At 39.1% G+C, this 72,089-nt stretch overlaps 1 protein-coding gene and 2 long non-coding RNA genes across 4 annotated transcripts; all 3 read left to right on the top strand.

Annotated features, from left to right (window-relative positions):
* Positions 1 to 11,124: 11,124 nt before the first annotated feature.
* Positions 11,125 to 26,684, top strand: LOC126927874 (6-phosphofructo-2-kinase/fructose-2,6-bisphosphatase-like). Of its 2 annotated transcripts, none has more exons than XM_050743846.1 (4): positions 11,125 to 11,210; positions 12,798 to 13,179; positions 13,671 to 13,940; positions 24,137 to 26,684. In XM_050743846.1, exons 2-4 carry the CDS (start codon positions 12,964 to 12,966, stop codon positions 24,563 to 24,565), a joined length of 915 nt encoding a protein of 304 aa, XP_050599803.1. In that variant the 5' UTR covers positions 11,125 to 11,210; positions 12,798 to 12,963; the 3' UTR covers positions 24,566 to 26,684. The 2 variants fall into 2 exon arrangements, with proteins under 2 accessions (XP_050599803.1, XP_050599804.1); XM_050743847.1 differs by having other exon boundaries at positions 12,798 to 13,183.
* Positions 26,685 to 53,244: 26,560 nt separating this feature from the next.
* On the top strand, positions 53,245 to 58,377 carry LOC126927877 (uncharacterized). The gene is made up of 6 exons (XR_007716001.1): positions 53,245 to 53,506; positions 53,635 to 54,189; positions 54,986 to 55,325; positions 55,402 to 55,818; positions 55,893 to 56,122; positions 56,656 to 58,377. It is a non-coding gene; the product is annotated as an uncharacterized LOC126927877 (long non-coding RNA).
* A 9,926-nt stretch (positions 58,378 to 68,303) lies between these two features.
* Positions 68,304 to 70,483, top strand: LOC126927878 (uncharacterized). Its single transcript, XR_007716002.1, has 3 exons — positions 68,304 to 68,777; positions 68,846 to 69,870; positions 69,949 to 70,483. It is a non-coding gene; the product is annotated as an uncharacterized LOC126927878 (long non-coding RNA).
* The last annotated feature ends 1,606 nt before the right edge of the window (positions 70,484 to 72,089 follow it).

The following is a 72,089-nucleotide window of genomic DNA, read 5'->3' as shown; positions in this document are numbered from 1 at the left end:
CGTTCGGGGAGACGCTCGGCGAGACGCTCGGGGAGATGCTCGGGGAGACGTTCGGGGAGACGAGGATGTGCGTCTCGAACGATGTGAGGAACGCGGGGTCGGTGAACTAGGCGAAGATCTACCGTTGGATGATCGGTCGCTCGACGATCGACCGCTTGATGTTCGGTTGACACGTGTTCGTGGTTTGCTACGCCCATGGTCTTGATGCAGATACGTGTGGTGTCGCTGTCTACAGATGCGATATGACCCCGCGGAGCATTGAGTAAGAGCGACGTCTAAACAATTGGTACAGAGCGACGCCCTTTTGGCGATTTCCAGGCGTTCTTTGGGCGACTTCGCTTTGAAGACATGACAATTCCATAATTCGTGTTGTCCGTGGCAGTTCGGACAAACCAACGTATTATGTGTAGTTATGAATGTATAATTTCGCGGCGCGTTCGGTCGCCGACGGTCGTGTTGATCGGACGCCCTTTTTTTTGACGGTTGATGCTGAACACGTTCTATCGCCATTCGTCCGTGTTTTCAGAAAATCTACCAAGTGCGTGTATGACGACAGTTTCTTGTCCGGTAGTTGTATGTTGCCATTTGCGAATGATGGCTGAGGGTAGCTTCGACGTGAAAAGCTTTAAGAGAACGGCGTTTGACGTGACTGGGCCCCCGAGTTTTTCTAACGCTTGGAGATTTACCTTGACTGTCTCGATAAGATCATCTATAGCTTCGGGTGTTTCCTTAGTTATCCTCGGATAGTCGAAATCAAGTCCCAGTGACGCATACAGATTTGACGGTGGCAGTCGAATTTTTCTTTAAGAACGTCAATGGCGATTGCGTAATTTGCCTCGGTGATGGCTAATGATTGTATGCTTCGCGCGGCCCATCCAGTCAGGGCTGATCGGAGATGATAAAATTTCTGAACCGGTGTTAAATGTTCATTTTGATCTATCGTTGACGAGAAGGAATCGTAAAATGACTGCCAATCCTCGAGGGCGCCGTCAAATGTAGGTATCCGAACCTCCGGTAGTTTAAGCGAAGCAGACTCGCGACCGGCGGCTGATTCACCGCTTGTCGATTGTGACGGCGTACTTCGTCGTATATTGATCGATTGTTTAGTTATTCGGCGTTGTAGTTTTTCGTATTCTTCCGCTAGTTCAATGCCGCGCGCGATCTCTCCCTTGTCTATAGCTACGATCTGGTTTTGTAAGCCACGGAGTTCCGTCTCGTAGGTTTCTAGACGATCTTTAATTTGTATCAAGTCGATCTCTTCCGGACAGCCTGATTGTTCGATGTCGTCCAGTTTTTTTGCGAAGCGTGTAAACTGGGCGATATAGTAGCCCCGGCGTCGACGCAAGGTGGCGAGTTCGTTTCCGGTTGCCATTATTTGTTATTGTAATTGAGAGTGAACTCGTTTGAACTTACTTCTGTTGGCGATTGTCCACTTTGCGGCAGGAGGCTGTGTGGTTGCGTTTCAACCACCGAATTATACCTCTTCAAAGGTGACGACCCTTTACGTTACTGACCTCGCTGGGGTAGTAACGCTTCCGCTGCTAGATGTGTTGGGTTCACGTGGCACTGTATGGTAGTGGGTGTCACTGGCGTGCACTTTTCACTTGACACTGAATCCGGCTCGAAGGACCAAATGTTTCAACCGTTCGCGGAGAGACGCGATCGCTAGATAACGCGTCAACGAGAGTCGTAAATTCTCGTTACGATTAAACAATCGACGCCACGAACTGATTGATCCCCTATTTCTATTACGAGAATAGAGGTGGTTAGGTTTGAGTGTATATGAACAACTATACTGGGTTGGTTGATAAAAGATTAATAAAAATAACGAAACAACAAATTCAGTCAAAGATCAACAATTAAAAACGAAAAAGATAACAGTCAAGGTTTGTTTAGCGGTTTGCTTATAACGAGACCTATCGCACTTCGCAGCTTGAGACAGGCGTTATGTGTTAGATTCGATTCAATGTGTAACGTTCGACGTGTCACAAGGAACTAGCCGACTTTAGATGATTTCTTTGTCTCATTTTTAAGACGACCCCCACTCTACTTAGGTCACGCCACCGTTCGCGCCTATGATCACGTATGTCTATTCTTGCGTGGAAAACGTAACGGACGAAATTCGACGTTTCGAAAACTCGCTGCTTGGCGACAGCTATGCGCTCGTCGATACATTGTATATGATCCGGCGGTCAGATAAAGCGATCTGACTGCGACATTGTAGGGCCGCGAGCGACGGTTAGAAAATACAGCCTGTGGTAAGCCTCGTGGCGTAACACAAATGTTGCACGCAATATAATGCTCGCGTATATCTTTTATTTTCACTTTTACGTTCATTGTTTCCTAGAAACCTAAATATTTCATTCGACGAAAACAAAATAAAAATTTAAAACATCTTGCTCATAGCGCGCGAGAAAGAGTTCTTTTGTGAATCGAAGATGCGTCGGAGGGAAACGATAATTTTCTCACTAATTTCATTCTTACTGTTATACGATCACATTGTTCGATTTTCTATCGAATTATGTCACATACGTTCACATTGTTAACGATCATTCGACTGTTGGCTGGCTTAACAAACTAACTTGGCACCGGGTCAGATCTATCATAGCCGTTTGGGTGCATCTTCTAAAATTGGTCGTTATTATTATATTATTATACACATAAAAATAACCGGATGCTACAATGAAATGCCTTAGAAAATATCTGACTTCTATCGTAATCGCGTATTGGCGTTGTTAAATTTGTACACGATCTGTACATTTATACTCGCGTCTTTGTTGCACAATCCTTTGTCTCCTTGATGTTTATCACTGGCCATACGTCTACACATCAAGCATGTGAAAATGCAATTAATTACACGAGTATCATAGATTCTGTTGCTTTCAGAACCCAAGGATAATATCAAGGATAAAATCAATAAGGACGTCGGGGATAATGAAGTCTCCCCGAAAATTCTCAGGGGTTGTAATCGCGATGTGCGGTTTACCAGGTCGTGGAAAAAGCCAAGTGGCACAACGCCATTCGCGCAGACTCAACTGGAACGGCGATTCCACTAAAGGTTGGGAATTCTGTTTTGTTTACTGCCAATTGCTACACTTAAAAACGAAACCTGTTCATTAAATCATATTAGTCATCTTAAATAAGCGGCTTCGTAGTATTATTTCCATTCGACCAACAATTATCTGTGTTTCTTCTTTTTTTCTTTTTTTACTTCCTATTTTGTGGTTGTATTATGTGTACAAGTCACGTGTTTGATCATTAATTCGTTATTTTTCCCGTTTTTGTTTTCAACACGGTCGTTAAGAGGATTTATTACATACGCTAAATAGACTTGTTACGTAAATCAACATTTGCGGCGCTTTGAACAAATTTTAATTTCTATTTTGTAATATATTACATTGTGCTCTTCCTAGTTTTTACATTATTTCATTAACATTATTCATTAACATAAAAAGACATTATTTCATATTGTTCCTTTGTGAAATGCTAAATAATTGTTCTATATTTCATGTATAAATAAAACTATTCTTATATATTTTATACTGCATTAATTTCGTCATACCATTGTAGTAACGATGGTAATAATAAAAAATTTATAACTATTGATAAATAGTTATAATTAATTGCTAATAAAAAATAATTATTCAAATTATGTATTGCTACTAATCTTGGGGCGCCGGTCACCGGTGATCTTGATGATACCACGGCCAAGTTGAGTGCCGGCCACCGGTGACCCTGTCACGTAAAATAAGAAAGAAATTTAAAGGAAAGAAGAAAACTTTATTTTTTCCTCGTTTATACACTTCTGAACTCTAGCCGTGGCCGTTCGAGACTGAGGCTCTTACAATATTTTCTTACTCTCGGTGACATCTGTTTCTTCTTTTGTTTTTCATCCTTCATTATCCCCACTACCCTGTAGGCGTACGTGACTGTTGCTACGCTTCTAGAACATTCGGTGGAAGGACCGTTAGGACATAGATGAACCCTCAGGTACTCCGGCAATATACATTGTCGCCAAGGTCGCCATGTGTAATGTTCAAGTATCGGCTGTCTGGAGAATGTTTAGAAGTGGTCGCCTAAGGTGACGTCAGGGCAAAAGAGTTTGGGGTTACACTCCCCCCTCCTTAGAATGAACTTAGTCCTCGAAGATAGATGGATAGATAGATTCCTTTTCCTCTTTAAGATAGATGGGTGAAATTTTGCCTTGGGTGTTTCCAGGTCGAAGGTTACTTGTGAATCGTTGCTGGTGCTGGGCACAGGTAGAATCGGGGTGAATATGTTGATAGGTGCCGGGTTGATTGGCATCGGAGCGCTGGCTGATGGATTGTTATTTGTCGTGTTTCGCTTGATTTTACAACAGAATAAATGAAAATACAATTTCGGCATTCCTATTTTGTTGAGAAAGTATAAGCATATGAGAGCAATGGATAAATATCCTATAATTTGTAATATAGATATTCCCCGTGATTCAACTTGATCGATTCTACGAGCAAAAGTTAGTTGATTCGTTTGATCTTCGATTCAATCCAGAGTGTTTTTGTATCCGTAATTATCGTTAATAAGTTTTGTAGTTTTCTCTAGTTTATTTAGTAAAATAATCCAGTCTGAATCATTAGTTACATTGACTGTTTTGATTTTAATCTCGTAAGAAATTTCCTTGCTACTACCACTGATTCTCATATGGTTATTCTTGTACAATATGTCTACGGTTTTATTAGTTTGTAACAAAGATGGTTTCTCTAGTCTAACAATTCGATGTGTCTTTTCTTCGAAAATGCTCAGATCTATTGGTTTTTCTGGTATAGCTATAAAATGATTCTCAGCGTTTAATGGGATAAAAGTTATATCTTCAATGTTATAAACTACTACCTTACAGAATTTGACAGTGTTTTCTGCGCTTAAGATTTCAGGGTTACAATCGTGCTTCACTCGACGGTCGTGAATCGGCTGAGTTTGTTTGCAAATGTAAAAGTCAGATATAGAACATTGCTTATCCAAGTAGTTTTGATCGACATTGATGTAATTTAGTCCTGACGTTAAAAATATCGGATGAACTACTAAAGGTGCTAAAAACACTTTGTTCGTGAGAGATGGTATGGGATATATTTGCTCTATATCCCATTCCATGTCCATAACTGTTGGTACAGAAATTACAAAGAAAACTTTGTTTTGTCGAGTAAACAATGTGAGTTCTGAGATATCTAAAATATTTTGGAAATTCTCTTCCTTTGGTATAAAAGCGTTTCCTACTGTTTTGCTACCTAGTACTTGGGCGTAATTGTTAATAAAAGTTCCGGGATCAATAATCTGTGGGCTTATTATTCCTTGTTTTCCTAAGATGATTAAATTGAATATTTCGTCGATTTGGAAATGTAAGTCAGAGAGTGAGCTTTCTAGAGCTATGACTTTTATTAAGGTGATCTCGTTTTTGTTAAGCGTTTTAAGTTCGTTTGTTACACCTGTGTCTACTTGTTTCAGTCGCTGGATGACGTCGTTATTTAAAATTCGTTTAATCAAAGCTGTCTGGTTGGCTACTATGGTTTTTAGGCTGTTACCTTCTTCAAAGAGTTTGTCTATATTTTTGTTGATTATATCTAGATCGTTCGCGGCTAGGGTTCCAAAAAGAGTTTTACTAATAGATTCGATAGCGTCTACTAGTCCTCGTCTACTTCTGAGATGAATGTGAGCTAAGGATCGTAATTCGATGCTAAGTGTTCTGACGTTATTTAGTTTTGCTTGTAAAGAGCGTATTTCTGGTAATATGTTACAGTCTTTTCGTGTCTCGCAATGATTCCTAACTTCGGCTACTCCCTTTTCAATATATCTTACTTGTTCCAATACAGCACTAATATCTAGTCCTATAATAACATTTATGTGTTCGCTATAAAGATATGCTTTGGATCTTTTCTCATGAAATATTCCATTATTGTCAATAGGGGTTATTTTTAATCCGTTAAGGGTGGTAAAGCCGACGGCAAGGGTGATCGTCCTGAAAAATAAGGTTTTATTCTGTTACCGTGGATTTTCTTAACTCGATCTCTAATGAGAATCTCATAATACGGTGTCTTGACTGATTTAATAACGTAGGGTCCTAACCATTCGTCGTCCAATTTATCCGACTTATGATCGTTGTGAAGGAGTATACGATCTCCTTCCTTAAATAAGGTTTGAGTTCTAATGATTTTTCTTGTTTGATCTCTCATGTACCTCTTTCTACTTTGTTCAAGAGTGTTCTTCGCTATCATTCTATATTTTTGCAATTGTTTTTGCCATAGTGCAAACATTTCTTCGTAAGTGTAATTGGAAGTTCGGGATACGGAAGACGGGAGGTTGGCTTTTCTTCCAAATGTTAGTTCGAAGGGTGAAAATCCAGTTGCATCGTGTATCGCGGTATTATACCCTAGGCAAATAAAGTCTAATACCTGATCCCATTCTTTATTAGAATCGTGTAGGCTCGTGCGAATCATGTCTTTTACTGTGGCGTGTTTTCGTTCTAAGGATCCGTTAGATTGAGGATGAAAACTAGTGGTCTTTATATGTTTGATTTTAAATGCTTCCTCGAATTTTTCCATTAGTTCGCTAATAAAGTTCTGTCCCTGGTCTGTTAGTATCGTTTTGGGTGCTGAGAAGATGTAAATGTAGTGGTGCAGTAGTGCATCGATAATCGATTCGGTTCGTTGTGTTTTCAGTGGTACTAAAACGAGATATTTCGTTAGGTCATCGTGAGTCGAAAGAATGTATTGATTTCCACGTGTGGTTTTAGGCATCGGACCAATTAGATCCATGGCTATCTTTTCGTTTGGCTCTACTGATGTCTGAGGAATTACGGGTTGTTCCTTGGGTCTGATTCTAACTAGCTTTTGTCGTTGACAAGCTTCGCAATTTTTTATAAAATCTTCTATCCTTTCCATGAGGCGTGGGATTTTGAATTGGTCTTTGATTTTACTATATGTCTTTTGAATATCCAAGTGTCCACTAATGTCGTTATGGTTTTCGCGTATAATGTCTAGAGCTTGTTCGTCAGTTATGGTTTGTATTGGTTCGTATGCAAAAGTTATTTCTTCAATTTGGTCATTAATAAACATGAGTGTTATTTTGATCCTAGCTTTTTCGGCTTCGGTAAAACTATTGTCTCCTATCCCAATTTTCTTGTGTTTCTTGGTTAGTTCAAAAATTTTTCGAATCCAAGTATCTTTGTCGAATGGACCTAATGTTTCTCTATTCAATTGATAGAAGGTGTGATCGTTTGGCGTGATTTTAAGTCGTCTCGGGTGTGTCGCGTCTTCTGACCATGCGTTAAAGTGTTCTACAATATTTTCGGAGTTTGCAGGTGTGTCTGGGACTGATTTGTCGGTAATTTGGTAAATTTTTCTGGAAAGTGCGTCGGCTGCTGTGTTCTCTTTACCTTTGCAATACTGAATATCGTACTCGTATTCTTCGAGTTTAAGTCTCCATCTAATCAAACGCGAGGAAGGGTCTTTGCAATTTTTGAGCCAAGTGAGTGCTTGGTGATCGGTTCGAATAACGAATCGTCTTCCTAACAGGTATTGCCTGAGTCTCTTAACTGCCCATACGATAACTAATAATTCCTTTTCTGTGGTAGAATAATTTTTCTCTGGGGGGTTGAGTGTCCGTGATATGTAACAACAAGGATGTCCGTCTTGTGATAAGATTGCGCCTATTCCTTCATTGGAAGCGTCTGTGGTGAGTGTGAATGTTTTCGTGTAGTCTGGGTATGCTAAAACTGGGACTGAGCATAGCTTTTCTTTTAGTGTGTCAAAGCTTGTCTGTTGCGTTTCTGTCCATCTAAAAGGATTGTCTTTCTTTGTGAGATCTGTTAATGGTTTGGCGAGTTTGGAAAAGTTTTTAATGAATTTTCTGTAGTATCCAGCTAATCCGAGAAATGACTTTACGTCTGTTTGTGTTTTGGGAATCTTAAAGTCTTTAACTGCGGAGATCTTTTTAGGATTTGACTTTATGCCCTCGTGTGTTATGACATGTCCTAAGTATTCTAATTCAGGTTTTAGAAACTCGCATTTGTCGGGTTGGATTTTTAGTCCTAACTCTTTTAATCTTTGCAATACTATAGCAAGGTTTTCATTGTGTTGTTGAATTGTACTACCGAATATTATTATGTCGTCAAGGTATACAAAGCAGTATTTGTTCAATAATCCTCGTAACGCGGTATCCATCATGCGTTGGAAGGTGGCTGGGGCGTTTTTTAAACCGAATGGCATGCGATTATAGTGAAAGTGTCCCTGAGGTGTGCTAAAGGCTGTATATTTCTTTGAGTCGGGGTCCATAGATATTTGATGGAATCCCGAAGATAAATCTAGAGCAGAGAAGAATTTGGCGTTGCCTAATTGTGATAGAATGTCGTCGATTGTCGGTAGTGGGTAGGCGTCTTGATCGGTAAGTTCATTTAATTTTCGAAAGTCGATAACTATACGCCATTTCTGTTTGCCTGATGCGTCTGATTTCTTGGGTACTACCCATACTGGACTGTTGTAAGGAGAATCTGATTCTTCAATGATATTTTTATCTAACATTTTTTTCATTTGTTTTTCAATTTCTGCTTTATGGGCCTCGGGAGGTCGGTACGATTTGGTATTGACGATTTTGTTTTCGCGTAGGGTAATAGTGTGTTTTGTTAGGTTAGTACAAGGTAGGGTATCGGATTCTAGGTCAAACACGTCTATGTAATGTAGGAGGATCTTTTCGATAGGAATACGAAGTTTGTCTTCAATATGGTCTAGTCTAATTATTTGTTTCATTTTAGCAATTTTATCGAGATCGTGTTCATAAGAAAGATCATTAGTGATTATAGTTGGTTGCTCACCAGTATTGCAGAAACATACTCTCGTCGGAACTTTATCCAGATAAATTGTTTCGATTTTGGTTTGCCCTGGGAGAATGGTTTTCGGCGCCTGGAAAAATATTTCGTTCCCGTTTAATTGTATTGATTCGTTGTTAATTCGATATGAGTAGTTAGAGAGCATAGGTAAACCAATTATTCCGTCTTCTATTAAAGGAAAATCGTCTGGCACAACGTGAAATGTGTTCATGATGTTAAAGAATTGAAAGTCTACTGTTTCGTCAGTTTGGAATTTGTCATTGCCCATGTAAAATGTTTTAGCTACTGTCATTTTAGGTTTAAATATGGCACTTGATCTTTTAACTAAATTTATTCCTGCACCGGTATCGATTAAATATCGTTTGATTTCTGTTCCCGATCGAACTCCAATGGATAGAAGTTTTCCTGTTGTTGCGTGTACTCGTACGACGTCTCTCGAGGTTCTGGTAGCGCTGTTTCCTCTTCTCGTCCCGCATTCTCCATGTTTATATTGTAGCTGCGCGGTGGCGGAAGATTTCGCTGGCTGGCCGGTTGAAAATTTTCGGCAGTAATTTGCGGTATGTCCTATTTGGTTGCACTTAAAACACTTCATTCTCCCTCCGTTGTTTATTTGAGTGCTTGTCGGCAGGCGATTGAGCGTAGTCATCGGACCGCTCCTAAGTGGGGGTTTGCGTTGTGACGATACATTCCCTCGGGCGAATGAGTGAGCTCTTATTTGCTGGCTGCACTGATTTCCGCGGTTTCGCTCAATTTCTCCGATTAATAGTTCTGCTTCGAACGCGGCATCTTGTGCTTCTTGTAAGGTGCGCGGTTTCATGCTTGATGTTCTGATTTCTATCTCGGGTTTTAAATTTAGTATGAACGTTTCGGTTGCGCGTTCGTTCTCTAGGTCTATCGCGACTGCTCGTCGAATAGGATCGCGGATTTCGTGTTGCAATGCGTATATAAGTTCATTAAGACCGTGTCGAAATCTTTTGACGTACCGTGTACTGATTCGTTAAAACTTTGCCGAGTTCTTTGTAATATATCTCGCGCACCGTTTGAAGTTACGTTAATCGATACGAACTTCCTCAGATTTTCGAATAAGGCGCCGTACGTCTCGATAACCGAATGTCTAATGCTTCTTTCGGCTTCGCCGACAATGCGTTTGGTTAAAATTAATTTCAATAAAGCACGCTTTTCCTTACATTCCGATCTAGCTTCGCTTACCCGCTTGATGAATCCCTCCACTCCAATGTCATCTTGACCGTTGAGGACTGGGATGAACTCGATGCTGGTTTTCGCGTCGAACATATGTCGTTCGTACGAGGCTGATTCTTCTTCCTCGTCCTCGGAGTTCGCTGGGTCGGAGGTTTCTGGAGTTTCTTTGATCCGAACGCGTTCTTCCGGAGATTTCACTATGCGGGTGTCCCGAGTAGTGCTTCTGCTGGCAGAACTAGTATCGTCTGTCATAATTGAGTTGAACTCAGACGTATCTACGGAGGATTGTACTCCTAGCTTGAGTTCGGCCACAGTCTTCCCTATTGGTTCTATTTCCTTGATCCGTTGAGTGCTTTCATCGCGAATTAGTTTATACAAATCATTTATAGCTGCCTTATGTTCTTCGTGCTGGCGCTGCATCATATCCAAAATTGCCCGCAGGTTTGGATCACCGCTAGTCGAAGCGACAGGTGTAATTTTCTTATCGTCCCTTTTGTCCATTTCAGAGTAATAGATCGTCGGAGTCTGACGTTATCGAATGCAATCGATCGATCCTTTTAGAGGAAATGGTTCTACTTACTAATAAAACCGTTTTTCGTAATCCAGGTTGCTTGATACACCTTTGGTCGGATGTCCCGTAGGCCAAAACCGTAATCTTGTTTTATCCAACGTTGATGTATCCTGGCAGGATCGCCAAAATGTCACGTAAAATAAGAAAGAAATTTAAAGGAAAGAAGAAAACTTTATTTTTTCCTCGTTTATACACTTCTGAACTCTAGCCGTGGCCGTTCGAGACTGAGGCTCTTACAATATTTTCTTACTCTCGGTGACATCTGTTTCTTCTTTTGTTTTTCATCCTTCATTATCCCCACTACCCTGTAGGCGTACTGACTATTGCTACGCTTCTAGAACATTCGGTGGAAGGATCGTTAGGACATAGATGAACCCTCAGGTACTCCGGCAATATACATTGTCGCCAAGGTCGCCATGTGTAATGTTCAAGTATCGGCTGTCTGGAGAATGTTTAGAAGTGGTCGCCTAAGGTGACGTCAGGGCAAAAGAGTTTGGGGTTACAAACGCAGCGTTGAGAGCTCTGGCCCAACGAGACGCGATGCACGAGTGCGCTACATGGCTCGCAGGCGGAAATTCCGTAGCTGTAAGCATCAATTAGACGCGTGACAAACGTCTAGTAAAGATGTGAAATTGAATAGAATCTGGAGATAAATTCAGTATCGAAAGGAGAACGCGTGCCGTTGCATTCGATCGAAAATAATCGCAAAAGTTCAAGAGATTTCAGTATCGAATCGAGAACAACAACACACGCGATTGTATTTGATTGAAAATAATTGAAAATAGTTGAGAAAGATTCGGTATCAACACGAGAACGAGAATACGCTCGGTTATGCTTGATTGAGAGTAATCGAAAAAAGTTGAGAAAGATTCAATGTCGAAACGAATGCAAGCACGCGCGATTGCATTTGATCGAAAATAATAGAACAAAGTTAAGAAAGAATTTTAATCGTTGCGCATTTGAAGAATCCGACCGGAAGAAGAAACACGTGTTTTTTTTGTTATTATGTAACCGGAGCTGCAAGAATAGATTAGAATATTAGAACGGTCAAGGGTCGTATTTATACATAGATCGCGCTAACGGTGGACGACGCGATTAAACCGAGGCTAGTCAAGCCGGTCTACCTTTCTCCGACCGAACCGAATATCGTCGTACGAGTTTTACCTTGCTTAATATTTTTAACAACATGTACCAACGTTCCACGATAGAAACCGCAATAGTTCATGGTGTTGAAAGTAGCTTAAGATCGGCTCGTTATTTTCTCGATATTATGCGCTTTAGAAATAGTCGAGAATTGAACAAATATGACACGAATTCAATATGAAGACTACAACGGTAAAACGTGTCTTCACGTTAAATTTTAAATTCTATGTGGAAACGTATCTTAGATATTATAGGAAACTAATTATTTAATTCTGAAATTAACGGTGCATTTTTCCTTCCAAATTATATCATATTGAAATATTCCTATTTATTCTAATTTATCGTATTCTTTCTATGTGGTCTTGATATATATGTTAACAATAAGAGAAACCAACATGTAAATTCATATATAAATTACTCGCCATAATTATTAGGACATCTACACGTTATAAGCATCGATTGGAACACTTTGACACTTTTCTTTATCTGCTATATCTTACATTACAAAGTACATATGCCGCGAATGAAATAACAGATTTATAACGAAATTACTAGAAACGAAAGCACTCCATTCGTATTAAATATCAATATGTGCCCTAATATTTATGGCCGGCGGTGTTCTTAATTGAACAAAGCGATAATTAATTTTGACGAAGGGCCTGTAGCAACATGAAGACACTTTCAGTATTTAAATTGCATTTATCGGGAGAGAAAAACAAAAGTATAGGTTTCATATTCAAATGTGTTTAAATAATACAAATATTAGCTTAGATCATGAATTTATAGCACGTGTCAAAATATGATATAGTTTTGGTTAATTTTGACTTGCATTCTGCTGGTTTACACAAATTATTGGAAAGCTACCTCCTTGTTGCAGCAATCTCTCCAAATATACAATACAAAGAAAGACAATTGAAAATCGATATAGTCTAATGTCTATTTAAATAAAATGCGTAGGAAGAAATATACTGAAATTTGAGTTTGCGAGTCGTCACAGTTAGTTGCATTTAAGAATTTTCCTGTTTGAAGATCCTGGACGCCACGTTGGTGATGCGAGCGCAGCGCGCCGAGGTCTTCGACTATTTTTCCGGGCAGCGGTTATCGCGTCCTCATTATCGAGTGCGTCTACGACGATCCGGTTGTACTGGAGCGAAATTACAAGGAGATATTGCGGTACAGCGCTTGCTATGTTGGCATGGATTCAATAACAGCCGAAGAAGATCTACGATTGAAGATAGCTCATTACATTCGATCTTACGAGCCAATGGATGAGAAGACGTATCCACGAATCCGTATCGACACCGGCAGCATGGATATCGAGTCCTGCATCGTGTCTGGCGATGTGGAGACAAATGTCCTTGGATATCTTGGAAGCGTCACTGTTGAGCCGCATACTCTTTATTTCTCTCGGGTTGGTAATCCATCAAATTTTACATTTGTCATCGTTTAATCCCCATCTCAAATGTTCTAATCCTAGAAGCTCAGCCTTAGCGTCTTTAGTCTTAATTATAAGAATTTTTCGACAAGTGATAATGATAACGATAATGAAGAAACGTGTTTGTTCTTAGATTACAAGCTGAGTCAAGGACAATTGAGCCAGGTCGTGGCGCTTGCAATTATTAAAAAGATTAACATACATAACTGAGCACTTCATTTAGCATGACGAGTCCTCAATTGTTTACACACAACATGTTTTAAAAGCATACGTATACGTATACGCATACGTAAAAACATACATATTGTATTTTTAAAATCTTGCTATCTTATCAGGGTTTGGTTCCAAAAGTAATTTCTTCTCGCCTGATCGTAATCTTATCATTGCTACGCCTCTCTTTTTGAACGTAATCAGAATATTCTACGATTTGGTAAAACTAAAGCTCTCCCTCTCTCTTTTGATTACAGCACGGCGAAAGCGAGTACAACGTATTGGGTAAGGTTGGTGGTGACGCAGTTTTAAGCGCACGTGGCGAGAGATATGCACAAGCGTTGGCCACCAAGTTCAACGCTATGCGTATTCCCGACCTGCGCGTGCTAACTAGTCGCCTTCGAAGGACTATCGCGACTGCTCGTGGCGTGGAATCGCCCCAAGAACACGTGACAGCACTCAACGAACTCCACGCCGGTATCTGTGAGGGGCTGTCTTATGAAGACATGCAGGAGCATTATCCGCAGGTAATTTCAGATCAAACGCGTCTTCCTCCTCGAAATTTCGTCACTGCTTGCATTGAATTACGTTTAAGGTGTTGTTGACCAAAGTGAAATAGCGAGTGAAGATAATTTATACTTTTAAGGATGATTCATCGAAAAATGTGTAAATTCGGTTTCACTTACTACTTGCCTAATCTTCTGGCTGTATTTAAACGAGCCTTCAATCGGTTGAATTTATCAATCCCTAGCTCTAAGAGCTTTAATTTATTTGTGTAGTAAATGGTAGATAGCTGTAACAGTTATCATTGTAGGTTATAGGGTATAACGGTATAAGCTTTTTGGGTATATAGAGTATATAGGGTTTATAGGGTATAAGCTTTTTGAATTAATCTAATTGTATCAGTATTATGTTAGAAACATGGTACTATAATTGACACATTTAACATTAGTATTTGATCAAAATTTTCCCAGTGATTGATTAGTTAATGCAGTTATAATTTGTATTTCAATAAGTTTGGGATCCTAGATATGGAATATTTATTATCTACTAGGTTTGTCAATTTAATTCTCTAAGCGAACAACTTTCAATCGTATCTTGGAAAATGAATAATAACATAAATCTTCACGGATGACTCAAGCATTGAATACTTGGCCACTGGGGAAAAGTATCGAGTGACTTAACGTCTGCGCTAACAGTCTGTAACTGATTAAAATTCAGTTGTATGCAAATTTATCCATTTACATCCACGAAATATTTGCTTGACTAATGAGAATGAGCGTTGAAGTTCAAAGAAATATTCCCAGTCAAGTACATAGCAGATAGAATATAATCACAATGTTTCACGTTGCTAGATCGAACTCAATCAGTCTGATTAATCTGAACGAAGTTTTAGAACATGGATAAATGAATATTATTGTTTAATCGAGCTATCGCGGGGAGACGCGGTCGTTAGAATACGCGTCAACGAGAGTCGTAAATTCCCGTTACGATTGGATTAATCGACACCACGAATAGTTCGATCCCCGTATTTCGGTTAGGATAATCGGGGTGGTTGATGCGGTATAACACTGGAAGTCAGAGTTATAATAATGTATATTTCCAACACTTTATACAATCACACAAAGTAGTAACGCCGTTGATTAAGATACAGATAACGAGAGAAGAGTTAGTCTTGAATGAGAGAAGGAGAGCTTTAGGCGCTCTAGGCCCTTGAGAGTTATAGGAACTGTCGGAGTTCTGGATAAGTGAGAGCCTTAGAAGACTCTAGGCCGTGTAGGCACCTTGAGAAATGATGAAGGAACTCAGAAAGATACAGGAACGGTGAGAGTTGTAGGAAATGCAGGAACCCTAGGCACCGTGAGAGACGATCAAACTCCAAAGTTTTATTCTAATGTGAATGCGGAGGAAAGCTTGGTATGGGTGTGCCCTTTGAACGAAGAACGCGGATTCGTTGCTTACATTTTCAGTTAGTAAAGTGAGGGAAATAATCCGCGATGTCGATTGGTTGGGACCAATGTTAGGAAGGAAGAGAGGAGGAAGAAACCTCCTACCAACTTGGGTCCTAGGCGACATTGTTTATAGGGAAACTCAGATTTTCGGTTAGGTATATCTCCGCTTTCTTCGTTATTCTTAAGAGCACATAATAAACCCAAGGACCTTTCTAAAAACCGGCCGAAAACACTTCTGGAATTAGAAAGTCTTTTCTGGCAAACAGATGTGCTTAGACCTTGTGTGCGAACAATGCAGCTAGAATTGCAACTTTATAGTGGGTCCTTGGGCCTATGGAGTGTTAGAAGGACGACAGGTAGACCGTTGGTTGGCAAGCCGCGCGCGATGGCGTGCAGATGTGTTGCACGGCGTAACATCCTCCCCCCGTTGAGAGGGCACCGATCAAAAACCTGTAGAGATAAACTTGATTAAATCTTCTATCCGCCTCCTTGTTGATTGTTGCTGCCCTGTGTACTGTGGCCGTCCAGAGGATGTAGTGGTCGCCAAGAGGAATTTGATGATACGGCTGGAAGGCCGGTGCGCTGAGGATATTTGTCTGTCCTGGAGACTGCTTCGTCGCTGCGTCGAAGGACCGTTGACTGCCTTGTAGTCTGGACCGCCGTGGTTCTTGGCATTGCCAAGAAAGTTGCCACTGAAGTTCACGGATCCAGAAATGTCGTGAAGAGCTCGGCTTACGAAGTATTGTAGGACACCTCAGACCTGGAGGTGTCGTTATACATCTCGCCGATTTCCCAATGGTAGATCATATCTGTATGGAGATGCGCTTTTCATCTGCCTTCTTCGATGTTTGTAGTTGCCTTGATGAGGCCGTCGTCGCCAGGGTAAGCTCGATGATACGACCGAAAAGCCGTTGCGTAGAGGACACCCGTCTGTCCTGGTGTCTGGTTCGCCGTTGCGTTAAGGGGCCGTTGAAGTTCACGATCCAGGATGTATCGTGAAACGGTTCGGCCCATGCAGTATCGTGGAACACCTCGACCCATGAGGTGTCCTTGAATAGTTTGCCCCAGGAGGTGTCGTTGAATGAAACTCCGGTGATGCATGGTATAGATTCGAACACGCCGCAGAGTTGTGTGTTTGATTGGGGGACTGAGCTCCCCCCGATGATCTGCCCCAATTGTGCTATCTTGTCCCACATGTCGTGGATTGTATCGTGGTAAGACCTGGAGCAGATTTCGCCTTTCTTGTATGGTATCTCTGCAACATCAGATTCGTGAAAGTATTGCATGTCATTTGGACATCCTCGTTGCTGTTTCGGCTGAGGAAGCGTGGAGGAGGTCATGGTTGATTGAGGGACGAGGCTCCCCCCGTAGACCCATCCGGATCGCGCCTTCTCGCTGATGGCTGGTAGCTGTACCGGCGTGGCCCAACAATCCGCAAGAGACAGAATCAGAGATTTGTCCCACGTAGTGCTCTGTGGGCTTAGTGGACAAGTGTTGAAATCAGCTGGCGCGTTCTGAAAACTACTAACAATTAAATGATTAGTCATAGTGGTAATAACGTGGAGATGATCCCGATTTGGGTTACTCGCAGGCGTGGCTCCTCGCCGCCGTGGCGATGGAGAATTCTTCGCGTTAGGTCGTGGAGAAAGACTCTCCGATATGATGTCCATGTCAGGTGTAACATGTAAAATGGTGTTCTCCGTCGGCGGAGTATAACTGTTTTTGTCCTGGACGTGATTCAGTTCCTTCCTGTCTTGCAGATCTGGAGCATTCGGCTGATTCGAGACATCTTGTGTAGTTGAATCAGATGGTTGCGATGCTGACGATGGGAACGTGGTTGTCGTCAGATCGCGTGTGGGTGACACGTTATGAGTGTCACGCGGTAAGCTCAGCGTGGTATGCGACGAAATCGCCGTTTGAGTGGATGCGATGGTTTCCGTTGGCGGAATACGACCGTTGTTGTCTTGGATGAGAGTCGGTCCCTTCCGGTCCAGAGGGTCTCGAGCGATTGATTGATTCAAGACGTTGTGTAACGTCGAATCAGATGATTGCGATGCTGACGCTGCGAACGTGGTCGTCAGATCGCGGACAGTTGACATGTTGTGAGTATCACGCGGTGAGCTCCGCGTGGTATGCGACGGGATCGCCATTTGAGCTGGTGCGATGATTTCCGTCGGCGAAGTACGACCGTTGTCGTCTTGGACGGGATTCAGCTTTGTCCGATCCAGAGAATCTCGAGTGATGGACTGATTCAAGACGTTTTGTGGCGTTGAATCAGATGGTTGCGATGCTGACGATGGGAACGTGGTTGTCGTCAGATCGCGTGTGGGTGACACGTTATGAGTGTCACGCGCTGAGCTCCGCGTGGTGTGCGACGGGATCGCCATTCGAGTTACTGCGATGGTTTCCGTCGGCGGAGGTTGATCCTTGTTGTCCTGGATGGGATTCACTTCCTTCCGGTCCAGTGGATCGTGAGAGGTTGGCTGATTCAAAGCATTTCGCGGCAATTTGATACCAGTGGCTGATCCATTGTGTGCCGGTCTCGATGACCGGGGTTGTCGTGCTGTACGTTGGTTACGTCTTAGCCGATCGCATATATCGTTATACTGTTCTCTGATCTCGAGACCGCGCGTTTGTTCTTCCGGGAGTTTAAGCGACGCGGACTCACGGCCGACGGCTGATTCGCCGCTTGTCGATTGTGACGGTATACTTCGTCGTGTATTGATTAATTGTTTGGCTACTCGGAGTTGCAGTCTTTCGTATTCTTCCGCTAGCTCACTGCCGCGCGCGATCTCTCCCTCGTCTAAAGTTACGATCTGGTGTTGTAATGCACGGAGTTCCTTCTCGACGGTTTCTAGACGTTCTTTAATTTGAAGCAAGTCGATCTCTTCCGAACAGCCTGATTGTTCAATGTCGTCGAGTTTTTTTTCGAGGCGTGTAAACTGGGCGATATAGTAGCTCCGGCGTCGACGCAAGACGGCAAGTTCGTTTCCGGTTGCCATTATTTTTTATGTAATTGATAATGAAATCGTTTGAACTTACTTCTGTTGGCGATTGTCCACTTTGTGGCAGGAGGCTGTGTGGTTGCGTTTCAACCACCGAATTATACCTCTTCAAAGGTGACGACCCTTTACGTTACTGACCTCGCTGGGGTGGTAACGCTTCCGCTGCTGGTTGTGTTGGATTCACGTGGCACTGTATGAGAGTGGGTGTCACTGGCGTGCACTTTTCACTTGACACAGTATCCGGCTCGAAGGACCATGTTTAATCGAGCTATCGCGGGGAGACGCGGTCGTTAGAATACGCGTCAACGAGAGTCGTAAATTCCCGTTACGATTAGAATAATCGACACCACGAATAGTTCGATCCCCGTATTTCGGTTAGGATAATCGGGGTGGTTGATGCGGTATAACACTGGAAGTCAGAGTTATAATAATGTATATTTCCAACACTTTATACAATCACACAAAGTAGTAACGCCGTTGATTAAGATACAGATAACGAGAGAAGAGTTAGTCTTGAATGAGAGAAGGAGAGCTTTAGGCGCTCTAGGCCCTTGAGAGTTATAGGAACTGTCGGAGTTCTGGATAAGTGAGAGCCTTAGAAGACTCTAGGCCGTGTAGGCACCTTGAGAAATGATGAAGGAACTCAGAAAGATACAGGAACGGTGAGAGTTGTAGGAAATGTAGGAACTCTAGGCACCGTGAGAGACGATCAAACTCTAAAGTTTTATTCTAATGTGAATTTTTTTTTTTTTTTTTTTTTTTTTATTTATTAGAATATTTACAATCAATTCTCGTTGAGAATTTTCAGTAACTTAATTTGGCGTGATACAATGACATGGATTATAATAGCTTTATATTGTTGATTCTAGTAGGACTAAGGGTTTAATCTAGTGGGTATTTTCTTTTTAGTCTGCGGATCTGGTCCGTCGTGTCCAGTAGTTGGGTGACTAGTGGGTTGTGGTGGTTGTTGACTCTTGTGCTATATCTGCTTCTGGACTTGTGTATTTCGTATCTTGAGGTCTCGGTGGATTGTTTCGTTGGTAACATACGAGGGTGCATTTAATAGGGATCTTAGCGTTTTCGATTGGAAGCGTTGGAGTATTTCAATGTTGGAGTTACTTGCTGTTCCCCATAGTTGGATTCCGTAGGTCCAGACAGGTTTTATTACGGCTTTGTAGAGGGTTATTTTGTTCTGTATGTTTAGTTTGGAGCGTCGGCCCGTGAGCCAATAGAATTTTCTTAGTTTTTCCTTTAGTTGCTTTGTTTTTTCCGAGATATGTTCTTTCCAAGTTAGCCTCCTGTCCAGGGTCATGCCCAGGTATCTTACGGAGTCCTTGCTTGGGATTATTGTGTTGTTAATGGTAACCTGGGGGCAGGTTTGTTTTCGGAGCGTGAAGGTTACATGGGAGGATCTTTTTCGTTTATTTTAAAACCCCATTTTTGGAACCACTTTTCCATGGAGTCGAGACTTCGCTGGAGAGTGTATGAGGCAATTGCCGGGTCTGCGTGGGTAGCTAATAGTGCTGTGTCGTCGGCAAATGTTGCTATTGTTACCTCGTTTGATATGGGTAAGTCGGCAGTGTAGATGGAGAATAGTAGGGGTCCGAGGACACTATCTTGCGGTATGCCGGATTCTATTGGGAATGTTACGGAAGTGGCGCCTAGACATTTAACTATGAATTGTCTGTTGGTAAGGTAGGATTTTAAGATGGAGTAGTATGGGTGGGGTAGGATTTTTTTAAGCTTGTAGAGTAGCCCTTCATGCCATACTTTATCGAATGCCTGTTGGATGTCTAGGAATACGGCTGAGCAGTATATTTTCTTTTCAAGGGTTTGGCTGATCATGTGGGTTATGCGGTGGATTTGCTCTACTGTTGAGTGTTGTTTTCGGAAGCCGAATTGGTGATCTGGGAGAGTTTTCAATTCTTCTAGGAGTGGAAGGAGACGATTCGTGAGCATCCTCTCGAATAGTTTAGACAGGGTAGGTAAGAGACTGATTGGGCGATAGGAGCTGGCTTCATATATTGGTTTACCGGGTTTGGGGATGAGGGTGATTAGTGAGATTTTCCACGCCTTAGGAAAGTGTTCTAGGCGGAGGATGGCGTTGAAGATTGATGCGATGAGTGCGATCCCTTTTATGGGGAGTTCCTTGATTGCTTTATTTCCTATTAGGTCGTGACCTGCTGCTTTCTTGGGGTTTAGGCGACTGATTGCTTCTATGATCTCTGCAGAAGTGAAGGGTTGAATAGGAGGGGACATTTGGAAGGGAGTGTGCAGGTATTCGGTGACGTCCGCTGCAGCTATGGAGGAATGGGGTTGGAATACTTCAGTCAGGTGTTCAGCAAATATGTTGGCTTTTTCTATAGGGCTACGCGCCCATCCACCCTGCGGGCGGCGGATTGGAGGTATTATTTGTGGGGGGGCGCGTGAGTTTCCTGGAGGCTTTCCATAGTGAGTAGTTTGAGTCGGCTGTGGGGGACAGGCTGGCGAGATATTTGTGAAAACGGTCGTTATTGTAGTTCTTTATGGTTTTGGATAGTTTTCTAGTTGCGTTATTTAGTTTGCGTTTGTCCTCCGGTGTTCTATGGGTCTGCCATATCCTTCTTAGTCTACGTTTTTCTGCTATTTTTTTTTAATATGTACTGGGGGTATTCGTGATTGCTGATGGACGTTTTTGCCGGTGTGGAGACGCGGATAGCGTTTATTATGCTCGCATTTAGGTATTCCGTGGCTGCTTCGATTTCGTCATTGGTTTTTAGTGAGGTTGAGGCTGAAGTTGTGCGGGTAAAGACTTCTCTAAAGAGCTGCCAGTTGGTGTGTTGGTTATGAATGGAGCCATTAGGTGTATTCTCGATGATGGTTGAACTGACTGTTACTATCACGGGGTAATGATCAGAGGAGAGATCGGCCGAGGAATTGATTTGGACGTGTCTTGGCGAGATATTTTTGGTTATGAAGAAATCAAGGAGATCGGGTATTTTGTTTGTGTCGGTGGGCCAGTGTGTGGGTTCGTATGTGGTAAGGTAGTTGAGGTTGTTGGTTATTATGCTGTTGAGGAGGTTTTTGCCTCTTACTGTAACCAGTCTGCTACCCCATTGGGTGTGTTTAGCGTTATAGTCTCCTCCGGCTATATATCTGTTGCCCAGGGTGTCCAGGAAGTGGTCGAAGTATTCTTTGGCGATGGAGTGTCTGGGAGGGCAGTATACAGCTGAGGTGGTGATTGTACCATGATAGTCTTCTATTGCTACGTTTGTTGCTTGGAGGTAGTCTTTCTGGAATGGTGGAAGTTCGTAGTGCTTGATGTTTGCTTTGATTATGATTCCGGTGCCGCCGTGGGCCTTTCCGCTGGGGTGTTGGGTATGGTAGAACTTGTATCCGTTTATGTTCAGGTAGTTTTTGTCGGTGAAGTGGGTTTCAGATATGAGCATTATGTCGATTAGCTGGTGTTTTAGGAAGAGTTCTAGCTCAAGTTTGCGTTGCGCTAGACCATTGGCGTTCCACAGAACTATGCGTCTTGGTTTTATTTTGTGTCTGGGCGTATTAATTTTTCCATTATGATTGTTAATAGCGATAGCAAATTGTTTATTTGCTCTGATTGTTTCTCTATTAGCTTTTCAAGTCTAGAGACGTTGTCTGTGTTAGGTGAGGTGGGGGCACTATTTTGGGGAGGATCCCTGTGGCTATTTGGTTTATTTTGAGTGCCTTGTACCGCTTGGGCATAGGAGTTTGAGGGAGTGGTGAGTTTGATAGGGCTGGGTGTTTGATTGGTTGGGGGGATTGGGATAACGGTGGATTTCGGCGAGCTGGGTGTTTGGTAATTTTCCTCTTTTGTTCTAAGTTTGGGGTATTTGCTTGAGTACAGAGTTTTGTAGGCTGAGCAGCCTTTGTAGTTGGCAGGATGATCACCTTGACAGTGGATGCACTTCGCTGGGGTTTCCGGTGATTTCCTGCACTGGTCGGTGGGGTGTGTACCTGCACATTTGACGCAGCGGAAGGTGTGGTTGCAGTATTTCTGTGTGTGCCCATATCTTTGGCACCTTTTGCATTGGACTATCTCCTTTTTGGTTTGCGGTGGTTCAAATTTAACGATGGCGTTCATTATGCGACTGATATTGTAGATTTCCTTGTTGTTTGGTTTCTGTTTTAAATCAATGAAAAATAGGGATAGCGGGTCTTTTGTGACTCTATGCCTTATGTTGCTGACATTGGTGACTTCGTGGCCGAGTTTCGATAGTTCTATTTTTAGTTCGTCGATGTCTGCGGAGTGGTGGATGTTTCGTAGCACCACCCGAAAAGGTCTTTCTTCTTTGAGTTGCTAGGTGTGGAAGTTGGCGTTCAGGGCCCTGAGTGTCTTGGTGAGCTTCCTGTAAGCTTCTGGATTCGTAGGCAGAATTTTTACCTGATTGTTGGTTATCTTCAGGTTATAGTCCTCCTTGGAGATATCTCTCTCTAAGGACTTGGTCATTGTCTGGATGTCGATGATATCGTTAATAAATATTGGTGGGGGAGGGGGGCGTCTCTGTGCGTGGTGGTTAAGTGGTGAGCCTGCGGTTTCCATGGCATCGTTGGTGGATTCCAAAATTGCGAACCTGTTGTGGGTGTTAATTTGCGTTGGTGGATGTCCGTTCGAGTTTGTGTCTGCTGGTTCGGTTTTGCGTTTTTTCGCCTTATTGGCGTCGTTGGCACGGGGGGATATGCAGAATTTCTGCCACGGGGGGAGTAGCGCGGGGTAGTGATGGGTTTGGACAGGCGAGCCTGGTCGTGATTGTTGGGCCATCATCGAGCTAGCTATTTCAATATGAATAACTAGTCGTGAGGCTATGCGGCAGGGATCGGGTTGGGGTTAGGTGCGTAGGCTTTTCTTCTCTCTGGCGGATAGGAAACACTTGGGAAGATAGGAGCACGTTGTGTTCACTTTCGACGGTTGGGCGACACGTGTTGTTTTCGAACTTCACTGGGCACTAGAGGCACGTCTGCACGCTTCGGCACTCGACAGCGAACTGATTCTAATGTGAATGCGGAGGAAAGCTTGGTATGGGTGTGCCCTTTGAACGAAGAACGCGGATTCGTTGCTTACATTTTCAGTTAGTAAAGTGAGGGAAATAATCCGCGATGTCGATTGGTTGGGACCAATGTTAGGAAGGAAGAGAGGAGGAAGAAACCTCCTACCAACTTGGGTCCTAGGCGACATTGTTTATAGGGAAACTCAGATTTTCGGTTAGGTATATCTCCGCTTTCTTCGTTATTCTTAAGAGCACATAATAAACCCAAGGACCTTTCTAAAAACCGGCCGAAAACACTTCTGAAATTAGAAAGTCTTTTCTGGCAAACAGATGTGCTTAGACCATGTGTGCGAACAATGCAGCTAGAATTGCAACTTTATAGTGGGTCCTTGGGCCTATGGAGTGTTAGAAGGACGACAGGTAGACCGTTGGTTGGCAAGCCGCGCGGGATGGCGTGCAGATGTGTTGCGCGGCGTAACAATTATAATTACAATACGAAGTTGATGTGTACTTATTAACCGTGTACTATAACGAAACTTAAATCATACCATGATTTGAATATTATATCGCAGGTCTACTTTATTAAAGCTTATGTTTAAAATCAGCCATTGTTCCCTGACTTTGCATAAGCTAGGTTTTAATGCTTTGAGGACCTCGATGTACGAACCATTCCATGACTTAGGCAAAAGTCTATATACTTTAGTATATAGTACATAGATAGCGTATATACCTTCTAGATCTCTAAATCAATGCTTTTGCGTAGGAATTTGCATGGCGCGATCAAGATAAGCTGCGCTATCGTTATCCATGGGGAGAAAGCTACATCGACGCCATGCACCGCGTGGAACCGGTTATTGCTGAATTACAGAGATCCAACAACATCTTGGTCGTGTCTCATCAAGCTATTCTGCGCTGCATCATTGGCGTTTTCACAGATAAAAAACCGGAAGAGGTGCCTTACGCTGAGGTGCCACTGCATACCGTCATCCGAATCAGCAGCCAGGGTTACAATTACAAGGTGGACTTCTTCAAGTTACCCATAGAGTGCGTAAACACGATTCGCGTGAAGCCGAATAATTGTAGCGCGGACAGAACCGCGGACGATGCTCTGCTCACAGTCCCAGCACATTTCGACATACCGGATCCTTGGCGAAATCTTGGCAGCGGACCCACTCCCGTACAACAACACTGAGAAACCGCTCGGAGATCCACGATCACGTCGAAAATTCGATGTCTGTTTGTTTGTAACCCCTGGAGCTTTCAGCAGTGATGTCTTCTTGGAATATTTTTGCTTTTGAATTCAGGCAGGGGATGAAGATTTGAAATATCATGCAAGTATGGATTGAATATATTTTTAGTACGTATATATGTATAAGTAGATCGCTTTAAGGTATCTTTAAGAAATACAGATTCGATGAGACGGAAGATGATGATATCGGAGTCAATTCTAGATAAATAGATTGGATAGATCGCGTGAAAGAAACGACATGTAAATTCAAATAATCGTTATCGATACTGGAAATTTATTTCTGAAATATTCTCATGAATTTTCTCATGAATCCCGAGAAACTTAGGTCGTTTCAACTTTGACTTGTTTATCGTCGAGTTCCGTTACCTTCGCGGGATGTACTCCGATTGTCATGTTTTTCCTCGTTGATTCTGTTCCCATTGGCAATAATTTAGTATCCTGCTGCTGGAGCCCTCTATACGTTATGTTTAAGCAGTTTAATTTTAATAATCACATACAAGTCAAATGTTACATTAACTCTAATATGTCGCAGATGACTATCGCAAGAAATATTTTAATTGTACATCGTAAAATTCAGAAAGACAGGCAATCTTTTAAATTGTAGGAATGCGAAACATGTCTTTCGTATTAAATTCTATTTCAAAATATTGATATAATATATACAACGAACACACGAAAGACAGTTTTTTTAGTATTGTACTATTTATAGGTGATAGAATTTTAGATTTATGTATTTTCGTTTGCCTAGTTCCTAGCACAACGATTGTAAGCCTTGAGATTTGGACGATATTAGGATTTTTATTACTGTAAAGTACAATTGAAAGATACTATATCGTAGCGTTATATAAAGTTTGACTATAAAACGGACCTGATATCATTGTTAACAAAGAAATAACGAATATTGTATTTTTCGAGTGTGTATGAGTGTTCGAACGATAGATGTATATTTCTACGCACAAAATTAGCGGTATACTGTGCTACGGTCTCATTAAGAAATGTCAAACATTCGAGCAAAGTATTTTTCTCTAAGAAGGAAAGCGCGAGAAATAATCAACAGAGGCGATTAAGAAAGAAAAAAATCGATATCGAATGGTGCCTGCTTCTGTCGATATACTGTTACGTTTCACTTAGAGTTATATTCTATCTCGTGGACCGCATAAACATGCATAATATTTTATTAGGCATCACGTGGAAATCTCCGAGCAATCTATTTATCCAGAACAAGCTCGAGGATTCGTAAAATGTGAATAGAATAAAAAATAAATAAGCCTTACGGAACTAATTTATTCTGAGATGAACTAAGTACGGCAGAGGGCAAATTAATTTTCTATACAAGTATACAAATGGCACAAGTTATCTAGTCCATTCATTGCTGAACATTCTGGCGTTCTTTCTTTTCTCTTTTGCTATGCGGGAATCGACATAAAAAATTATACAGCGTTCTAAATGTTAAGTCGTATTAATACCTTTTAAACTCCTTTGTTTGTTTGTTTTTTAATTGTGTATTGTATTTTCGAGCTATCGCGGGGAGACGCGGTCGTTAGAATACGCGTCAACGGGAATCGTAAATTCCCGTTACGATTAGAATAATCAACACCACGAATAGTTCGATCCCCGTATTTCGGTTAGAATAATCGGGGTAGTTGTTGCGGTATAACACTGGGAGTCACAGAGTTATAATAATGTATATTTCCAACACTTTATACAATCACACAAAGTAGTAACGCCGTTGATTAAGATACAGATAACGAAAAGAAGGATTATTCTTAGATGAGAGAAGAAGAGCTATAGGAGCTCTAGGCCCTTGAGAGCTGTAGGAGCTGTCGGACTTCTGAATACTGTGAGAGCGGTAGGAGACTCTAGGCCGTGTAGGCCTAACATAACTTCCGCAATTAACATTCAATGACTCGTGTGTATGACTAGAATGATTCAATAGAAACAGGTACAGCTTTGAATAAGTTTGACTAGATAAAAAGTGATTATCAAGTAAACTGCGAACATGCATTTGTGAGAAACTTATGAACGTACGTAATATGCAAAAATATATAAAGTACGCAAAATAGAGTAGTCGTTAGAATATTTAGTAAAGCAAGTTTCTGCTTAGGTTGCATTCCTTCAGCAGTATCCATAAAAATATGAATTTGAATAAATATTCGCAGTTTACTATTCAAGACCCTGATGGAAGCTTAGACAAAGTCTTAACCACAAATCTTAAAAAATCAGCAAAAGTACAAATATTTCATAAAGTTTCACCATTGTTTCAATGAGAAACGACGAGATTCAATAAAATCCCGTCAGTATCCATTTTAAATGCCCGAGTATCCATTTGGCAGTATAATCCCCAGTATCAATTTGGCAGTATAATCTCTTTGTTTACTCGCCAAATGGAGGTCCAAGCTTCTCAGCATTCTGTCTTGAATCTCCTGGTCGTGAGACGAAGTACTTTTCCATAAACCAGTTCTACAATGCGCCATTCTCGGCTCGTTCCTCGAATAAATCCCCAGACGAAAGGCAGAGTAATTCGATTGAGACGACTTCGAGTTTACATCCCATTTCGTTTCGGGAACAACATTCTTCATGAACCCCACTGTAGCTCTGCGACAGGTGTCATAACCCAACAGTTGAATCTTTTTACCGTGAATCGCGTCGAATTGAGGCTTATTTAATTTGCTGTTAGTCACTCGGTTCATGATTGTTTCAACGGAGTCGGGTGTTCCGGGAAGATTCTCGAACACTTTGCGAAGAACTTCATTTGTCAGGTCTTCCTCGCTGCTGGACTCACCTGACGAAAAGTTCTAGGTGTTAACTTTGTGTCTGGTTGAATTAACTGTAAAAACGTAAAAAGGCAGAACGAGGCACGAAAACTGTTACATATCGATTCCGGTTTGTAAACCAATTTTAAAGAATTATTATTTTCTATGATAGTAACAAAAAATCAAAATCAGTAAAAATATCGATTTCTACGTCCATTATGTTTTGATTCTATACTTTGTACGGTTCTGCCTTCTTTACATTACAAAAACAATATTTAAAAAATTGTTTGCTAATATCATAACTACATCACAAGATATTTGTTTGTTTCATTATTGTAGTATCGGAAAAAAGGACAGGATTAGGATAATTTAGATTTGTAAAATTCTCCTAATACTATTTATTTAAGATAAATAAAAATAACAGAGATTAATTGGACAGAGAACGATAAATGTTCAACTTGAACTAAAACACAAAAGTCTTATTCCACTCAAATCACTCTGTAAATGAAACATTTAAGTGGGGTATAAATTACTCCGTTCTATAGTATTTCAGGGTTAAGGTTTCAATAAAAATTGATTTACGAATAAAAGAAAGATATGCTCGTGTTGCATCGTAGGTACTACGCGGTCGTAAATCCTATTCGCCGCCATGTAGCCGGAATGAAAGCAATACCATTAGCGATACTAACAGCCTGCCTTATTTGGGTGCTGGCGATTGTTCTGTCGATGCCTGCTGCTCTTTTCTCTCACGTGATGAACGTCGATATAGCAACTAACTCCAGCGTCCACATCTGTAACCCTTTCCCCGTGGAATTAGGCGAGTATCTCACAAGCTGAAATATTGGACATTTCTCCGTGTTTTCATTTCACACCCACGAAGTCGTATTAAATTATTTCTCGTTCTGAAACGCAGGGGCAAGCTATAGGAGAGGGGTGGTGCTGTTCAAGTTCCTGGCCTATTACATCATTCCCCTATTCATCATATCAGCATTTTATTTTCAAATTGCACGACACCTTCAACTGTCCACCAGGAACATGCCCTGCGAATTATCTGCAATGCAGCGGCTGGAGCAAATTCGATCACGCAGAAAGGTTGAGTGAATCGATATTATTATGAAATTATACAATTTTCAAGTAAATCTAATTTTGACACAAAAGTTCTATATTTGGTATACAAATATTTGGTATACAGGTATACCAGTGAAAAGGTGTAGAACAGAGATATTGAAATTGCTACCTGTATGATATTTTTATGAAATTACACTGCTTATATATGCAGTCAGCTTGGAAATAAATTTAAATTGTAATAAATTGTTACTTAGACTGTGATGTAAATTGAGTTATAGCTATAAATTATTTACTTTGAAAAAATTTCACGCTCATCATGTACCCGAGTAACAAGGTGCAAGAAGAAGCGGAATTAATTTAGCGCAAATCTCGAGTCGATGGTGCAATTGTTATAAACTATACTTTACTTACGCAATCTTCGATACGATCAATAATAAGATTATGTAATACGACCTTAAGCCAATATACGGTTAAGCATCGATGAAACAAGTCTAGTCCAACAACTAGAAGAAGGCGTTCCATAACTTCCGGGATAGAATGCTTTTGTGTTTTAGTTCAAGTTGAACATTTATCGTTCTCTGTCCAATTAATCTCTGTTATTTTTACTTATCTTAAATAAATAGTATTAGGAGAATTTTACAAATCTAAATTATCCTAATCCTATCCCTTTTTCCCGATACTACAATATCTATAATAAGATTTCGCAGGTATCTGCCTCAGATCGACCGCGACCTTAGCAGATTTAGTCATCGCTCAATTGATCCTGTAAATATGCTTTCAACGTCTCGACACCGTTGTCGTTAGATAATACGCCTTTGCCCCAACTTTTGAAATATTACGTTAAATAAATTCTCAAGTTCGATATTTAACTTCTTTCGCAGAAGTCTTTTTTATCAGAAAGATAAATGGAGATTAGCTGGAAGAAAACGTCGCCAAGAGAAATAGTCTTTTCACAGCCGAGGAACAAATCTGGGAAGAGTGCAGGCGTTCTAGCATCTACGAAAAATAAAGAGGCGATAACTCGTAGTCGTTCGAGCGAATGGATCATTTTGATTCGCATACAGCGTGTCTTGGTATGGATTGCCAGCGGATAGTAGTTAAATCGAATCTCTCGTCCAGGCGTAATTCTCAGCCGTTATCTAGAGGTGATTTGTCATCGCTGTATTTATAGGCCAATCGATTATATTATTTGTCCGAATTGTTCCATGAAATTGTATTAATCTCGAAACTCTATTTTCACGAAACATAGCTACCGTTATTACTACTACGAAATGGCTCTTTGTTATCAAAATGGAATAGAGAACGGTTGAATGCATTTGACGGATGAAAACATTGGAAAAGTAGAAGTAAGAACCGTGGTTATTGAAGGTTCTGTCGTATCTTCGCTAGACACGCTTCGATGCCACCTTCTATCGAATTAGTCGAAGTGAATCAGAATATCGAGCCGCCTGTGAAGTGATTTTTAAATCAGACAACAAAGACTTTCTGTTATCGAGTATTTTAATACACTGACTTGGTGTATTAGATCAAGCCATTGTACTCACGTTGCATAAAAAGGAATACATTTCGATTGAAATAATAATTGGTCGAAAGACTTGATCAAATATGCGAACGATATTCATCTTAAATTGTGTACGAAGTTTTCAAATAAATTATTGTTTTATATACAACAGAAACGAGGAAGACGTAGAGTTGGCTCGTTGAAGAAACTTCATTGGTCATTGATACGTCGATGTACTTTAAGATGATCGACCGTCACTTTTCATTCAAATACAATACGGAAAGTGAAATTGGATTACATGCTAAAGATATTGCCAGAGAATATCCCGATCTATAATGATTTATAATTAGCATTCTATCCCGGAAGTTATGGAACGCCTTCTTCTAGTTGTTGGACTAGACTTGTTTCATCGATGCTTAACCGTATATTGGCTTAAGGTCGTATTACATAATCTTATTATTGATCGTATCGAAGATTGCGTAAGTAAAGTATAGTTTATAACAATTGCACCATCGACTCGAGATTTGCGCTAAATTAATTCCGCTTCTTCTTGCACCTTGTTACTCGGGTACATGATGAGCGTGAAATTTTTTCAAAGTAAATAATTTATAGCTATAACTCAATTTACATCACAGTCTAAGTAACAATTTATTACAATTTAAATTTATTTCCAAGCTGACTGCATATATAAGCAGTGTAATTTCATAAAAATATCATACAGGTAGCAATTTCAATTTCTCTGTTCTACACCTTTTCACTGGTATACCTGTATACCAAATATTTGTATACCAAATATAGAACTTTTGTGTCAAAATTAGATTTACTTGAAAATTGTATAATTTCATAATAATATCGATTCACTCTACCTTTCTGCGTGATCGAATTTGCTCCAGCCGCTGCATTGCAGATAATTCGCAGGGCATGTTCCTGGTGGACAGTTGAAGGTGTCGTGCAATTTGAAAATAAAATGCTGATATGATGAATAGGGGAATGATGTAATAGGCCAGGAACTTGAACAGCACCACCCCTCTCCTATAGCTTGCCCCTGCGTTTCAGAACGAGAAATAAATTAATACGACTTCGTGGGTGTGAAATGAAAACACGGAGAAATGTCCAATATTTCAGCGTGTGAGATACTCGCCTAATTCCACGGGGAAAGGGTTACAGATGTGGATGCTGGAGTTAGTTGTTATGTCGACGTCCATCACGTCAGAGAAGAGAGCAGCAGGCATCGACAAAACAATCGCCAGCACCCAAATAAGGCAAGCTATTAGTAGCGCCAATGGTACTGCTTTCATCCCGGCTACATGGCGCCGAAGAGGATTTACGACCGCGTAGTACCTACGATGCAACACGAGCATATCTTTCTTTTATTTGTAAATCAATTTTTATTGAAACCTTAACCCTGAAATACTATAGAACGGAGTAATTTATACCCCACTTAAATGTTTCATTTACAGATGGCTGTTGTGCGTGTATTTATTACTGTTGAGAAATGGTTGTTATTTATACGTTCCGAGCTGTCTCGTGCAACAAATGTACCAACTGTAATATTAATATGTTGGCAAGATAGAAATCTTAGATTATATATAGATTTCTGTTTTACAATTTATTTATTATTTTATTTTATTTGCTTTATTACTAAATTTATTACTATTGGACAAGGGTGTTTAACGCCTTCTGTTTTATTAAACGTCACTAACGATACTAATTCAAATATGCAGATAGATCCTGATAATTATTTGACATGGAAGAAATCAAAATTATTTAGCAACGTATCGTTTGTTGGAAATAAGCGTTGTGTTAATAAAATGATATGTAATTTTCAATATAGCGTTAATTGGATTGTTTATAAATGCAGTATTGCAGGGTTAAGATTAAATGATGTCTGATTAAATGAATTCTTCAGTTATACTTTATTTTAACGTTGAACTTTCTTATTAATGTAAATTAATTGATTTTCTTAATAGCGAAAAGGAAATTGGACGTTTGAGATTTCATTTCGATTACTGATTAAAGAGTCGATTGGTCCATTAATGGGGCGGAACTTCACTAAAGTTAGGACGACCAGCCTATCCCTGAGACAACAATTTCCTCAACCGTAACTGGGTTTGACAACTTACCTCTCGGCTGATAACGCGGTCAGAGTGAAAACTGAGACACCGACTGAAATATCCTTGACGCACTCCGATAATTTGCAAACTGTCTGTCCCCACGGCCATGAATCGAATGTGAATATAACAGACGTGAGTGGTACACTCGTTAGGATCACCTGAAATAACCGAAAATTAAAATTAAAAATATACACGTGTATTTTATTGTATTGTATTTCCACGGTCAATTGTACTCGTGTTATTCAATCTACCCTTTATCGAAATTTTATTCGAATATTTTTCTGTACTTTTGCGAAATTTAATTGAATTCTACGAATATATGGGAAACGTTTTAAAATCTGTTTCGTTGAAAACCCTTTATCGAAATTTTATTTGAATATTTTTCTGTAATTTTGCGAAATTTGATTGAATTCTACGAATATATGGGAAACGTTTGAAAATCTGTTTCGTTGAAAACGACGCCTTCGACATTTCGATAGGTGAGAGCGATAAAATAAACAATACTTGATATTATATTTGTACGGCATCGAGCATATAGTAAAATTATTAGGAAAACATTTATCAGGATTCATTGTTATCGAGAAAATTAAAATAAAAACAATCCGCGATTATGATACAGAAAAATCTATTAAAATTATTCGTGATGAATTCACATCCCACGTCCTTTTATCATACTGTGTAACGTTCACTCAATTTGCGAAAAAAAGATTCCCTCATTAACTCGCTAAATTTCGTCTGTAATACGGACGTCTCTGATGAATTTCGAGATAAAAGGGGGATATTAACAGGAACGTTTTGTATTGAATATTATAATAAAAAATGTAGATTAAGCGAATTTTCTGCAATTTCATGCGGGATGTACAAATTTCGTCGTATGATCGAACACTCAATTATGGTGTTGCACTTTTTTCTCAGTGTTAATCGTGAAATACACATTTTCTTTTTGTTTAAGCATGATCGTTCGAACACTATAATCGAGAAAATATTTATTTATGATTTTCACAGATGATATCGTATGGATCGCATTAATCTTTGATTATTCTCCGTCCGGCTATAAATTGTCCATGGATCAAGATGTATAGCTACATATATCATAAAGTAAGCTCGATATCCACGAAAATAAGCGCGTTTATAATCGAACTCGCTATTGGTCCACGATTACGTGTCCAGAACAACGGAATTTTAACGTCTGATTCAAGGTCTCATATAGCATGTGCTTCTTTTAGAAATTATTTATGAAAATATTTGAATATTTCTAGATGTTCTGTCGCGCAACACATCTGCACGCCATCCCGCGCGGCTTGCCAACCAGCGGTCTACCTGCCGTCCTTCTAACACTCCATAGGCCCAAGGACCCACTATAAAGTTGCAATTCTAGCTGCATTGTTCGCACACATGGCCTAAGCACATCTGTTTGCCAGAAAAGACTTTCTAATTCCAGAAGAGTTTTCGGCCGGTTTTTAGAAAGGTCCTTGGGTTTATTATGTGCTCTTAAGAATTACGAAGAAAGCGGAGATATACCTAACGAAAAATCTGAGTTTCCCTGTAAACAATGTCGCCTAGGACCCAAGTTGGTAGGAGGTTTCTTCCTCCTCTCTTCCTTCCTAACATTGGTCCCAACCAATCGACATCGCGGATTATTGCCCTCACTTTACTAACTAAAAATGTAAGCAACGAATCCGCGTTCTTCGTTCAAAGGGCACACCCATACCAAGCTTTCCTCCGTATTCACATTAGAATAAGCTTCAGTGTTTTCCATCGTCTCTCACGGTGACTAGAGTTCCTGCATAACTCTCACCGTTCCTATATCTCTCAGAATTTCCTACCACTGTCAAAGATCTAACGCCTAACTTCTAACATTAAGTCTCATACCGTGCTACTTTCATATCTATATGATCGCAGCGTGATAAGTTATTAAGTGTTTATATCTACTCAATCGTGTATACTAAGTGTTGGAAATATATATTTTAACTCTGTGAGCCACAGTGTTATCATACCTGAATCACCCCTATTATCTTAATCGAAATACGGGGATCGAACTATTCGTGGTGTCGATCATTCTAATCGTAACGGGAATTTACGACTCCCGTTGACGCGTATTCTAACGACCGCGTCTCCCCGCGATAGCTCGAAAATACACTAGAGATTTTTATGAACGTATTACGTGTGTGATAGAAAAAATTTTGAAATTTCGTTACTAGACCATTATGATCATATTGATAATATATGTAACAAACTAAAAAACATGTATAGAAGTTACAAGATATTTATTTCAAGCATACAATTCACAGAAATCGCTATATCATATAAAAATATATTGTATTATACAAGAATAATTATACATTTCTAGGAGACTTAAATTCTTCTATATTATATGTGATAATAAAGAGTAATGTCTGCGTATTTGTACGATATAATACATTTTATCAATATAACCACGACAGTCGGTAAAGACAATAAAACTGTCATAATATATATCCAGACAAATTTTCTACGATGGGCCCTCAGATGCTTTCGTGCGTTATCGTACCTACTTACATTCTACGCGAAATCGATGACGGAGAAAGTACCGGATGTTCTGATGTTCGCTCGCGACAGATTTATACGCGCGATCCGACAGTCTGAATAAATTCGATATATTGCCGGGATACAAATGACATGGGGTCCTAGCAACATTTTCCGATTGACGGGAAATCGAAATGTAAAAAAAAGGATCCCGACGAAGGAAGGAAAGATTTTTCTCATCTATATTCGGAATATTCATGGATTGTTAGTTTTTACCATTCCAGCTTTGTCGCAATTTATTTCCAACTTATTGGACATTCATTTTGATTTATTATATATATTTAGACGCGGAATACAATGGGTAGCAGATGGCTTTTTCAAGATGTATGAATCATAACCACAAGAAGTACAATTAAATATTTATCCCTTCCGTGTTAGTAAGCTGATGAATCTTTTGATTGTGGCTTGCAAGAATAATAGTAGATTAGTTTAATTCTACCCAGTTAATTATTCATGTAGAAATATGTTTTTACAAAATTTATGCTATGAAATTTTGAATACATTTTATATTTTACGAGAGGAAACTTTCGACACGTCTTGTCCATCTGAACGTTTCTCAAACGTGCACGAAATCTTTTTCCATTTTATTCGACGTCAGAGATCCTTTTTTTTAACGTCGGTCTTAAATGATACATTAGAGATAATATATACACATATTGTACTTTCTTACCAAAATATCGCCCAGAGCCAACGAAAATATGTAGATAGTGGATGTATTTTTTGCAGCCGAATCTGCACCCAATGTAATCATCATCAGTCCGTTCCCAAATACACCCACTATCAGGATTATTAAAAATATCCCAGGTACTATGTAGGTTTCCGGGCGATGGATGTATGGAATGTACCCACTCTCCTGGACCAGGCTCGTCACATTCGAATTCAAAGCCATCTGTAAAAGAATAAATCCACGTCTATGCGTTATGTATGTAACTATGCGTTATGTATTTTATTTTCATTTTCAAACGTTGTATAAATAAATAAGTCTCTTTTATATTTATCATTCAAAATATTTTAGTTGGAAATGGAAAGGAATAAGCCTTGCGCTATAGTGTGATTTTTCATTTTCCGATACGCCGTTCCTTTTGTCCCATGCAAAACCCACGCGTCCATATCTGGATGCTCGATAACGAACCGCGGCACAATAAAAACTAATCAGATCGATCGCGTTGCTATATGACCTTTCTACCATTTTAAATTGATATAAACTCAACGACAGCGAGAACTTCGAACGCTGCACGGTACGGCATTTAGATGAGGATTTAGGACAAAAATCAGAATTTGCTGGCCGCGTTCGCACGCTTGCGGGCTACGTTTGCACGTCTGCAGGCCACTTTCTCAGCTTCTACAGTGCGGCGTTTGAATGAGGATTCGGGACAAACATTTTAAAAATATATATAATATGCAGTTTTCCAGAAACTTAATATCAGGGAATTCGATGTGAATAAAAGTCTGTTTACCAAATATCCCTTAGTATTTTCCCTACTTCCTGGTTCAGTTCAAATATTATAATTATTTATTGTTTTTGTCTAGTCTCTTTTCCTAAATTAAAAAAAATAAGATTTTTTGTCAGATATTATAAACATCTAGTAAAGAACAGAGTTTTTATGTAAAAAATTTTGTTGAGACAAGTGTGGTAAAGAATCAGCCTGCGTGACGCTGTTGAGAACTGTTCGACTCGAAAATGCTCGTCGATGCTATTTCGAAACTTCATATTCTGACGAGAAATCAATACAAAAGTAATTAGAATAGAAGCTACTATAATAGAAGCTACAAATTGTTTAGAAAGTCAATTTTCCATGGAAAAAGGTTACTATTGTTGACATGTATAGCAGCAGTCCTCAACTACCTAATGGTGAAATGAACGAATGGTTCAATATAAAAATTTACAGCTGGAAAGATAATTCCAGATTGACTATCATAATGTAAGGGTTTATAATGTAAAGTAGCAGCATTCAAAAGAACAAATAATTCTGAAGGCAAGCTGAATACGTAATTCCAATTTCTAAAAGTTTTTTCAGTTTCGTACCAATATAGACGACTGTTATCGAAAAAATTTTTCAGAAGTCGAACAATGAAAGTTGATAGAGTTGGTCAGTTTAATTTCCACGTGAATCGAATGTGTAATAGATGTCCTGATACCAATCGAATACTAACGATATCGCTTTAACGATACTTGAAAAGGAGTTCTAGCTCTTCTAATAAAGTAAAACGCAGATACACACGAATTAATGAAATCTCGTTCTACATCGTTTGATTTCCAAAGGAATTTCTTATCTTCTTAGGAAACAGTGTTTTATACGTAGTAACGATACCATCGATGAACGTATGTGTAAATTTCACGAGCTGAGTCGCGTATCTTGCACGATCGTATTCTTCGAAACTTTATGGCTCCCCATAACGATTCTCCCGTCTGTGAAACTACGTATTGTCTTGCTTCGTTACCGGCGAAGTTAAACGTGGTGTCGAAGTGATATTTCACGGATTTGATAAATAAGAGAAATGGAACGAAATCGATTGCGTTCGAAAGAAATTGCACCATCTGAGTTTAATTTATCCACGTCGCAGAAGCGCTGAAACCTCGTTATTTCACAAACATTTCCAACGATTTCATCACGCTTTCGTGATTTCGTGACTGGTAATATATTCCTTTCGATTCCCTGTTTGTAGAATTTTACGAAGATCTCTGCAGCTTCAGCGCGATGTTCCATGTCCCATGAATCAGACTAGATTTACGCCTGAACTTCGTGAACGAGTTTGAAGCGAATACAACGTGTGACGAGTTTCGTGCCATGCGTTAAAAGAGTCCAACTTAGTTTTCAAACAGTCAGTGAAACGTAAAGCAACCCTGGCCATGGTATAAAAGGATATACAGGGTGTTAAAGCTGTGGACGATATTTATAGGATTTTATATATTACATGTCAAACGTGAAGGTAATGAAAAAACGCTTATATAGAAAAATATTATTCGAGGCTTATTTTTTAATATACATAGTTGGTTAACGAATTATTTTCGAAATAAATATTTATCCAGGATAGTTATTCGAAAATCATTTTAAATTCACCGATAGCTGCATAGATCGATGAATCAGCTGATGAAACTTTCTCTTCATTCTATTCACATCTCGCGTTTCTCATTTTGAGTCAAATAGAAATTAAATATATAACAATGGAAATTCTATCGTCGTTTATTTTCTCAGGAACAAGGGACGTAAAGTTCGAGTAAAATAAAGAGAAAAAGCCGTAATTCATAAATTTTTACCGCAAAATTCAATTGTTTATGAATTGAAAAATAAGCTGTAAATCTTTTTGTGTGAGGTGATGGGCGTGATAGGTCTAGAATAATCACTCGTATCGTTAACAATAACAATTTATTAGTTTATGTTCGTGATATACACTCGTGCGTAGAACACGCGATACAATTATCGGTTCGCGGTTGCAAGTTCGAGCTCGGTGGGATACGTTTCGCGGTGCGATTCACGTCGGAACGATTGTACCAGATGTCGAGAAGTTCGGATTCGCTATTACGGCCAACTACCAACGGTCACTTCGGAATGGCGTCTCTCGCTCGTCTCGCGGCTCACGACAGAATTGAATGAATTTGTGTCGCGATGATGCTCCTTAGGAAAACTGTGCTTGGGTGTGTCTAAGGATACGAAATCATCGGATTCGTTGAGAAAAGCGTTAGTTCAGAGGGTGAGGGAAATGGACGTCGCTGTCAATTGGCTAAATCGTGAGTTGGTGGTTGGAAAGAGATGGCAACTGCCCTTGAGAGAAAGTTGCTAGCGAGGAGCGTCGTACGTGAGGAAAAGCAGATTTCCGTAGTGGGTGGTATGTGTAGGGACTATTGAGACAAAGGCTATCTGTTCCTTTAGAGAATCTTAGCTGCATGGATCCTAAGATTTATTGCGGGTCCTTAGGCTCGCTGTAAATATTCGGAGAGAGTGTATCGACATCTGGCAATCATCTGTTCGCAAGGTAGAGTCCTTGTGTAGCGAGGCACGGGACAGAAACCGTTGGGAAGTTTGCTGTCGAGTGCCGCTACAGTACCCCCTTACCAGTGACAACGTTTATCTTTTTTTCTTACATCTCGCAGGTAGTTATGACCTATTATCTTATCGCAGACCCGCCTGAAAGCGATCAGGAAAGCGAACTCTCCTGCCCGCGCGCGTGGTGTGATGAACTCCTGAGTCATCTTCGCTTTGCTGTGCCTGCTCGGCGTTTTGCGTAGTTGTGGTTTTGCGCGGTATAAACGTAACGAGGGTTTCTGCGCTGGTTTCTCGTTGCTGTTGTTCAATGTCGTCGGATACAATAAAAGCGGGTTTCAAACGATCTATGGAGACTATTACGTTTTTATTGTTTATTTTGACGGTGAAGGTCTTTGTTCCACGCTGTATAACCTGGTAAGGTCCGTCGTAAGGCGGTTGTAACGGGCCACCGCTCGCGTCGTGGCGTACGAATACGTATGGTGATGTTTCGAGCTCGCGGAACACGAAAGTTTTCTTGTCGCCGTGTCGCGTAATCGAACGAGGCCTGATTTTCTCAATTCGCTCCTTTAAACGGTTCGCGAATTCCGAGTTGGGCTGTTGCTTTGTCGGTGCGAAAAATTCTGTCGGCAATCGTATGCCGGTGCCGTAAACCATTTCAGCGGCCGTCGCGTTCAGGTCCTCCTTGATAGCGGTTCTTATGCCAAGTAAAACAATTGGTAGGATTTCTACCCAGTTGCTCGTATTGTGACATTTTATTGCTGCCTTTAATTGCCGATGTAAACGCTCTACCATCCCGTTGGACGCGGGGTGATAGGCTGTCGTGCGTAGATGCTTAATGCCGAGCAACCGGCACAGTTCGTTAAATAAGTTTGATTCGAATTGGCGTCCTTGGTCGGTTGTTATTTTTGCAGGCACGCCAAAACAAGCTATCCATGTAGAAAGGAGGGCCGAGGCAACGGTTGTCGCTTCCATGTCGGCGATGGGGATGGCTTCAGGCCAACGCGAGAAACGGTCTATGCACGTTAGACAATATCGGTAGCCTTGCGAATATTGCATCGCGATAATGTCTATGTGTACGTGCTCGAACCGGCCTGCTGTTGTTTCGAACGTTCCGACGGGTGAGGATACGTGCCTGGTGACTTTGCATCGTTGACACGGGATACATTGTCGTGCCCAAGTCCGGCAATCTTTGTTTACGGACGGCCAAATGAAACGCGACGTCACCAACTTTTGCGTGGCACGTATCCCTGGGTGGGAAAGTCCGTGGAGCGAATTGAATACGTCGCGCCGCAAAGATTTCGGTACGTACGGTCTTACAATGTCGGCTGATACGTCGCAGTATATTTCTGCGTCGTAACCGGGAAAGCGTATCTTCTTTAACCGTAACGCGGTTGTACCGGAGTTGACGATATCGCTTAGTTCGTTGTCGTTTTCTTGCGCGGCGGCGAGAGTTTGATGGTCCACGGCCTTCCCTATTGCTTCGATGCGCGACAGAGCGTCGGCTACGTTATTATCTAGCCCCTTTATGTAACGTATATCTGTGCTGAATTGACCGATGTAGTCTAGGTATCGGAATTGTCGCGGCGAACACTTTTCTAACTTTTGTCTGAACGCGTAGGTAAGAGGTTTGTGGTCGGTATATACTACGAAGTTTCTGCCTTCTAAAGCGTGTCGGAAGTGTTTGATTGCGGTGTATATTGCGAGTAGTTCGCGATCGTACGCGCTATATTTTTGCTGCGCGGGGGTCAGAGATTTCGTAGCGAACCCTAGCGGTTGCCATTCGCTATTCGCGTGTTGTTGTAATACCGCTCCCACGGCGTAGTCGGACGCATCTACCGAGAGGCTGATAGGCGCACCTGGTATCGGATGCGCCAGCATCGTGGCATCCGCGAGAGCGCGTTGCGATTCGCGAAAGCTGTTATCCGCCTGTTCCGACCACTCTATGGGCGCGTTGCCCTTTTTCGCGCCTTTTAACAAATCATTGAGCGGCTTGAGTGTTTTTGCGGCCCCCGGTATAAAACGTCGGTAGAAGTTTATCATACCGAGGTACCTACGTAGCTGCTTAGCGTTCGCGGGTTTCGACAATTTTATAATCGCTTCGACGCGTTCGGGCGGCGGTTTAATTCCGTCGGAGTTTACCGAGTATCCGAGGAAAGTAATTTCGTGCACGCCGAATTCGCATTTCGTGGGGTTTATCACGACGCCGTAATTATTGAGGCGGTCGAACAGAATTTTCAAATGTTCGCGATGTTGACTTTCGTCGTCCGATGCTATTAGGAAATCATCGATGTACGCGTAGACGAAATCGAGCCCACGTGTGATTTCGTCGACGAATCGCTGACATGTTTGCGCGGCGTTCCGAAGCCCAAACATCATGTTTGTTGCTTCGAAGAGGCCGAACGGTGTTGCTATCGCGGTTTTTTCGATGTCCTCGGGCGCGATCGGAATTTGATGGTACGCGCGGACGAGATCGATCTTTGAGAAGATTCGCTTACCAAACAGATAATGCGCGAAGTCTTCGATATGCGGCGGTGAGTACCTGTCGGGTACGGTGCGGGCGTTCAACGCGCGGTAGTCGCCGCATGGTCGCAGGTTTCCGTCCTTTTTCGGCACTACGTGCAGAGGTGATGCCCACGGGCTTTTCGATGGTCGCATCACACCCTGCTCGATCATGAGCTCGAATTCCTCCTTTACCTGTTTAAGTCGATCAGGTGCGAGACGGCGGGGTTTGTTGTAGACCGGCGGGCCAGGCGTGGTTTCGATGTGGTGTACCACGCCGTGTCGAGTCTTCTCTTTTCCAAAAATCGGTGGGCGGGTGAGGTCCGGGAATTCTGCCAGGAGTTGGTGATATGGTGATTCGCCGATAATGGTCTTAACGGACACTTCGTCTGTCGTGTCGGTGTATCCCCTCGATGACATTCGAGTTGCCGTGTCGGTGAGGCTTTTGTTTCGCGCGTCCACGAGCAACCCGTAATGGCTTAGGAAGTCCATGCCGATGATGGGGGTTTGCACGTCGGCTACCGTAAAGTTCCATCTGAATGCTCTGCGTAGGGACAGGTTTAGCTCCATCGCTAAAGTGCCGTACGTTGCGATGCGCGTCCCATTGGCAGCGAATAGTTCATACGGTGTTTTCTTTACGTCCGTGGATAGCCTGCTTCGGGGATAAACGCTGATATCAGCACCGCTGTCAACTAAGAATGAAGTCTTCGTTCTCTGGTCCAGAACAAAGATGCGGCGAGATCCTAAGCCGTTGTCGTTCGCCGCTTTTACGGACGGCTGGTGTCGTTTCCCGACTTCCACTTACAAGGGGCGTTACATTTCCTGGCGCGATCGCCAAACCTCGCATGATAGAAGCACATTCCGTCCTGGCGCGGGTTATCTCGCGAACGCGAACGGCGGCGGGGTCGGGTGAGAGAATTCGAGCGTCTTCGTGGTCGACGATGCCCGTCGATTCTCATAGCCTTCATTCCGTCTAGCGCCATATTTTGACCTGTTGAATGATACACTATAAATGTCGCCCACTTTTCCTCATCATCTTGTTACAAGTATCGTGTTAAAGATGTAGTCCTCAAAGTGTTTTTTTAATCGTCTACAATCCCAGATGAAAGGAGAACTATCGTATTACGTTCTCTTAGAGCAATTGAAAAATAACTCTCATACTTGCGATCGAAACATTCAATCTGCTAGTTTCAGACCCGTTAATGGCACCAGTACCATGCCCTCGACATTCGGAATATGGTAGGGTGAAATTGAATTACGGTTTTGGAATTTCTCGATCGCAAAGAGAAATGATCGTGATAGAAGGAGTATACCTTGTGTCAGACTCTATCAGTTGAAGTAAATTTACGGAAAACAGAATGCCACGGAAATGTGTCAAGTTTGACATAATCCAATCACATAGATTATTAGAAATATTATAATTATTAAAAATGTAACTCCCTCCGATAATGCACTAGTAAAATCATCTTGTTCCGGTATGCAAGCGATACACAATTTTATAAACTATACTATTATTATTATACTATTCTTTGCATAAGTAAAATACACAAAATTTGGCAAATATCGACAGGCATTTAGAAATCGCCCTACTACTATAGCTCGCACACGGAATTAAAAGGATTGTCATTGCATTCATAGTTGCAGTAGTATTTGCAATAATTGATATTAATGACGTTATGCGAATATTATCCGCCTTGTCGCTGAAAGTGATTATTCGAAATTGCTTCGGACTGAAATGCCGTGAATTTGTTGCGACAGAGAGTAACAGGTGTCATGTTGTAAATACAACGCAGCGGGACGCGACTAAATGTAATTTTATAATAACGACAATCCTGGTCGTACTCGCGACGAGCGAAATGGCGATTGCGATGCGCAGATTTAACGTTGTAAAAATACGTCTGTCATATACATATTCTATGGTGTGCCACGATCAACGGACTGAAACCGATTGCCGATGAAGTATGGCCGAAAAATGGACGATGTATGTATAACTACGTTTCAACGATCTATTCTAATGGGCCACGCAAATTCATTCACGTTCAAATTCGACCAGTCGTGCGAAAAACGCGATTTTATTCTTTTATTCTTAAAGGCGATAATCTGGTTTCATGTATAGAATCAGTACACAATAAAAGCAGCTGATATTACGATATTGATTTATCGTTTTCACGAGTGTTGGATTCTCTGTACCTGTTATAGGAAATTTGCCCAGTTTGATATTATACACGGATATACGATACAGAAAAATTAATAAACTAACTCGATAGTATTTCAGTCTTATGTGTATTGAATGATAAATTTGTTTTTTAGCCGATCTGGAACGAATACCTGAATCACGCTCTAAAACCAATTATATTCATACTAACATACTCCACTGTAATTCTGTTTTAGAATAGTAAAAACTTAGGTCGAATATGAGAGATGTGCTTATTTTGGAGGTTCTCTGTGTACAAACATTAGAACACTTTCCAGAAACTAATGGACAAATACCTTAGAACGAGCTAGCTTATTTCTTAGAACGAGCTAATCCGAGTGATAACAACGGTATTAAAATATATCGATTAATTTCAGGTATATTCTACGAGTTAAATAATGACGTTGATTCCAGCTCATACAATTGTTACGTTTCTGTTTTTATTCATTTTAACAAGACAATGGACAATGCGTTGGAATAAATATTTTTATATTTAATACGAAGGGAAGACATTTCTAACGAAAAAAGATGTATAATTTCAAATAGGATAATCGTATCGACGCAACGTGTATGTATAATGGTAATAACTATATTAAGATAAACCACAAATGAAATATCTTCAAGAGTGTTCTTACGCACCAGCGTATGGGAACATTTTAATCAATAAGATACATATGTATGTAGAAACCAATACCTATATAGAAGCTCCAATACATTCATAGCGTTCTGTACTGCAGATGATATTGCAATGGAAACCGAATGGTGGCCCATTAATTTCGGGATAACCAGAAATTGGTATTCGGAAAGTCCAAGCTATGGTTTAGGTTCCATTAATTATTTACTAGTCGGAACTTGTGAGTTTGAAGCGTGCTCTTTTAGAAAAAAGTTCCTGATGTATTGTCGATGTCGTGTTTACGGATGAACTAGCATTAAGTATCGATAGATGAACATACTATTTCCACGTTTGCAATGCGGAGATATTCCACAGCTTGTGTAACTTTAATTAATGTCTCAGCTTCGATTAAACTTTAAAGCGTTTTGAATGGAATATTCACGCAAGTTCGCAAATGTTGTGTCGAATTATAATGATTTGTAGAACCACGCACAGTGTCGCGAGACGTCGTCCTAACGAAGAAGATGAACGATACATCGCCGCGTCGAAGGAAATGGGGGACTGTTAAGAGGTAACCATTACAGGGAAAATCCGATCCGAAATTCACTTTACGTATATTTATCGACCATATTCTCTGTTATATTCTTTTATGAGCTATGGGATCGTTTAACTTCTCCCTAACGATCGTCTCTGTGTCACAGAAATTGCATCGATGGATCGTTTCCTTGGTGTGTAAAAGCTGAAAATTTTCTGATATGAAAGAGATATTCTCAATGCACGTTCGTAATACGTTGGTAATAAGCTCGTAGATAAAATACTACGATGCATTCAAGCTATTTGAGGCGAGTAAATGCACGATACACTATAGAAACATAATGGCGCTGGTTTCGTAGTTTTTCAAGGCAGGCTGTTTTCTTTGGTCTATAATTTATGGAATGTTCGCGCGGAGCTTCACAAAGCGGGACTCTAAGGCAGAGTTCGCGTGGCTAAAGGGTTTTCTAAAATGTAAATACCGCTTCCTGGAAGTAGACGAACATGCGAAACCACTTAGTACACGAGGTAATCTTTTGGGTATAAATTATTAATCCTTAAATGCATAGTGTCATCATTTGATAATACAACTTTTTTCTTAACATAGCAAACATATGCGAGGCATTGTGAACAGAGATAGACTAAAATATATTTCTTCTGAATGTAAGTTTATGAATAAAATTATTATACTACGCATAGTTCGATCCAAGTAACATAAAAATACTGTCAAATTAGTTTATTTCATTTGTACGTTTGATCATCCTATTGTCTTCGTCTCTTGTTACAGTCAAATGTTTTAAAAATTGTGTTATGCAATCAACGAGATAAATAACTGACTATATCTTCGCGATAATCGACCTGCAATTTGCTTATACCTTTCAGACACGTTATAGCCATCTTTGATAACAAAGTACTTTCCCAAGTAAAAAATTAAAAAAAATAAATGGCGTGAATTCGATAATTTTTCTATGATTTTGTGGTTTGATTATATCTAAGGAGAAGAATCAGGGTTTGACAAATCTATTGCGACCATTTCTCTAACTCTTTAGCTACAGAAGTGTTCCACTTCGCATTCTTCCTTCTGGTAACGCGAAAACTCATCACGACGGATATCTTGAGGTACGAAGTTAATGAGAAACTTTATCCACTTTGTGACAATCTCCAGAATATAACTTTTTCAATTAGGTACAGAATTTGAACTTTCAAATCGAAATTTCCGTTCATTAGTTCGTGTGCAAATGAACCGAACGGAAAGGGACAAGTGCCGTGCTGATGTTGAAGTTCAGCGTCCTACGAAAGTAATTCGTGAAAGTTGCGAACTGCCGAAGAAGTCGAAAAAGTTCTTAAAGGTTCGTGGATAATCTTAATTTAGTTCTAAAGCAGAAAAAACATTTGGATGCGATTAAAATTTCCGCGTGAATATAAAGGGTGATCGTTAGGAATTGATTTCTGCACGATGTCATAACGAAATTGAGAGAACATATAGAACCAAACCGAGCAAATACACCATTGAAATTGGCAAGCACCTGTCGCGTCGATATCGCGACACGCTTTTATAGGCTTTACCCTTTCATTAGCTTCCCAAATTGCAATATTCGCGAGATTGGAATCAAATTAGTGTAGTATCGGGAAAAAGGGATAGGATTAGGATAATTTAGATTTGTAAAATTCTCCTAATACTATTTATTAAGATAAATGAAAATAACAGAGATTAATTGGACAGAGAACGATAAATGTTCAACTTGAACTAAAACACAAAAGTCTTATTCCGCTCAAATCACTCTCGCAACTCTATAACTCTAACAACTCGATCTCTCTACAACGCTAGCAACTCTACAACTCTCGTCTTCGGCATCTGCATTCGCACGCTCTCGCTTCTCAACTCATACTGTACGCCTTTTGCATTCGTTCTCGCTAGCGTCTCAACTAACTCTACCCTTAGCGTCTCTTTGTCTTTTCTCGTCCCATCGAACACGTGTCCCGAAACCCCGTGGCCAGGGTCACGCAGACTCTTTCCACAAAACTGTCCACTCGAAAGGACAGACGACACATTGATGTACTCGACGGCGCCACGGTTCTCGCCACTTTGTATACGGTTCGGCCGATATCTTGGGCCTTTTGCCCACGATACTACATTAGAATTATATCTTCGACGATTATTAGAACGAGCGAAAATTTCTACGGATAGTGATCACAGAATTTGTCAATCAGCTGATAAACGTATTGAGCTAACATGATTTGCAACGGAAACCTTCCGTTTCCATATCAATTTCAAATCTATTTGGCTATGATCGCGCATCCCTCGATTGCCGCATTTTTATGGAAAACTCTGCTTCTCAAATGTACACAGGCGGGTCGAACGATGAACGGACTGTTCCATTATTCTTTCTAATAAAAAATTATTATTTTACTTTTGGAATGGACCATCGAATTCATTTATGAATAAAATTTGTGACCATGATTCTTTGTACACTTTAGAAAATTGTATGTTGACTTCCAACGTATTAAGTAGCACTCAAGTTTTGTTAATAGAATGTTCTCCTCTCGTGTCGTATTCTGGAGGGTGGTTTCATCCCTTGAACTCCAGTTATCGCGACTAACAAGAATGTGCAATTATAAATGTGACTGTTTTTCAAGCCCACAAAGTGCACCCTCGAGTTTCATCCAAGTTTTGTTATTGGGATCGAATGCAAATTTCGAATCTGTCAGATTTTTCTCTGTAAATCAGCTAAAATATCCGAAGCTATTCTCTCTAGTAACTTGTAATAACTAACCCTTACTCGAATCTCTGCCCTGGGCAATGTTCACTCCATCGATCAGCAACTTCAGTTACCGCTCATCCTCACTAAAATCTTTCCATGGCTCAATGCCTCGTGGGTGCACTTCCAGCTCCAACTGTTTTCTTGGACAGTGTCCACTAGCTACATCGATGGCGGAGAATAATCTGTCTCTCTAATCAGTCTCTCTGTAGACGCTGCCGTGTAAACTTGCAATTATTTCCTTGACAAATCACCTTCTGTGGACGACGTCCATTTCCTGGTTATTTAGTGGTTACTTTCACCAAAATTGTCGACCACTTGATCACTGCGAAACTTTCCGGGGGATTCTTAGTAGTTTCACCTACTTTCACAGACAGTGTCTATCCAAGATTGGTAAAATAAACAGACTATCGGGACCTTCTTTGGAAAGTAGAACGATTTTCGCTATCAGAGATGCAGATTCTATCAAGCAAAAGGGAGACACTCCGGAGAAAAGAAATTGACGCTAAAACATGTTCTAATAAACAAGTTCTAATAAAATATCAAAAAAAAAAAAAAAAATAACAAACAAAGCAATAAAAAACAAAACTGACACGAAATTCGAAGAATAAGAATAGATCAAGAATATCACCGAATAAAATACGAAAAAAAAGGTAGAAGAAAAGCCTGGATGAGAGCACTAAACTGAAGTTTTACTGATAAAGAAACAGGAACACCAAAGAGAGTAGTTCAATCAATAAAAAATAGCCTAACGATGCCAAAGATCAGTAATAAAAAAAGGTATACGAAGGGAGAGACGGAATTGCAGCACGTCTGTACTACCATTCGCGGTATGATAGCCCTGATATAGCGAAAACTTTTTACCTTGTTTTCGATTTAATCAAATTTTCAATCCCACTGAAAACTTTTAATTTCAGTTCATCCCTTAACTCGCACTACTTCGAGATTTTCTCGTTGATGGCTGTATACAGTCAAAGGCGGGGAAAAGCTAACCATTGGCAAAGGTTTATTTTTCGACAGAAAATATCTCGTTGAGACTATTCTTTTTAATCATTGCAACGCCGAGATTTCCAACGTCATTTTCTGGTAATAAATCCAGCTGATATCAACTACTGGAAGCACCGACGTGCACTAACACGTTCGTGATATTCATTTCAAAATAATGCGCGTGTGTTTTATTTTCCCTGAGCATATCATACTTTTTCATAACATCGTCGAACATTCGTCTGTTTACCGACGGAAGCAGGAAAACGAGGAAAAAATACGTAGACGAAAAGAAAAAATCTGTTTTAATAACGAACTATGAATACCTACGCAAAATTTTACGAACATGACATCATGAACGACCTATATCTTTATTTGTTGTTGAATAAAAATTAACGCTGCTGTAAACACGGTTATCATGAGATCTACAACTTCACGATCTTATTAAATATACTTCTTTTACGATATAATCGCAAAAACATTTACCGGGATTATGTATTATAATGAATATTGTGTAAATAAGGAAATTGAAATGTATCGAACAGAAATTAAAGATATTGAAATATAAGAGTCATGTACCGTAATGAATATTTTATTAAAATACGTTCAAATGTATCAAACAGAAATTAAAAATGCCGGAGGATAAGAATTATTTATTACGAGTATTTCATTTTACAAAATTGAAGCGTTTCAAACAATAATTAAATATGGGTGGAGAAGAAACATTTATAAGAGTTAGGTTTGGGTTAGATTTCTCTTACTTATCTCCCTGTCTGTCTGTCTCTCCCTCTCTTTTTCTTGGGTTTATCTTAGGGGTGCTTTAATTTGTCAATACAGAACCTTCCTTCTACATCTATCTTCTTCCCAATTAGCAATTTCATATTTCAGGTAAATAATTTCACGTCCGCGAAAGAATAGAGTTACTAAACTAACGAATTACATTACTGTCTCGGCAAAGGCGTTAAATTCTGTCGATTCATCGTCTACGAGGTACAAGCGGCTGAATGACAACTACTTTATCGAGGGAATTGCGTTATAATGTTGTCGGCGACCGGCAAAGAGCTTTAATCCATTGATTGTCATTCGAGTAACTGAATTCGGAAACAAGCTCGTGGTAATTAAAAAGAATGTATCGCTAATGTATTTAAGATTCGATAAAAAAGAAATTTCATTTATCCTCGCCGATAAGGATAAAGGTAAATATCAAAAAGGGAACGCGTTTCAGACGACAAACTTGATTTTGATCGACTGGTCATTGAAACTTCCTGTCACGTTCTTGTTACTAGAGTTGACGTTTCGACGTTTTAGTGCTTTCGTCCTATTATTTTATGTTACTAATTAGATCTTCTGGAAATGGCAATTATTGATATGAAAAGCGACCAGTTGACCGTCGTATTTGATTTTCTCATTAACGAGGTATTTATCGATCATGTAACAAATATCTCTTAGCCATATCGCTTTGACACAGCTGCTGATCTGTCCTTTGCACCGTGTGTAGGATTTAGTGCAATTAGCATAGTGCTTTATACGTCTCTATATAGGATCGATTTGCATTTCGTGGTACGATACCACCAGAAACGCATGTTTCGTACGTACAATTATTTTTAATTATTTTTATCAACGACAGGAAACAATCTACACATTTTGAAATTTCGTTGAAACCACAATGAAACACATTTACACCGATTGTATCGGTGAAATGTTAAAAGAATTTGTAAATGTACGTAGAAGTTTGAAAATATTTATTGCAAGCATACGCTTCATAAACATGCTCGAAGTATACGATTAGTTATCGAATCATGATAATAGTGTTTCATTACATCTCATTACCTCATTAATTAATTATTCAACAAGTTTCGTATAACATACGATAAAAGACTTTCTCCCCTATCTACGAAGAGAATTTCTCGATGAGCCTCTACTACGTAATGCTCGTTCTTTTGGATGGCGCGACTGTTCCACAGAAAAATTATACGGTTCCGTTGGAAACCGACGAAAGCAGCTGACGCGCCAGGCAGAGAGCAGAGGGAATGAAATATCACGGAGATGAACCTTGATTCTTCTGCTTAGTGGAAAGGTTATCGATCGAGAGCAGGATCAGAGGTCTTCGTCTCACGATTAATTACTCCACGAAAATATGTCAAAAGGAAAGGCGGGTCTTTAGAAGTTGGTCAAAAGTCAGGGCAATCGTATAGAAAGTATTGAATTATTATTTCCTTTGAAACGTATGTAAAAATATGTAGAGATAAAATGTTATGATAAAAATCTTATTAATTTTACTATTAAATTTGTTTTTATTTAATTTCAATATTCGATTTAGATTTTACGGGTGTTTCAGGGCGTATTATTAATTTCACAACTTGTTTAATTTTCTTACGCTAATTAATATCGATTAAATGTCCGTCTTTCTCGCCCTTTCGTAATTGTAATTTTAATCTAGATTCGCGATAAGTTGTTTTCGACGAGGTAAATTCGCGAAATAGTTTTCTTTGAAACTCCATAGTTATCCTCAGTGTTGACCCAATATTAATCTTATTCGCTTCGTGCCACGGTAATTAGCCTTCGCGTCTGGTTGCTCGTTTTGAGGATCGGGACACAGTTTCTCATTTTTAACGGGCACTTTGCGCGGTCAAGTCACGCGCGCCATTTCTTCTAGACGTGACCGATTCTTCACCAGACTTCTACTTCCATCTTTCTGGTGCCATCATGGCCAATGTGTTTCTTATTCTTCTCCAAAGACTTTCCACGTCGTCGTCATGAATTCCACGTTCGATCGATACTCGAGATCTCACGCTATTTTTCTTCCGTGCACCTCTCCAAATATCAGACACCTGACCACCGTTCGAAGAAACATGAACATCTCCATTCTGCGACTTCGATGCGAAATGTCAGTCAGTCAGAGCAATTTCGCTGGCCAGAAACACAAAACCAATTTGTTTAAATTTCCCACATTGTTTATTCGAAAATTAAACCACCTATTGCTTAATGTTCGTATCGGATATCAGTTGCCTGCATTATTCAACCAGTTTAACGTTACAATGCGCTTGTTAGTTCACGTTTGTAACAACTGTGGTCACATTTGCATACGATACGAGATTCCTCCCGGAAACTCTGGTTTTGGATCATTAAAGTTAACTCGATGCATACACAGCAGATAGAATGTTCCTTTGCCTTCAAACGAAATCAGACTTTCAATTCGTTTCATATAACAGTTTGTTGCGATATGAAGCTCTTTGCTTTCGTCGAAACGGAAGTAGATGAGATACGTTCAAGTCAGACACGTACAGTTAATGAAGTTTAATTGAATTACAGTATTGTCGTACATACTTAACACATCTTTGACCGGTCACGAGTTAACTCGTGTTTTCATGGCCAAATTGTGCACCATTACACGCAGATGATTGTTACACTTTTTATCATACGAAAAAGAAATATTAAAAGTTGAAATAAAAATATATAAAATTTATTAAAGTTTATTTATATTGTTTTACTTTCACATCCAATTACGAAACAATAACCGATGACATGAGATAAATTCTCAGTAAAATTTCCGGTCAACAATGTGTTAAATTTTATTTATTATATATCCTTGCAGTGCAATAGATTATTTACCTAATTATTGTAATTACACGTCTACTCTTTTGTGTAAACAAGCCGTATTTTCTAGTCGCTTATTTATTAGATCGATTAATCCCACAAAACAAAAAATAGACAAAACTGATGAAATTATGTAAAATAAGCGTCGATCAAAAAGTGCTTCGGCACTAAAATCTCAACAATTTCAAAAACTCCAGCTAACCATTGCGGCCTAATTCAACGATGTTTCAGCGATACCTATTTCCACTATCTGTTCGTTTATTTCTGTCCGAAATTGTAGTCGGTCGAAGAATATGGAACATTCGATAGAACTCAACTTATGGTCAAGAGCTACCAGGCTACGAACTGGTGCTTTAATTCTCAAATACAAGAAAAGGGATGGAATAATTCATAAGGGGGTTGCCGTTTCCTCAGCGTTTTGTGCGTCCGGAGTTTCCACGCGGAATAGGTCCTTTTCAAGCGGATTATTCCACAAGCTACCAAGCTAATGCAGCTTCCAAGCAGCTCGTACCTTCGTCTAGCAGTTCCTGGTACGCCTGGCCTGTAATCCGCCACTTGGGAAATATTGATCCGCCATCGAACATAAAAGGGACAAAAAGAAAAACGTGGAGAGAAGATCACAGATTTTCCTGCGGCGCGACGAAGAGATCCAAGTTGTCTTCCGCTAGACTCAACCAACCAATTTCTGCTGGCTCGACGAACGCGATTAAGGAAAATTAATTATCTCTGGTCGACCATATGAAACATTTGTTTATCCTCGTCGAGTTAAGCTTTCGTGGACTTTGATAATTAATTAGCGACATCCTCGAAGACATTACAGTCGATTAATCGGGATAATTGAGTAACCCGGCTTTCCTCGTATCATTATCTACCATTTTGGAATCCTTTCTATTCCACACAACTGGTATCTGCCTCAGCTCTACTTCAATTTCCTTGCTCTCGTCTCGACTTATCGTCCCGAATTTCCGTCTACGCTTGCCAATTTCCGTGTGTCTTCTGATTCAAGATGATCTTACGATCCTTTGCTTCGTATTAATTAAATTGGCCACGATAAGCGGGACAGCGTACGTGATATAAACTTTTCATAAGTATTTTGACATTTTCAATAGGAAACTTGTATGTCCATATTGTACGCGCTACATGAAACATTTTGAAATTTCATTTCATTAGCACTGTAACATGACATGATTATTTTTCTTCTTTTTTGACAATTTGGAAGGATTAATTTAATAGACCAAGTGTAAAAAGATTTCGAAGAAATTGCAATTAGTCGAAAGAAGAAGAAAATAGCAAAGATCTTTCGATGTCTGTTACTTGATTCCATTGATCAACCAATTTCGATAAAATGTTCAACATATCTGTAACTGAACAACGTCATCGTCCTACGTACATGAACTATGAACTTTCGCGCATTTAGAGGAAATTTAAAAATGCAAAATTGCGCAAAATATACATACATATATATGTAAACTCCCTAGAGTTCATGTAGGATAGGGATTCTTTTCGTTTTACGGGTAGCACGACAGGCTGTGTTTCATGGACAGAACGATCTTCCTTTGTTTTACGGACGGCCATTTGAAGAAACACGTTCTTCCCAAACGAACGGACAGAGAGTTACATTAGAGACAGATAAGGTTACAGAATAGTTATTTAAGATTTTAAAGACTGAAGGAGAAATATTGGTAGCTAAGGACGTTGAAAATCGATTCTCGATTTTCAGGTAAACATTGTATCAAAGACTTGTTATTTCCCGTGTAGATAACTATCGTTATTTATTGTTATAGACGCATATTAATTGTTTATTATTGTATTTTTAATTACTTCATAATAAAAAAACTCGATTTTCAGACTTCAGAATCGATCCCTGAATTATCCAATTATTGAACCTTATAAATCGACTTTCCCTACGCCATGTTGCTGAAAGTTAACCTACGCGTCGTCATGAACGAGAACGCAAAACAGTAGAAGATAGAGAAGATATAGAATCTATCAGAAGACCAGAAGACGAAATATGCTGTATTTTCCCCCCGGAATATCAAGAAGAAAAGTACCATCAACAATTATTCAGTTTACCAATAGTGAAGAAGGTCGCAAACAGTCTAACCAAGGTAGGCCAATGTAGAAATATTAAACTCACAATAGATGACGAGACAGCAACATTGTATATCAATACGGATTCAAGCTTCGCATTCCGAGACATTGTCTTAGAGGAAGCAGAAATAACTCGCACAAGAAAAACAAAGACGGAAATTGACATGGTAAAACTTCTAGAGACTCTCCGAAAATGAGATAAGAGGGAAATAGAGGAAATAAACTTCAATATAGAACAATTTGAAGGAACTCGAAAAGCCACAGACTGGATATCGGAGCATGAAGAGGAATGCAAAAGATACAAAATAAAAGGTAATGAGGAAAAAGTCAAAGGTTTAAGAAAGTATCTAGGAAAAACAGCAGAAAGAAAGCAGTACCAAAGGAATCTGCTGAAAGCTGAAGGACACAACTGGGAAGATTGGAGGAAGCATTTCTCAAAACTTTTAATCCTTTGAGTGCTGTGGGCCCATATAGGTGTCTGGTGAAAGCTATCAGTAAGGACTAAGGATATATATACTCGTTTTCTGTAAGTGACTGGCATGGACTAACGACACATGTATGGGTTTCTCAATTGTTCCAAACACCTACGTAGAAGTAATACTACTACATTTGTGTGAAATAAATATAAATGCATTCCTTACGGCATTAAACAAATGCCAATAGTGTCTCCTTATTGTTGAAGTGATCACCACTTGTAAGAAAACTCTACATATGGTTTTGTTAGTTTTCTCAAGCACTGAGATTTTCACATACAATTAAATTATTAACTTGTGTTCTATTTACTAAATTTAGTTTTCTAGTTTGTTACCCAAATTCTAGTTAATTGTAAATTTCAATGTTTATAAGAAATAATTAAAAATAATTAAAAAATTTCTTCAATCATTTAATATCGCGCAAAAGAATTGCTATAACTTATAACGATTTGTGCTTTGAATAGTCAATCAACAGAGTTCAATCTACCGAAAAATTATTTCGTCCATAGCGATCGTCAGCGCTAGATACGCGCTGTAAGTACGGACGGCATAGGCCGCGAGTATTCAGCACTCAAAGGTTAAGAGTAAAGGTTGGTCGGTAATACGATATGCTTACAATTTTATATACCTTTCAGGTTCGTTCATAGAATATACAATAGAGAAAGAACGACTAATATTGGAAGTAAAAGAAGTAAAAAGAAGAATGCCTGAAGATGTGAGGGTGCACCTGATTGTCATTGGATTACCTATCGAAATCCAAGATAAAATCGAAAGAGAAAGTATACAGTCAACAAATAACCTAATGGGAATTTTGGGACAATATGAAGATTGGAGAAACTGATTCCATAAAAATTATCCGTGCAGATCGATACCCAGTAATGACATCCAAAGAAATTCGAGTATGCGAGAAAGAAGAACATTAAATTAATTTTCACCTCGACAGACTGTCCATCCTCCAATGGACTAAACGAGAGGGTAAGTCAGACATTAGTAAACAGCATCAGATGTAAGATCAATTCGAAAAAAAAGAGAAACTGGACAAAAATTGCAGAAGAAAGCGTAGAAGAGTACAATAACACCAGACACAGTGTAACGGGATTTGCCCCAAATCATTTACTGTATGGAAAAATGATTGAAATCGTCCCTAAGGGAATAATGGAGAATAAGATAAACCTAAAAAGAGACAGAGGAGAAGCATTCAAAAACTCAACAAGAAATTTCGAACTCAACAAACAAAAATACGATAAAAAAAGAAGAGAATACGAATTTAAAATTGGTGATATAGTCTTCACCCACAACGGAAACAAAATGAATAGAAATAAGCTGGAAGAAATTAGGAAAGGACCTCTCAAAATTCTAAGAAGGATTTCAAACTTCATATATGAAGTGGATAACGGTAATCGGAGATCTGATGGGAATTTCTTCCACTCAAGTAAGCTGATCCCTTATAGAGAAGATAATTAACGATGTAATTATCAACACGAGGAGGGGAGATGTAAACTCCCTAGAGTTCATGTAGGATAGAGATTCTTTCTGTTTTAGGGGTAGCACGACAGGCTGTGTTTCACGGATAGAACGATCTTCCTTTGTTTTACGGACGACCATTTGAAGAAGCACGTTTTTCCCAAACGGACGGACAGAGAGTTACATTAGAGACAGGCAAGGTTACAGAATAGTTATTTAAGATTTTAAAGACTGAAGATTTAAGATTTAAAGATTGAAGAAGAAATATCGGTAGCTGAGGACGTTGAAAATCGATTCTCGATTTTCAGGTAAACATTCTACCAAAGACTTGTTATTTCCCGTGTTGATAATTATCGTTATTTATTGTTATAGACGCATATTAATTGTTGTTTATTTTTGTATTTTTAATTATTTCATAATAAAAAAAACTCGATTTTCAGACTTCAGAATCGATCCCGGAACTATCCAATTATTGAACGTTATATATATAATAATATAAAAAATAGTTAAAATATTCAAAGTACTATGATTTCTCTAATACTTGTTAGGTAAAACAATTTTCTACCGAGGTTCTTCTCTCTTAATTGCATTCTCGAAAATATGAATTTATATAAAAATCCGTAGTCTAGTCTAACTGATATAATATGTGTTGTTTAAATTTTACTACAGGCCCAGATAAAAAAGACGTAAAAAGTGACCTTTACTTCCTATTTCGAAATTCCAACCGTATTGCTATTTCTTCAAATTATCTTTACACGTCATCCAGTAATCTAATCTTTCTAACTTCCCCAAAAAGATGAAGTCGCTTGGCTGGATTTTAATAAAGTTATTATGTTTCAAGGAACGTGTGCTGATATTTGATCGTCATCAAGGAAGCCGTGCTTTGCTGTAATATTAATGAATCAGCGTATATTTATACTTGGGTAGATATTAAATGAAGATAATATATAGGATAAAGTGGAAGATAATATTTCAACAGATATCACAGAAATATAGTAGAAATATAGTACGATGATTATGATAATATGGACATGATACAATGGCTGAATGGATTTAATATGATTCTTTTAATTAATCGTGACGCTAGGTTTATCTCTGCATCGAATAATCAATTGGAACGTGGATATAAGGGTAAGAAAATTAAAATGGTGCGAGACAAGCGGTATGTAACTTTATAAAATTAAATCTGCTAAGGAAAATGTGCAATTTAACAGATAAAATAATTTATAATACACGCAACATGTTTATAAAATTTTTTTTATGAGACGTATTCAGATACAATACTTTCGTAAGCCCCTGTTTATTTGACAAGGTCTACAGCGTATTCACCGTTCTACTCTTTTCGCTAGATGCTGAGGGTACTCGATAATCGAGTGACTTTCGTGACTTCGAGTGATTTCACTCAACGTCCAACGAACAGCTCGAAGCCGAATACCAGGAATAGTAAGAAAGTATTTACCAATCATTTTAAAATCCTGGATAAATCACGTACATTTGTTAAAGATAAACAAAAGAACAGAATTAAATATTCCAGAGCTACAAGAGGCTCCGCCCTTTTTTTTCTTAACAAGCTCTTTACTATTCGTCATGAGAATTTAACAGCAACAATTTGTGTCTCGCGTGACTTACAAAATTTTAATAATAAGATCCAACTGTATAAGAGAGCTCTGGAATAATTTATTTCGGGTTTATTTGCATCTTATTTAAAGGGACAAAGTCCAAAGAGGGACTGATACTCTCTTTTTTTCCAGTTTCTTCTACACAGAAAGGAGGAGCAAGCTTACCCTTCGTACAATAAATAGAAGGAGCTACATACGTTTTTAATCGCGAAGATCGCGGTAAACTTACGAAATTTGGAAACGTCAAGGGTATCGTAAGGTTTCTGTGAATCCTTTTTATGGATTCCCGTGAGTCTCGATTTACTGCCGCTTTTCGTATTTCTTGTGCGTATTAAAGGACCTTGCACGACGCAATCTCAGCGGAAAATCTTAGCAATAAAACGTCCAGCTGTTAACCACAACTGGCATTGAAAAATTTGGAAATGTCGTAAAAGTCCAGATTGTCGAAGTAACACGTGCACGTTGTTCAAGTAACATCGTAAAAAACAATTTAGAGGAGACAATTATTATAATAGAATTTCTCGAATAATTAGTATGACGTGTGCCATGTGAATAAATAGTCGTGTTTGATGTGGTATTATTAGTTTCCAATCAAATTTAACTGTTCTTTTGGCAATCTACGTAAGAGATTCAAAGCAAACAAATCCATCGACTGTAAGTATTTATTAAACATTTCTAAACTCAAAATAAAAGAGGGAGAGAGAGAGAGAGAGAAAGAGAGAGACAGTAATGACTCGCCACTTTTTATTTTGCTAATCTAAAATAAATTTATTCAGCAGTTTACCAAGGCCCACCTTTACCTAGTTTGATGCAAATGAGAAACGGTAAGTGTTAGCAACACCATTTCCAAGAAACTTGAGGTACTATGTCAAACTTAGTTGACACGAGAAGCAACCACTGTACGCTTAACTGACGGTCACGGAATACATTACTTCTTGATACAATCTTCCTGCTTGATTTCCCTTTACCTTTGATTTTCTCCTACCTCTGGAAACCACTTTGGTATTTAATATTAACACAGTTCTTTAGATGGAACAACTAGCTCTCTCGATAAACTTAAATATAAATAGAGAACTTTGTTACGAATTTAATTTTAGAACAATTAGTGGAATGTTTGTCAATCTGCATTCAAAGTGAATAAAATTCGCGTTATGGAATTATTCCTTTCATAAATAAGCGAGTGGCTGCCGATTCAGATAAATTGAAAAATTAGTTGCGAAGAAGTAGAAAATGTTTTTTTTATTCCCGTAGTTTTCTTACGCCAGGCGAATTAAAATTAACAGAGTTTTCTTATCATGCAGATTTCTGCATGTTCATCTAATAAACTGGAAATTTGCCGCAAGCGGCAAGCCACGCCGATTCGCCGAAACTCTTATCGAACAAAATAACTAGAAACTTCTTCCCTCGCTCTACTTTCCATACATGCGCTAGTTTCTCTATACATATTCGTTTTTCCATTTTTGTTGCAAACGCTTCTTCGCTTCGATGATCATAGGTTGATAAATCAAAGGCTTTATTCGAGCTTATTCCAGTCGAATTTTTTCCTTAGTTTTAATCAAAATTCCCTTCCATCCGTATTAATTTTGTCACGTATAAGCAGCTGAGTTTAATTTCGCTCTTCGTGCACGAACTACAATTCGTGAAATACAATTTATATGACCATCAACTCGACGGTCCACATTTACACGAATTTTTTCGACCGTATTTTAAATGCCATGAAATATCGGACCTAGTCAGAATATAATTTCTATCAAATTATTCGCGTACATTGCAATATTATTCGCTGTATTTCTTTGCACACTATACGTAGTATCGGGTAAAATGCGATGGTCCATGAAAGTGTTCGGAGAATTATCAAACCACTTGTACGTGTGTCGTATAAAACATTTCGAAACTTTATTAGCATTGTAATGAGACTGTAATATTTGCAAAATTTTAAATGAGTATGAAATCTACTCGCAATCGTTTTGAGGGGTAGTTTCATGCATATGAATTTTCTGTTTGAAGAAACAAAGGATGATGTCTAATATAACGAAAAACGACTGTTCAAATACGTCGGTGCCTTTTATGAAGCTCGTAATCCCTTGCTCGTAAACATTTTCAGATTTCTGTCAAATTTTCCCAATATAATCGCCAGTCTTTCTTTTGATATAGGGTTAATCAAGTTTTAACATGTTTCGCGCAACACACATACTATATTGAGGAAACTCGTTAATGGATAATTTACAGAAGAATATTGTCTCTAAAGCGCGATGCAAAGAAAAGACAGTGGTTCGACGATAATTCAATACGAATTACTCGTGAAAATGGATGCACGTTGCAAATGACCACGTTGTTAATTTAAAACGACGTTAACAGCATCGTGATCACACATTGTCGGACCCAAGGCATTAATGTTTAAAATTAGAAAACCACTTGCAAGTCTGGCTATATATTCGCGTGTTAGAACACTCTGGCCGAGCAAAAAATGTTTGCCTATGAATTATTCGCCACTTCTTCTGCTGCACGTATTTGCGTACATATGTGTTGCGCTCTATTTTTTTACCCCGCACGACAAAATCTTTTTCGTATGGTTCATGAAAAATCACACTTCTTGTGAACTCATAATTGGCAGATTTCTCGGTCAAGTTGATCCACAAACACATATTTCTTAAAGATACGTATACAACAATTAAATGTAAACGGAGATTTGTTTCATCTTCAGAACACCATAAATCATCTTAATCTCAAAATTATCATAAATATTGGAAAGAATACTCTACTTTGGTTATATCACATATTTTTCAATATTTGTCTGCATTTTTGTATCTTTAAATTTTTCACAAGTTCGATGATTCGTCATAAACGAAATATTTAATTGTCAGATCCTTTTGTATCCTTCGATTATCAAATTATTTTCAATATTCCGCACTACTTTTTATTCTATATATTAATTATCGTCAAATCTAAAAGTCTATCTAAAAATCTATCGTCGAGAATTATCTCGTAGTTTTTATTTCGGACCGATTTTCCGTTAAAAATTATTAAAGTAACTCCTCTGTAAGCTGCAAGTGTGCTTGCAATTATTTCTAATGATATTAGAATTTTACGAACGCTTTCGTGTTTGGTCATCTTGTAAAATAAAGTCGAACGGACTTAACTCGATGTGTCCTGTTTATCGGTAACTCGATTCGTCAGAGATTTCGTAAATAATACCTTTTACTCTGCCTTCCTCTTTCCACCACTGTAGGACTTTGGCCTTCGTAGATCCGCTCCGCTTAAATTCGCCGCGTTTCACACGCGTTCAGTTCTGGCAATCCTACAATGCACACTTATGTGCTATTCACTCGTTACGTTGTCGCAACCCGGTGCTTCGTCGTTTCACGTTCCTTAGACCTTCAAGTCGACGAGATACTCTTCTTTGGCATTCAAACAAGAATCTATGGAACCAGAATATAAGAAATTAAAATGAAAATCAGCCGGCCGTAAAGAAATTCAGATTTCCATGAAAAAATTCGAATTTGTTTCTTTATTTACCACTGTGATAAAATGGTGGAGATTAGAAGGAAATCACTTAGCCGAAACATAAAATATGAAATGTCAAAGCTTGTTAATCTACGTATTACTTTTCTAACGTTTCTATCTATTATCGTGATTGCTATCGTACGTCTAATACTTTTTATTATTATTACAGGTAATTATTACTACAGGTAACTTTTTCAAATAGGGTGTTTAGAGTAGGTCGTAATCATTTATTGTTACAAGGAGAAAATCCACCGATGGATTCACTCCGAGATATCAATTCGTCGAAATCGACAGCGCGCCGTAAACTGAAGCGGAACTGGGATTCGTCGAGGATCCACGCTCCCTCGACGCAGTCGCAAAACACGATGCATCGTTTTGTCTACTCTTTCTCCTCTTTCGACGCCTGACATTGGCTGAAGGGCGCGCCTCCTCGAACCACCCGTTTTTTTTTCAAATCGTAATCAAAAACACACCTATTCGATCTAGGAAGAATGTTCACGTTAATCTATTTCTCTGTTCGACCTTTTTCTACCATATACTACAATCAAACACCCAATATTCCAATTGTATTTTTGTCAAATCAACAAATTCGGTAAGCAGATTCCGTACGATGAATTTCCTTGTATACTGAATGATGTAATTTAATCGGAGTTAATTAGAAATTCACGATAGACAGTCACGTTGAATTGTGGATAAATCATAACTGAAATATCTAATTATACAATCGGTTTAATTACATTATCATGGATGCAACATTCGTGCAAATGATACAATGAATTAGGAGTACACATAAACCGCGCGAGGATAAATATTCCGCGCCAATTTGGAATCGCTGAAGAGAGCTCGCGTTCATAAGTGGCAATGATTTCCCGTAGGAATGCATCTGTTGCATTTGGTCGTTCTGGATTAAATCAATACGACGCAACAGTAGCCAAACAGAGGCGTTATTTATTTTGCATCCTCCACCGTATTTTTCTTTCAGCATCGTCACCGATGGTCACTCCGGCGGATTAGCCACGCCAGGAATTTCTAGAATCGACCAGATTACGACTACGCAGCGCCGCGTTCCTTGTTGCGTTTGCGAATCCACTTGGAATTCAATTAGAATTCCTATGGTAAGTGACAACAACCAACAGATACACATCGAACCGTGACGCATACAGTTGTAGAATTTCAAGTTCCTCGTGCCGAAACGATTGGTAACCGTGTTCAGAAGAAAGAAAAGCACGCTAATTCTTCAGTCTGCAAGATTCGATAGTTACGATCGCCAGTTGTACACTGTTATACCGTGAATTGTGTACGAACGCGCGACGAAGATTTCAAGCATTTTGTGCTGAAATAATTGCTAATCGTACTGCACGAAGAAAAAGGAAATACGCAAATTTTTTGATATTTGAGTTTCGATAGTTGTGGATGGCAAAACGTTTGTAGATTCAATAACACGTGGCAAGGATTTCAAGTTTCTCCTGTCAAAACGATTGACGACCGAACGACGACGACGACGACAAAACGAAGGAAGGAAACAAAATTCCGGCTCTGAGTTTCGTTAGTCGCGAAACGTTCGTAGATTCGTTAACATGTGACGAAGGTTTTTAGTTTCTCGCGTAGAAATAATTGGCAAATGTGCCAAAAACATAAAACTTTGCTAATTTTTTAGTTTTCGAATTTCGTTGGTCGCGATCTTGGGACGTTCGTGAACGATTCATTAATATGTAACGAGGATTTCAAGTCTGCCACGTCGAAACGAGTAACACGAAAAAATAAAATTCCGCTAATCTCTTAATCTTCGAGTTTCGTTGGTCGCGATCGCAATTCGTTCGTACACGACTCGTATTGTGGATCGATGGTGAGATAGGAAATTGCGTTAATTTATATATTTGGTTAATTTATGCTTTCGTTGGAAATTTCGTAGCCTTTGCTCGCTATTAATCGACGAATTACTCTAATATGCTTCGCTTCTAAATTACTGTAAAAATTGCGCCGCATATACCAATGTAATTTCGGTCTATCGGGAGTGTCGATCAATTTTCCAGCGTGAATATAATTCTGCAAGTGTCGAATCATCTACCACGCAGAAATGGATCCTGTCGGTATACAGCTGCTACTGGAGGTCCGTTTGATCGATTACGATAAAAAGACGGACTTTTAATAAAATTATAGAGCCAGGAACAGGCTCTCCATTGAAAGGAGAAGATCTTCGTTCAACAAGCTTCGAGGTAAGCAGAGATATTGACTCGCCGTTGTAACAATTAATCCTATTAATTCTCGATTTGCTCGATGGTTCCTTTTCCTCACTGATACTTGCGATTTGTCCTTTGTATCGTGTTCACAATCGTTTCGTTAAAGTCCTGATAAATTTCAGTGTATTTAAATTCAACTTTCAACCCTTCAATTCCAAACGAAATATAAACAGAAGCTTCGTGGTTTTTATATATTCAACTCGTTTGATAGATATTTATTTTATCCTTTTTATCTCGGTTTAAAACGTTGATGTTTTTGTCGTCGGATTAACTAGATCAATTGACAGTGATACGTATGTTCACAGATTCGTGTTTCGTCATTTCCTGTTTGCTATCTATTTTTCCTTTTTTGTGTTCCATTCATTTTCTTTTCCAATTATATCGTCTCTACTAAACAAGCAAACAGAAAGGGAGAGGTAGAGAGAGAGAGAGATAATTTTGTGGTATTTTTGGAACAGCATCTTCTTCAGGTTATCCGAAATTTTACCACCCTTCCTTCTGTCACCAAGTTATGATTGACCCTGTTCCATCCAAACGAATAAAATGGGCGCCCCGCAATCACTGTCATCTTCATAACCCACATGCTTCAGCTACAAAAGGATAGTGGGTGGTCCAGATTTGCCGCTTATCTACCAATCGTTATGCCATCCTGTCTGGTTTGGTTAAGTAGGAAGCAAATAGGGATACCCTAAGCGGGTTTGGCGTTTCGTTGAAATCGCTATAAAGGTATACACGGTACAGTCTGGTCTCCGTGCCAACGCAAAAGGAAAATACAGCATGAAAGGAAAATACATTGGTCGATGAATGTCCCGAGGGAAGAGGAATAAGACCCGTCGACGCAAAATCTTAATGGATTTCGTGTCTATCTCAAAGAAAGCTTCTAATAATCGAATATACTAAATACCACTAACATTATGAGATATCTGAACGTGTTTCAGTGTTTATAAAAAAAGAAAACATTTGATACTTTATTTTATGTGCTCAGCAGTTCTAAAGTATATAGACTTTATAAGTATATAGACTAGGTATATAGACTAAGTATATAGACTAGTATATAGATATAAAATGTATTTTAATCAAAGAGTTATTTAAATGAACCTGCAAGCTTTTTATTCTTTATAATTGCCATAACTGCGTATAATAGAATATTACGATACAATTACATTGACATTTAGAAACCAATATGGAATAATTAATATAAATTATTAATAATTATATATAATGATTAATGGAATTATTAATTGCATATCTGCTACTATTTTGTAATTACGTATCTTCAGATTTTCCAATTTGCAATATAAATTAAATTCAAGAGCAAACTGGGTATATCCAAGCTTAATTTTCCCCTCCGTTTAAATTTTTTAAATATTTGAAAAATTTCTAATTATCGATATCTCGTTTACACTGTACAATTCATTATACTATACGCCCATGAAATGAAAGGTTTGAAGTTTTCCCAATAGAAATAAATGTTTGAGGAAGTATAATTGTATGAAACGTTAAGGATCGAGGATCTAAAGAGATCATTTAAATGTATAATTATTTATTGATTCTACAAGAAACATAGTTAGTGCTGTTTCCGATTTTTAATTTATTATTGCGTACATTTCTGTAAAATTCTAGTTAACCAAAAGCGTCCAGATACTTGTGAATGGTAGTGTATGTACTCTAGTAAGGAAAAAAAAAAAAAGAAAAAGAATAAAGGAAGCTAACAAGGAACGAGGGAAAAATGAATCAACGTTTATTTTAAATTCTGTATGGTAACTTTTCAGTGCAGCCGCTCGAAGTTTCCCGCGATTAATTTACACGATGTCGAGTTAGTAGAACTTCGCCGCTGGTTCAAATCCATAACTTTCGGTATGACGGCTGTGGTTTTATCGCACTCGACGCGACAGTAGTTTGTACGTAGCCTATCTGTTGGAAATTATTGAAGAGGAATTAAAGCAATCCTGATGCGTGCAATGATTGAAACCTATGTTATTATCGAAGTTAAAATGTCTCGATAATAGTATTATGCCATTTTTCTCTAACGCTATGAAAAGACGCCTTGTTGTGTTTCATAGAGGTCGCGTGTACAAAAGAGAAACTAAAAACATAGGAGTTAATTGAAACGAAGTAAAACTGGGAAGTGTATCAAAGAAACCAAAATCTCGGTATATTTTTAATTATGTTAATTGAAGCTAATTCTATTATGAGCTACGAATGTTTATGCATATTTATATTTTTGATATAATTAAAGACATCAAGTTTAATTACAGTTTAATTAAAGATTTCGCTCACTGAACATTATAACGAGTACTATATTCTGAATATTTTATATTATACTTTTGTTTATTGCGTTTTCTTTACATACTCATTTTTGCATACTAATAACTTATAACAATAATAACTTATAATGTTACTGGTAAGTTTAATTATACAAGGAGACTTTGTAACTGCATTACAATGTCTCTATACAAATTAAAATGATACTATTTGCTCCGCGCGTTAAGAGTTATGCATAGTTACGAAGGAAACAATTCCGCGCTCAATTTCGGAATCAAAGTGACATGGTATGTACACGATACGACCTATCGGGTTCGATGATGCCATTTTCACGCTACAATCGATGCAATCAAGAGCATTTAAGTTGACCAGAGCGTCGTTGGAATACCAAACGATTCCGTTACCTTATGCCAACCACTATCCGTTAAATCGCAAACGTCGATTCGTAGTATTCTGGTCGAAATGGGACAGACATTATGCAATTCACTCACAGAATTTTTCGAGGTATTTGGTTTTTAGCAATCTTCATGTAGTTTCGGATTTTTTAGAGAAATTCTTGATATTTTGTTTCTTTTATTGCCATTGGTTAATTCGTAATAGATAGTTCAACTGACCAGAAATTTACGATATCACAACATTGTCGCACTTTGCGCGCAATCACCGTTATTCCCGATATATGGTAACTGATGTCCTCTCATAGAGTCGGGAATGGTATTCTAAAAGAAATTCTGTGTCTGCGCCGTTCTAGTCGTAATTCGACGAAAGTATGCATTTCAAAACAACAAATCTCATGAAAGAACAGGTGTTATTACGGTAACATTTTCCTCTCATCGAATTCCAATTGAAAATGTCAAATTTCTTTGCATGGCGCTTCCACAGGCATTCTTTTAGAAGTATATCCCTAATATTTTTTTTTTCTAATTTAGCAGCAATTGCTAGGCTGGATTAACGATAGGTATTAAACTCATAAATAAGACCTTTACTACGGTTCACGGTATGGTTATTGAATCCCCTGGTAAAACTTCGAGAAATATTGACAATACGTTTTATGTCTTTTTATAGTATTCCAATGGATATAATGTCCGCCATTTTTTTTCAATTTATGTGTCTTTAGGAACACCGGGAGACCATGATATATTCCAAAGTGATTTTATCCCACATATTTTTTCGAATTTAATTAAGTGATACTTTACATGCATAGAAATGGTATTTTACGATGGCTTAATAAAAATTTCCTTTTGGAACCATGAAAAAGTAGACGTTCTTTTAATATCCATTTCCTTTGGTTATATCACGTAAATAAGTGCCATCTATGCTGCAATTTCATCGTAAAAGCAAGCCAAACTTTTCAGTTGAGTATTCGACGAGAGAGTTGAAGATAGCTTCCGTTAGCTAACACTGCCTCCATCTGGTGGCCGTTACATACATTATTCCCAATGCGGGAGATTCTGATCGATGAAACCCAGAATCAGCGCGCTCCATTATCCCTCCTGGATAAGAACAATCGCACCTTTCTCTACCGCAAGAGTAAAATACCAACGATAAAACACGAATCTGAATATCCCACATGCCTTCCATGAAAAGTAAGCTTTGAACGCCATCTGATACACGCTTGATCCAGGAAAAACAAGCGAAATTTTTGCCAGCTTTTTGTTACTGACATCTACGAAACGACACACTTTAGCATTTGCTGGCTGTCCGTAATTTGTCGAATAACTTTCGAATTAACCATGCAAATTTTTCGCTCGACGTGATTTGCGTGCTAGTTTTAAAGTTACTCATTCGTACAGCGATAATACCTCAAAATTGCTCCTCGCTAAGTTTACTTACAAAATTGCTATCTCGCCATACAACAGATTAAACCGACAGATCTATAATCGGCTTATGTTTGTACCGTGATAAAAAAGTTTGCTCGTATAATCGGTTAGCCAAACGAACGAGGGCGTAAGGTCCTCGCGGCGCCTGTTTCGCTGTGGATTCGTTTAGTGCCGCAAGAGAAACAAACAGTTGCTTTTTCCGTCGCAGTAAATTCATTCGTTTCACGGATCACTGTGTAGCTATGCATATATGGCCAGGTGGGAAAAGCACGACACTAGTTTGAAATGGTAGGCAGTTTCTTTGAAAGAGCTATGCCCCACTCGACCGGAATTATAAAATCAGAGTCGAGTGTTTGCACCAAATATTTGGTCGGAGAACGAAATGGCAGGGAGGAGAGAAAGAGAGAGAGAGAGAGAGAGAGAGAGAGAGAGAGAGAGAGAGAGAGAGAGAGGGATGGGGAGAGGGGCGAGAAAACGCCTCCATTCGAGGCCACACGGTGTACACTTCACTGATCCATATTTCAGAAGACGGCCAACTTTCGTGTATTCAAAATTCAAACACATGTTCGAATCGAGTCGCGAAACTCCAATATCGAACCACCGGGACGATATTTCATATTCCATCAACAAGTCTTTTCGAATATTACATTTTTATTTGCCTCCTGGTGTTATGTAACAGCATGTTCTGTAATTCAAGTCGAGTGGTTTTCCCAGATACGAAAATTGTATTTGACGTCGTTCAAGGGAACACACTAACTTTAGAGTTTGAAACAGTGAATTTGTTTTTTGTAATTTTTGTGAAATTACTGATATCAGTTCAAATTTGTGACAAAATTACGGAAATAAATACGCGGGAAATTCTTAATTTTTATTCTAACATTTCTCTTAGATATTTTCGAAACTATGGTTCTTTACCCGGTCGTTATAACATCTACGGAACTATTGGTGAATTTGTTCAAGAAGGAATATATTTTACACAATGCACCTACAATGTAGAACAGGATTTAAATCATGATTTATTCAGTTATTCACGACTTCCTTATTCTCTCTCCATCCTCTTTATTGCTTAATCCTTCATTGTGTCATCGGTATTTAACAATTTGCGTATTATGTGGTTGAAATAGCGGTTCAAGTAACCGCAAAATGAGTTCCATTTACCACTGTTGAAGGCGATTAAGAAATTTTAATTAAGGCCAACTACGATGGTACGTATGGACGTTTGAATATTCGCACAGTGGATAAATTCCCGGCGACGAGGACTCGTTCAAGCATGTCAACTCTTTATCTTAAACCGTTTTAATTACGATGGGACACGGAGTGGAATCCGCTAAGTCGATATGTGCAGATGGCATTGACGTGCACCTCAATACAACTACGATCACGTGAATGAAGTAAGTCTGTTCGTGGCTCCTTATTCTACTGCGAGAGTCCTTGCGTTTTGAGTATTCTCAGAAGAATCATAATGCAACGAAACGTAGCTATTACCACGCTTTTTAGCTTCAATAATTCTTATACAAGGTATTTTCTATTTTGTCGTTAAAAAGGTAAGGGAATTTTCAAGCGAAAATAAGAGAAATCTGTTGTAGCGAATTTCACAGTAAACGCTTTATTACAAAGTTATCAGCCACTATTGAACACAGTTTGAAATATAAAATATGCGCATGGGAACAAATTTGTTGTTGCAGAATATATAAAAGTAACAACGCAGGAAGAATTAACACAACTAATTAATAAGTTAGTTGTTGATATTTGATAATATTCTCGCGATATCTTCAATATAATAAATTTGATTTATTTATTTATGATTTATGACGAGTTGGTCGACTATTTTTACACATTTATGGGAATTTTCAAGCTGCAAAAATACACAGAATATAAAACATAAAAAATGTATTTGAGTATTTTATTTACAAGTTCATGTCAGGTCTTACTAACGAAATGTTGTTATTTGTTATATTTAATAAATAAAATAATTCTCTACCTCGGGTGCATTTTTTAAATCAATTTTATATCCATAAAAAATATGCATTTGCATAAATAGTTTACTGCTAAATTTTATGTAATATCTTTTTCTTATTTTCACTTGTAGATTATGCTCTCATAGTTTGACTAAAAAAATTTTACGTTTTACACACCCTACGTGCGATACATATATCACATAAGCGAATTATAACTCGGCTAACATTTCTCACACGTTAATTTGGAAAAATATCGGCGATCGTACAGCAATAGAGTCAATAGGGGATCTTTTCGCTTGAAAGATCGACGAGCAACTTTTTAATTCGCTACAATCTGCAGTTGTTTCAATATTTAACCGTATCGTGATACGTTTTAGTCCGTTTGTATACAATCTGTATGAAACAGAATCATAAAGCTTTTAATCCTGTTCAAGCAATCTAGTGAACCATAATGGCATGCATTCCTTTATTGTGAATTCTGCCGTAAAAACAATAGATGTTATGAATATTTCTCATACTCTTTCTCGATTTACGTGCACATGGATTAATAAATATCTATAATAATTGTTTCGAGAACCTAAACACCCACGGAAGATATCAATTTGGGCCAGAAAAAGAACTCCACCAGTGAAAAACAGCATCGATCTCAAAAAGTAAAATTCTAGCAGTAAAAAGAAAACAGCACACGCGTAACAAAAAGGACGATCTAACAATAAAAATAAATGTTTAAGTGGGCGTAACAATATCAGGAGGATTTTAGAAATGAGAGAGACACTTTGACGATTACGAATAGAAGAAATTACAATACCAGGAAATAGTAGAAAAACCAACGTAAAGATACAAAATCAAACGGATATCATCGATCAAAAGGCGCAGAGATTGCTAAAAGAGATTGCAACGATAAATGAAGGTATTGGAGAAGAAAATTCTATCGACGAAAGAGATAGAAAGAAAGAAAGAACGTGAAAAGGAGAGGGGCGAATTGCACGATGTCTTGACTCGGAAACGATCTGCAAATTCCTAAGATATTCTAGGGTTTATAGGGGCGTATGCCAGAAATCCAAGGACGACTTAAGGTACAATGGAATTGAACTATAAAGTTTTCAACGCGAAAGTACGATAGTACCATCTACGTATACATGTTACACATCGATATCATGTTATGCGTGTAACTGAATGTCGCTTGCATCCACCCATCACCTTCTGCCATTACAATTATATTAACTTTCCATGAATATCATCGCAATAAATCAAGAATCCATTTAATGCACCGTAGCTGTAACATTTCTATGCGAACTTATATTCAGCGATTCCTTATCGGTAGAATATATTAATTTCCATCGAGATCTGATCGATGGAATGAATTATGCTTGGTTACCGCGTGACGGCCACCTCGACATCAACGTGGTAAACGACGTCAATGGTGAAACTCGATCAGGTTGATCGAAATCGAAGGATCACCGATTCACAGGGGTAGCTTGCTATATCGCGACCGGTCGACGGCCGGTGGGGGTTGCTTCCTGGGTCGCACTTTCTGGTGTGGGTAGAGCAACCACCGCCAGTAGTATCACGGTGACGAGCAGACGCGGTTGTCTTCTACCTTTCTCGCCGATTTCTTGGTTTTCGTTCAGTATCCGCTACGGCCACCCTCGAAACGACGTTCATCAATCGTAAGTAAATTGTCACTATTCTACGACACGTAAATTCCTCGAGACATTTGAATCTTCCTTCCCGGATTTTCGCCCCGTTTGTCACTTTGCCTCCTTTTGTCCTTTCGCGCGTCTTGTGTGATCAATGACGGGACGTGGAAATCAAGCGTAGATCAAAGTAAAAGTGAGGAAAAGTTTGTGTAACGATACTCTGCTCTATTGATATTTCTAGGTATGTGTGGAATTTCTGGCGCTCAATTCAAAAATAAAAGCTGCACGTTCGATCGGTAAAACAGTCGATCAACTCCTAACGTTCCGACGCAGTTACGTTGCACAAAGTGTACATTTTAATCGATAAACTTGCATGTATCGCGTAAATGATGTTTTTGTAAGAACGGTGCGTGCTTTTCATCGATTTTATTGGCTACGGGCAATCTGTTCCATAGAGTCTATTTAGATTAAACCACAGTTTTTCGTCGCGTGAGACCAGACCGCAGCATCTAACAATGCGATGTCTATAGTCACGTCATTGCATTACACGCCCCCCTCGTCGGTTAAACGATCAATTTTAATTACGCGCACGAAATTGTGCCGCTAATTTAACGAGTAACTGACATGCCAGATCTCGTCACTAATCTTCTTGTTCGACACTCAATGATGTCTCCTTCGTTTTATTCAAATTGTATGCAAATACGCGTTGGATAGTTATCGCTCCGACGAAGTTACCGCGCGGACCACGACATCTATGTTCGATATCAACGTGAAAATTCAACGACACGAACTTTGAATCGGACACAAGAGGTTAGGAATTTGCAGTTTGCTTTGCATTTTCTAACTAATATAACTAGACAGAAGCTGAACTATCTAAGGATGATAGAGCGGATGACTATTTCTGGAAATTGAATTATTATTTTATCGCTAGATAAAAAGAAACATTCACTGGCGAACACTCCCTTACCCTCACGCAGGCACTAGCTGTACACACATGCACATATCTTAACCTAAGCCTACGTGTCTCGTAAGAACTGTACCATCTCGTTGTTGTCTGCTGATTTTAAAACTAAACAGAAGCTGTATTCCTTTAAACTATTTACAATGTAACATTTATCCTAACTCATACATTAACGCTACAATTAATAAATTCAAAGAACGCCGTTTCGGGGATAGCAGAGCGTAGGTAGAGATTTCTACCAAAGCTATTAGTCGAGAAATTCTGATTAATT

Source organism: Bombus affinis, unplaced genomic scaffold (genome assembly GCF_024516045.1).
Source record: "Bombus affinis isolate iyBomAffi1 unplaced genomic scaffold, iyBomAffi1.2 ctg00000290.1, whole genome shotgun sequence".
In the NCBI taxonomy this organism is placed as follows: Eukaryota; Metazoa; Arthropoda; class Insecta; order Hymenoptera; family Apidae; genus Bombus; species Bombus affinis.
The sequence above is the reverse complement of the archived record's forward strand: the minus strand, read 5'-3'. Positions and strand labels throughout refer to the sequence as shown.

Coding starts and splice junctions, on each gene's coding strand:
- LOC126927874 (XM_050743846.1), top strand. CDS start 12,964: ATGGATTCAATAACAGCCGAAGAAGATCTACGATTGAAGATAGCTCAT. Junction 13,180..13,670: donor ATACTCTTTATTTCTCTCGG/GTTGGTAATCCA, acceptor TTTTGATTACAG/CACGGCGAAAGCGAGTACAA. Junction 13,941..24,136: donor TGCAGGAGCATTATCCGCAG/GTAATTTCAGAT, acceptor GCTTTTGCGTAG/GAATTTGCATGGCGCGATCA.